Below are 72089 nucleotides of genomic sequence, written 5' to 3' on the forward strand. Positions count from 1 at the left end.
AAATTTCTTAGCAAACCCTAGCTTACCATCTAACATAGAACCGAAATATCCAAAATAGAACTAAAATCAAGAAGCGCACCTGCGTAACTCTCCCTGCTCGAAAATCAAGAACACTTACCCACACCTTGTGGGCAAGGTGTTTTAAGAGGAGGGCATTGTGACACGCGGGATCTCCTCTGTCGTTGGAGACTACCAGGGCGTCGCCAAGGGAGGAGAGGGACCGGAGAAAATGAACGTAGAAGCTTATGCCGAGGGGATGAAGTGGTGGAGCTGGGCCAGCTGGTCCATGGGCCAGACGTGTTGGCTTGTTATGTTAGTTAACCGTAATGGGTTTATCCATTTGCTTTTATTAAATGTAGGGCTTAGGCCCATTAGTGAAGTCTGTGTTATTAGGTAGGTTGGCGTCTGTGATTTCCTTTAAGTGCAATGCACAGTGCATGTAATTTTCCCTACGAAGTTTGTTATGTAGAGGGTATAAGAAATTGTAGTGGGAGCTCATCCTCGCTGAAAATTAATACAAGATTCTCTTTCAATTCTCTCTCTCTCTCGTCTTCTGAAGAGCTCACCTTTGAAGTGGGTATTTTCTTCTTTCAGTTTTCAGGCATGTTATGCATCAAAAATCATCTCGTCTCATCTCACTATCCAAATTACACTTAAAATCTTTTCCAGAACTACAAATATATTGGTATTTTGGTTTCGTTTCGTTAACTATAACACAAGTAAACAAAAGAGTTTTCAGTATTTCATTGTATCCCTGAGATTTTTTGCCCTAACCCAGTGCATACCAATTAATCCACATTGATATATAGAAATGAAAGTTATCTTAACATACAAAAACTATATTATTTCGCGCCTTTAAAGCAAATATTTAATTTCGTTTCCAACAGCATGTAGCGTTCAAAAGTTTGGATATCGTCTGCTAATTCATGCATGGGGTACCTTTGTAATTAAAGAAACCATAAACTAATTAATCTGACTTTTAAAGTTTGTTCTTTTCCTCTTTATTAACATTTATTTGTGTGCTTTCATGATTGGTTTGAATGTTCATAGTTATCCAAAAAAGGAAGAAAAGCATTTATTTATGGCCGCCTCACGTCCTTTGACAGTAACATCAACATATAGCCGCCTCACATATAATTATCTTCCCGACCAAGTCCACCTTAACTCAACAGATGCTACAGATCATAAAAAGGTTTTGTTCTTTCCTCTTTATTGCCATTTATTTGTGTTCTTGTCTTGCACGAATCTTCAAACATGATGAATACGTAGTCTCTGTTGGGGTTATAGAAAGGGTTGGTCGTCAGTTTATAATTGGGCGGAAAAATTTTATCTTTCGAACTAGTTTTTGAAATTGAAAGAGCTCTAAGACCATCCAATATTAATATCAAAGCTTAAATTTATCAACATTCTCGCTCCAACAGTCCGAAAGAGAAACTGATTGTTGTTGCTTCCATCCAGGACTCGATGTGTGAGGGAGAGATTATTGGTGTTATCCCACATCGATTATGAAATGAGCTAGTGATTAGTTTATAAGTATGAAGAAAAATCTTACTTCTTGAACTAATTTTTGAGATTGAGAGAGCTCGTGACCACATAACCGTCCCTACTACTATAAAAACATTATTATTTGTTTGGGTCGTAATCTTTTCTGAATTTGGATATGTTGTTCATCAATTCTGAACATGATCTGAAAAATAAAATAAATAAATCTTATGAATTCAATTGAGAAAAATATTGGGAAGGCTTGGTATATATATATATATGTGCACGGTGGTGTCATTATCTCAAGCTGCAGCAGCACCCCCAATAAGTTGAACTCGATTATTAATAGTCAAAAAACAGCTAAAACATTAGAATATAATATGATATGTTTGTGATTGACAGCCCTTTTTTTTTTTTTTTTTTTTTTTTTTTTTTTTTTTTTTTTTTTATAAAAAGATCTCTTTCCATTCATTTAAGAGGACATACAACTTTGACTTCAAACAACAAGTCAATTACAAACGTTAGTAGAATCTCAGTACACTATTGTGACTGACATGGTCTAGTCCAAACGGCTTATCTCTAAAAACCGAAGTCTAAGAGATAGCACAACTCTGTTCCCAACAGAGTTCACAATAACCAAACATAAAACTCCATACCCAACTAGGTTGGGTATGGAGAAACCAAACCCCAACATCACCGACTAAGCGGGGGGGACAACACCCTTCGGACCTAAGTCCGAAGGGACAAATGTTTTTGGGTTTTTTTGTTTTCTTGAAAATAAAGACAATGCATAAATAAATTACATAGAGAAAACACTGTAAAAAGGGAAAAATAGTGTACAAAAAACGCCTCGGAAGGAAAAACCGACGGTCGGTCTTGGGAGATCCATAGTCACCGGTTCGGGAGCTGCCGCGCGTTGCAACGGCATAGAGCTCCTTGGTGGCGTGTGAGGGCCACGCGCCGACGAGCTTCGGAATTTTCGTCCCGCGCATGCAGGCTACGCTCCACTCCGATTGGGGCCGTGTTCGGTGGACGAGTAGATCGGCAGCTGGGCAACCTCCTGGTGGGGCGCGTGTTGGCTATAATGACCCCGAAGACCACGAACGGCGATTCTCCCTTTATTTGGCCTGAAAAACGAAAAAGAAAAAACAAAATACAAAGGAAAATCAGAGAAGTAGAGGGAAAGAGTGAAGGGGGAAGGAGCTGAAGCTCCCACCCCCTCTAGCCGGTCTGAATGAGTTGGGTTTAGAGAGAAAGTTGCGGTCTGGGTTTGGGTTTAGAGAGGATTGACAGCCCTCCTTAATCATGAGTAGATATGCCACATTCCTTTATGTATATCCGACACTTGGGAAAATTAATGAAATTGCTCCGCAAGAAGATGTAAAGTATGATAGCCTCAATTTATGACAAGGAAGTTGCCCATTTTGACGTTCCTTGCACCGATTAAGTTTCTGTCACACTACAATATTTCTGACTACTTTATATTTTAAGGGTGTTTACGTGATTATCCTGCTAACCTCCTCCCTATAAATTCAAGCATTCTCGAGTCATGCAACTCAAAACACGAACACAATGGACAGGATTAGCGTATGTTTGACGATCTTCTCTCTTTGCCTGCTTGCTACTGCCGCTGCCCAACATTGTGGAAGACAAGCCGGTGGCAGAACATGTCCCAACAATCTTTGTTGTAGCCAGTTTGGTTATTGTGGGACAACTGATGACTATTGCTCACCCTCCAAAAACTGTCAGAGCAATTGTCAATCCGGCGGTGGTGGTGGCGGGGGCGGGGGTCAGAGTGCCTCTGATATGAGAGCAACGTACCACTTCTACAATCCTGAGCAGAATGGTTGGAACTATAACGCTGTTAGTGCATATTGCTCAACATGGGATGCTAACAAGCCGTTGGCATGGCGCAAGAAGTATGGTTGGACTGCCTTTTGTGGACCGGTTGGGCCTCGTGGGCAAGCCGCTTGTGGCAAGTGCCTGAGGGTAAGTACCAAAAATAACTTAAAAAACAAGTTGCTCTGTTAATTTTTTTTTTTTTTTTTTCACTATCTAGTTTTTTAAACACTCCTGCACTATAGACCTGGAATTAGTCATAGTCAGAAATAATATCACCGTATGATTGAAATGCGTCACATGTTTTTTTGCAGGTCACAAACAGCAGGACAGGAGCAGAGACAACAGTGAGAATTGTAGATCAATGCAGCAATGGAGGTCTAGATCTGGATGCAGGAGTGTTTAAAAAACTAGACACTGATGGAAGAGGATATGCCCAGGGCCACCTTATGGTTAACTACCAGTTTGTGAACTGCGGAAATTCGTTGGTTGAAGCACTATTCAATTTGTTTTGATGTACAAGCATGATCATTCCTAATAACCAAATCACTTCTGACATTAAATAAAGATTGCTATTTGTCAGAGAGAAATCGGCACTTGACCTCTCTCTCTCTCTCTTTTTTTCACTTTTAAATGAAATTCATGCATAGATCTTTATGTGACATGGATGTGTCCCTTTCCAAAGGAAATTTATGGTGACATGGTACCAAATTCTTACACATCACCTCTATTGTGGCATAGATCACACTCCTTGTTATGCTTGTCAAATGTGTCATGACTCGCTACACTCGGGGTCGTTTTCGAATTAAATTACTCTGAACTGCTTTTAAATTCAAATTTTACCCTGTACTTTTAAAATTTATCAAATTAATCTTCTCCTTCCACTTTTCAAAAATCCCGTGTGATTTTCGATTTTTTTTTTTTTTTTTTTTCACTAGGTGGCTTTTGTTTCCCTATCATATCAGAAAAGGCATAGAATGTGGTATTGTAGATCTTCAACAATTGCCTTGACACAATCACACTAAGGTTGTATTTGGATGTTAAAGTGAGTTGAGTTGAGTTGAGATGATAAAATATTGTTAGAATATTATTTTTTAATATTATTATTATTTTAGAATTTGAAAAAGTTGAATTGTTTATTATATTTTGTATTGAAATTTGAAAAAGTTATAGTGATGAGTTGAGTTGAGATGAGTTGAAATAGGTTGATGATCCAAACGATGGATAATTCAAAGTAATCCAATAGTTGGATTGCTTTGCCAGCCGTCATTAGGCCAACCAATTACGGGACTCGACCATCTTTTCTTACCATTTCCTGATTTTTTCTTTTTATTTCACACACTATATCTACTGTTTTGAGGTGATTGTCAGAAATATGAGGCGCTTCATTGATTTGGTAAAAAAAATAGTTGTGTGTTACCCACTCAAGGCGAGCAACGGTCAATGATAGACTAGACATATATGAAAGTTTTCCGTAACAATATTGAAATGCTCAGAAGAGTGGCAGTGTCATATGCAGAAGCTCACACTCCACCTAAAAGCTCACATCCGGAGTGGGTTCATAAAAAAGCTTACGACAAGGTAGGTCGTATCATCTGAACTGAGAGGTATGGTTCAACGCCACATGGAAGATCCTCATTTAAGGAATGACTGAGGAGTTGACAAATCGTAAGGATGTGCAAACCATGCCCTGATTGTCTGTCTCTGTCATCCTGCAATATGATAGTCGAGGCTAAAGGACTCCTATAAGAGCATACCTAGAGTAAAAAGTGTGTCGAGGGATTTGGACATGGGATAAAATCTCACTTTAGAGATGTTATACACCTGAGATCTCGTAGAGTCGGATTCTTTAGAGGAAGTAAGGAAGGAGTGGCATAACGAAGTAGAGAACTCGACGCTGTGAGGTAGGTTCGTTTCTAAGACAGTACTAGGGAATGTGGGGAAGATGTTGTATTTAAGAGGCATTTGCATATTCTGTATCTTTTCATTTTTGAACATGAATAAATTTGTTTTTGATCATTATACTTATCTATGTTCATTTCCTATTTTCAGAGACTTTGAATGTGTTTGTTGTTTTCACTGATTTATGATCTCTATGTGAGAAACTATCATCTTTGAAATAGAGAGAGTGAGAGACTGAAAACCTCTTGTCAATAATCATGGGATAGCATGGAGTTCCCCATACCATTCCTGCGAGACGTTGCCACATGCTTCACACGGGCAGGAGAATGCTCCGTGATTTGGGATGGAGTGGTATCGTGTTTGACCTCACCTGATAGTCAGGATGTAGAATGCCCCGGTGTATCACGTGTTGGTGTCCTCAAGTTCGCTGGCTGAGTAGAAGTTTCTCAAGTGCAACATGTTGTCTCTATGTGAGAGTTGACCTGTATTGGGGTATATGCGAGTTGACTTGCACCAGGTCGGACGAGTAAAAGGGATTTCCCAGATTCTGATTGTGGAACGTCTCATCCCCTGTTCACCCATCAGACAACGTATGTACGTGTGACGAATATCTGTGTGATGAGCCTCTGTGTAATGATGATTGTGCCTTTGGAATCAATTATGTGTTATGGGTTTTACTTACTGGAGCGAAGGGTGAACGCCTAAATAATAGTTATGCTTTAAAATATTTGCAAAAGGGGGTGATTCCTCGTTGTGCTTATACACATACACACACATATGAGTTTTACAAGAGGGTGATTCCTTTCTTTATTTACATGAAACTATTCAATGCATTTTCTGGAGTATTATCTCTCATTAGTAATTTTGTCATAACTATCTAAACTACTTATGGTTTCATTCTTGAAATCATAGATTTTAATGTAGAGTTAAAGCTAGGAGTGATGCCTGAGAAAGAAGAGTCGACCCTGGCCAAGCTCTGAGGATGGAGGCTTGTCTCTATCGTAGGAACCATGCCAAATTTTGAGTTGTACTTAGTATTTTCCAAGGGACGATAAGTTCTATTTGGTCTGCTGCCCGTTAGGCGATGAACAAACTATTTGGGTTACATATATGTCTAAGTTGATATTAATGAGGAATGAAAATAATTATTCCTACCTTGTGTTGTAGATTGCTGGTATTTCAAGGTCTTAGTTTACCAAATAAACCTCTGTTGTTTCGCTATGAACTACATCTGTATCTGACACGTGCATTTTCATTTGGATGAGGTTTGGATGAGGCACTCTTAACCTGACCAAATCCTAGGTGTTAACCCTTAGGCTGGCACCTTTGGTACCACAGAACCTCACTAGGACCTTTACACAAGGAATGGGGCATCACATGCAATGCCCCCAAATAAAGTTTTGAATATTGTTCCATATTAGCCGGAGGAATTTTTCATGTTGAAATAGTAACCGGCATGGTAAAGCTAGGTGTTCCATATAGGGTCAAATTTCGGTCGTTTTGGTCAATTCCGGCTGATTTTTGGTGTATCGATTGAAATTAAGATTTCGGTCCAAAATGTTGAAAGCAGACACGGGCCATGGCATTTTTGTAATTACAATGAAGCTCATAACATTTTCATCAATTTGCTCCATCACTCTCTTGGAGAATTGAAAATGAAGTCCCATTTCGTATTTTCGTGTCCCTTCACTTGAGTTTCTCCTATTTCACGAAAGTTCCAAATCCATTTCATATTTTCTGCAAAACCAAACCCCTAGCGCTGCCACCCATAGTGAGATACTGTAACACCCCGCTCCTCTCTAACGCTAAGCAAATTTTGAGGATGGAATTTATTGTAAGGAGGGGAGGATGTAACGGTCCGCTCCTCTCAAGTAATTGCAAGTCTCGTCTTGCGTGCTGAACCCCGAATGTGTGTTTTTAATGTTAGCAGTTGATTCTTAGAGTACGCCCAAAGTTTTAAAGCCCTCGAATATTTTACATGTCTTGGAAATATTTATATGGGGTATTTCTAGTGTTATTAGACCAAGCTTGATTTTAAGTAAGACAATTATAATATTTTTGAAGAGTTCCAAAAATATTATAATTGTGGAAAATCATTTTATCTAAATGATTTTAGTTACTTAAAATACTATGGGATTTAAATTATGTTGAAAACTCTATTTAATTAGATGGTTTTATTCTCTCAAAAGTAATTAGCAAAACTTCATCATTTTATTAATGATAAGAGAAAATTATTTTATAAACTAAAGTTTAGTTTAAATAATATTCTATCTTAATTCCTCTCAGTGCTTTTAGTTAAGTTAATATTTAAACATTTTCAAATCAGTATTTAAAGTCCACCATTAGATCGTTTTGAAGACTCCAAGGTAAAGGGTTGGGATTAAAACCCTAGCTCCCTCTCTTTCTCCCTCACTTTCCCTTTCCCTCTCTCTCCTCTCCCTCAGCTCACGTGGGCATCCCCCTCTCCCCTACCTGATCTCTTTCTTCAGCCCCCAGCGCCACCGTGCGCTACCATGTGGTGCCACTGACCACATCACCGGCCTCCCCTCATGCCAGCGAGCATCCCCCATCGTCGAAGCCCCTCTGGTAGCCCTTCCCTCTCCCTCACGCGAGCAACATGAAATGGGTTTAACCGCAAGGTTTCTCCCTCTTAGAGTTGCCTTCGTCAGCCACTGCCACCACCGAGCACCACCACGAGTCTCCCCTGAGCACCCCTTCCTCCTCCACTTGACCTGAAGCCCGTAGCTCCTCCCTAGGCCACGTACAAAACCCACGGGTTTGCCATACCCATGGCCGAACTCAACCACCCACGGCCACCGCTCTGCCACCACGAACCTCATCCCTCAATGGCGACCTCCCCTAGCCACCCTCATGCCCAGTCGAAGTCCCTATCTCTCCCACGCTCTCTCACGGGCTCTCTCTCACGCATGGCTAGATCAGTTGTATTCCGCCCCTCGCCATCACCACGTGGCCACCATGAGCCTCTCAAGACCACACCTAGCTAGCCCCACGCCCAAACAGCCCCCAAACACCCCAAATATAATGGCTAGCCGCCACCACGGACTCCCCACTGTGTCAGCCACCCTCCACAATCACGTTAAACCCAACAAAGCCTAGATCTAGTTGAGAAACCCTTGATATGTCCACCCGAAATAGCCCTGTTTCAAGATCATGGCAATGACCGCTACAGCCCAAGCTAGTGGCTTCTAATGCCACTGGCCATGCCAGATAGCGAACAACGAACGAGTTATCCAGTCGATGGTATAACTCTCTTTCCCTTATCCTCCTTATTATGTTAGTTGGTTGGTTAGGTTGTGGACTATGCTGTTAGTATTTGTGGAGTTCGTTGTGTAGTGTGGTGATGTGATATGCTGTGTATATGAAGTATTGGGCGTAGTCGTGTAGTGTGTTGTGTAGTCGTGTTGTGGACTGTGCTGGGAAGTGTGGCTATGAGATATGTGGTGTAGTGGTGATGTAGTGTGGTGTAATGTAAAGAAATGTACTCTCGTGACGTAATGTGGAATAAGAAGAGTATACGTGGAGTGTACTTTTCTGGCGTAGTGTGATGTGAAGAGAGTATACGCGAAGTGTACTCTTGTGGCGTAGCATGGAATAAGGAGAGTATATGTGAAGTGTACTCTCTTGGCATAGTGTGAGATGAATTGAATACACGTGGAGTGTACTCTCGTGGCGTAGCGTGGAATAAGGAGAGTATAAGTGAAATATACCCTCCTAGCGTAGCTTGAAATGGGAAGAGTACATGTGGAGTGTACTCTGTGTGGCGTAACGTAATGTGAAAGGAGTACACGTGGAGTGTACTCCAGGCGGTGAAGTGGTGCACCATGTGGCGTACCGTAGTGGTGATGTGACATAGTGTAGTGTAAAGGGAGTATAGGTGGAGTGTACTCTATGGGGTGAAGCGATACACCATGTGACATGTAGTTAAGATAAGGATGGTTGCGTAGTTGAGGAGTGTAGAGCGTGATGAATAGTGTCGAGAACTGTGGAACAGTGTCCCAGACTAGTTGTGATGTAACTGGTAGTCCCAGTGACTGGTGTTACTGTGTAATCGTGTTACGTCTGGGAGTACATGTGAAGCGTCAGGAACTGTGGAACAGTGTCCTAAAGTAGTTGTGATGTGACCAGTAATCCCAGCAACGGGTGTCTCCGTGTAGCAATGTTATGGTTGTTGTACATGTGAAGTGACAGAATGGTGTAAGAGTGATGTAATGGGAACATGACGGGATGCCATGATGTGGCAAGAGTACTTGAGAAACCGTACTTGTGATGAGTTAGGAGTTAGCGTAGGAGTGACGTAACGGGATGTCAGGTGACGTGACAAGTCACGGTGTAGCTTGTGAGTAGTCTTAAACTATATGACGTGACGTAAGGTATAGTTGTGAATAGAGTCTTGTCATGTTAACTGTTGGGATGAACTTGTAACAGGACGAGAAGTAGGAACGGTCCTGCCAATCGAGTAAGGGAAGGTTGGTATTGGAATATGGACCTTGTTTACACAAACAAGCGTTAGTGGATTATATGTTGCTCTTAGGTGTTAAAATGGAGTAGGGTACATGTGTAATCTGGTTAGACATGTGTGCCGGACGGACTTACCATATGTAATGGGTAATCTGTCCAAAGCATAGGTACATGACATTCGAGTCTCAGAGTTGATTTAGAGTCGTGTGATATGCATGGATGATGATGATGATGATAAGGAAGCGTAGGCTCAAATGTAGAAAGTGACGTGTGTATTGTCGTCTAGGATTGGGATGTGTGACTTAGCGGGTCTGAGTCATGCATCGGGATGAGGTTAATAAAAAGAATAAGATGAAGGTCTTAGTGTCTTAACCCTAAGGTGAATTATGGGGTTCCCTCTAGTGGATAAGCACTCAAGGTAAGACGTTCAATTTGGAAAAAATAGTGACCGTAAGTGGATCCTCGAAAGTTTTAGCATAGTAAGAGACACGTAAGAGCCATGGGATAGAAGGAGAGTGTCCCAAGTGAAGTGTAGTTCTATTTCTAGTTTATTTGCTTATATACTAGATAGAGAATGATGCTAAGGTTATGTGTATGCATGTAGGTTGGTTGCCATCTGACACGCATGTGAATTGACTGCATGGTATGAGAATAGTATGGAGACCAAGTAAGTATTATGTTCATACAATTCTAGAGTTTTCTAAAGATGTAAAAGAAACGAAAAGAAAATAATTTTCTTTACGACGCTTTACAAAACGAACGACGTTTTACGAAAACATGCTAAGTATCTGTCTTCAAGTATATGTACATAATGGCCATTCTTGACAACCCATTTTTATGCAACCCAAGTATCTAATTGTATGCATGTGATGGATGACTATACGTAGTAGATATTAGATGTAGCCTTTTAAAACGAAAACATGAGGCTTATGCCTCATGCTTTACCCAATGCTTTAAGCGATGAAAAAAGTGTTTTAAAATGTCCCTATGAACTGTATGCTTTATGGATGTCATGGATTAATGGTTCCAATGATGCTTCGATGTTTAAATTTATGCTCATGCCTTTAAATGATGTTTTCCATCAACAGTTGATGGAAAGTGATAAGAGATTGCACAAGTCTTCAGACTCTTTAAGAAATGAAGGTACTGACGGCAAAAATGTTTTACGAAAAGAAAACCGTTGAGTGACGTTTTCAAAACGAATGTATGCTTATTGTCTTGTATGTATATACATATGAGTGATGAATGCATGACTGAAATCATATGTTGCTATATCTTTACGGCATGAAGAATGCTTACTGAGTATTCAACTCATTTTAGTTTTTATGTATGCCTCTCCTCCCTCAGGAACTAAGTGAGCAAAACGCATCAGGACGCACAAGGCCCAAAGGAAAGAGCACAAAAGTCTAGGCATGAGAATTTTAAATGTATGAGAGGCCCTTTTTATTTTAAGTTTGATGTTTTCTTTTGTAAACCTCTTTTATTCTCGAAGCACGTTTTATTTTATAACGTAGAGTCTTGCACCCTGGTATGGAAGTAAAAAGTTTTAAATCAAATGGTAATTCTCGTCGTCATTTCTAAAATCATTTTTATAAAAAGTCTCACCACAAGGACGGGCGTTACAGATATGCCAACACCACCTCCAGTCATCCACACCGTCGCAGACAAGCTTGCAGTCAATTCTAGCCATGTGCTTCTCCACACAACGACAGACTCGCAGTTGCAACTCCTACTCTGTTCCTTGAAGCAAATCATCGTTCTTCATCATTGCAAGTCGACCCGTTGAGATAAAAGCTGGGTAAAGTTTAGATCAAGGTCCTTTTCTATCAGTACAAAAGCCATGGATCCTTTTCTATCAGTACATACCAATGTACACAAGTGACCACTAATTTAGATCAAGGTCCACATAACCATGTTTATTTGAAAAGATTATAAGCCAAGCTTATGTATAAATTGAGAAACCCACATATGCATCTTTTGTTAAGTTTAGTTATCAATTGTTCATGTATTTGCTACCATATTCCATGCAATTGTTCATGTATTTTCATAATATATCAAAACACTTGCATACGACATAAAAACCTTGAAATATATACGTTAGCTACTCATATTTGATTGAGTAATGCTACAACATAAGTTTGGAAAATTATTGCTCAAACTCTTGACCAAAGGTTTACAAATATTTGATTTAATGCTACAGCATAAGCTTGGAAAAGTAAGGCTCAAATTCAAGCTTGGAAAATATGTGATTTCAAGTTGACAAATGACATAAGTGTAAATTATCATGTTATGCCAGTATGGGCTACATGAAAGCAAGGGGAATAGCTATAGGTTGATAATGATTTGTGAGTCTTGAACGTGGATTGATGCATGGAGGTTATGGGACATATGAACTCAAATGTTTAAGGATTAAATGCATACACAGTTAGGGGTTATAAGAAAAAGTTAGGCTTTATGATTTTAGAGTGCATTGGCATGAATTATGGCAAGTATTGAGGAGCCATTATACTCACTAAATGTGGAAGACAGTGATAATGTTGGTCTTGATGGTTATGATGGTGGTGACATTGACGAAAATATTTTGATTAACATTGTGAATGTTGATCCTTATTGTTTTATTGATGAAGATGAGTGATTATTTTTTTTTAATAGTTGGATTGAGAACTTAGAAGTATTATTAAGTTTTACAAGTATGTGTGTTGTTAAGACTTGAATTGAGAAATATTATTGAGTTTATGACTTATATTATTGTTATTTTGGAATATAATTTTTTTATATATAATTAATTTATCCATATATAGACTATTTCGAAATGGTATACCAAAATGGTATCGATATGAAATATTCCGTTCCAATGCCTCGACCGAAACGGTCACCGGAACGGTATTCAATACTTTGCCCCAACAGCCTCTTGTATAGCAGATAAACAACCTCAAGTGATCCTAGTAGGAATGCTTCCGATTGTTAAGTCAGTGATATAAGTTGGACTCTCTAAATGAGTCAAATCTATGTAATGCATACCTCAAAGCACATTTATAGGGTTTGAAGTGCACACGTGGAGGAACCATCCTCCTCAAGTACGACACTGAAAGTGACAATATTCCACCGAGGAATATATCTCCCGAGGGACCTATTTCATCAGTGTGAATCTATTATAAGATTAGCACTATCGGGTAGGATTCTTTGTCAACCAACAACTCCTAACTTCATCACTGGATTTCCCAAATGATGCATTTTACTTAGTTTTGACTCTTTCTCACTTTCATTCACATGGGCTTCTTGTGTACATCTCTTTGGTAGCCTATCAACATTTCCTTGCCCTCTACACACTTTGCTCTAACAGTTATCACACAAAGTCTCACCACACATGTTATGACAAAAATTCTCTCTCGCTCTCTCTCTCTCTCCCTTTTAATTTCTACCATTGCTTCCCTTTCCTAGACATGCTTCCTTTTCGTATAGTGTCTTGACATTCGTTTTACAACACTTTCATATGTTGCTTTGTGCACTGTGAATCTCGAGATTTATTTGACTTACCATGCCTCTTATACTCACGTGGCATTTTCCGGTTGGTTGAGTCTCTCCCACATCTTGTCATTTAGACTTCCCGCAACTGTCAACCTTATTCATTTTTCCTTTCTTCTTTCTCTTTCATTTTTTTTTCTTTTACCTTGTGCTTTATGTGCTTCTCCTTCTCTGTCTACACTTAGTCTCTCGATCCCTCTTGTTTCACATTCTCTATGGCTCTCAAAAATCTTGCTAGAAACACTTTTTGGCTTTCTTTTTCATGCCAGTCCTTGAACAACACTAGCGAGGAGTGGGACTCTGCAAGGGAGTGGTTCGTAATTCTGGACTCTATCCATTTGATTCTTCATGACTTTTGTAGTGTCATAGTCGACTCCAAAGGGATTGTCAAGCATGTTGGGTTGTACATTGGGATGCTCTCGATGGGACTACGGCTTCCCTTTTGCCTTCCCATATGAGATATTCTACACTATTTGGATTTCGCTCTCTCTCAGCTACTATACAACGTATAGAGGATACTGTTAGCCTTAATGGCTGAGCTTGACCTTCTAACTCTACTACCCAAAGCCTCAAGTGGTTCACATCTCTTGGTTACAACACCTCCATTGAATTGACATCATCTTTAAATTCTTTACATAATCTCAATAGGGTTCATAGATCCTTAACTCGAAACTACCTTCATAGAATCTCCTTTACACCTTCAAACATCCCACCCTATCTCACTTGTACTAAGGATCATACACTTGCATACACCTCACTTTTGAACCATCATACACTCAACAAGTATGGGTTGTAAGCAACATAACCATCAAACCATGCCATTCACCCACTTGGTTTTACCCTAAATCCATATATAACATATTCATTCAGGTTCCTCTTTCATGTTCCTCTTTCATTTCCTCTTTCTTTCATTTCATTCTAAATCTCAAAGTCCAAACCTTTGGATTCCTTAAAATTTGAGCCTCGAACTTTTTATTTGATCCCAATAAATTTGGTTGAAACATAATAAATTCCTAAACCTAGGCTGGCTTCCTATAATAAAACCCACACATGAATTGGTTGTTAAATGCTAGCTAGTTAACTAATATGAAAACGACAACTTAGGTTCACACGTGAAATAATAGAAAACATGTACAAGGTACTTAAAGCATGTTGGGGGTTACATTTCCTCCTTAGTTTGTGTAACGCCCCAATGGAAGGCCCAAACCACATGGCCTATACTCCAAAAGGACTAGTCAATGATACAATTGGAGCTCCACTAGAACCTTATAAAGAGCAAGAACTTCTCCTTCCCAAGCAATGTGGGATCCCATACACCACCTACCCTTATCCATATCATATGGGGTATCACAATCTACCCCCTTTAAATTCCCGACGTCCTCGTCGGGCCTGTCCATTGTAGGTGGCACGGCTCAAGTCCCACATTTCTGGTTGGGATAGGCTCTGATACCATTTGTAACGCCCCAATGGAAGGCCCAAACCACATGGCCTATACTCCAAAAGGACTAGTCAATGATACAATTGGAGCTCCACTAGAACCTTATAAAGAGCAAGAACTTCTCCTTCCCAAGCAATGTGGGATCCCATACACCACCTACCCTTATCCATATCATATGGAGTATCACAATCTACCCCCCTTAAATTCCCGACGTCCTCGTCGGGCTTGTCCATTGTAGGTGGCACGGCTTAAGTCCCACATTTCTGGTTGGGATAGGCTCTGATACCATTTGTAACGCCTCAATGGAAGGCCCAAACCACATGGCCTATACTCCAAAAGGACTAGTCAATGATACAATTGGAGCTCCACTAGAACCTTATAAAGAGCAAGAACTTCTCCTTCCCAAGCAATGTGGGATCCCATACACCACCTACCCTTATCCATATCATATGGGGTATCACAATCTACCCCCCTTAAATTCCCGACGTCCTCGTCGGGCCTGTCCATTGTAGGTGGCACGGCTCAAGTCCCACATTTCTGGTTGGGATAGGCTCTGATACCATTTGTAACGCCCCAATGGAAGGCCCAAACCACATGGCTATACTCCAAAAGGACTAGTCAATGATACAATTGGAGCTCCACTAGAACCTTATAAAGAGCAAGAACTTCTCATTCCCAAGCAATGTGGGATCCCATACACCACCTACCCTTATCCATATCATATGGGGTATCACAGTTTGACCATTGCTTTTTGTTTTGGTCGCCTTTCTCCTCCTCTCTACATTGTCTGCCTTCGCCTTCCATGAATAAGTTAATGCTTTCATTTTATGTGTAGCATTGATAAAATCATCCGCTCAATCCATAAACTCTCTTATTGTAGCTGGAGTTTTCCATGCACTTAACATAAAAGCTTTTGGGCCATATGCCACCCAATAGGGTGGCTAATGCTATTTTCTCTTCTTGGTTGTCCGTTGTCAACCGCTAATTGTTGAACTGGGCCATGTACTCCTTTAAGGTTTCATCCTCGCGTTGTATTACAGTATAGAGGTAAGTATCTAACCACTTCCTCCTCTTCCTACTAATCATGAATTGTGTAACGAATTTCTGACCAAACTCTTTAAAACTGATGATTGACTTGGTTTCCAAACACTTAAACCATCTTCTAGTTGTGCCTTTGAAGGCATGAGCTGAATTATTGCATATTTTATATATTTAGAACCAATATATTTTATTTATTTCATTACATTATTATTGGTTTTAGATGGAAAATAGTTAAGATGAATAAATCCGAGTTATGTTTTAAATTGATTAATAGTATGATTTATGCTTAATTTTATAACTTGTGATTTAATTGGATAATGTTCATTCACATGCACAATATATTTTTGAGATTCTATTATTATTTTTTTATTTTTATTTTATTTCTAATTTATATTGTTTTTATAGGTCAAGAAATGAAAAGTTTGAGAAAAGTCAAGGTACCAAAAGGTCAAGAAATGAAAATCTTGAGAAAAATCAAGTTTACAGAATGGACATATTTTAGTATTTTAATCATAACTTTTCGGTTAAATATCAGATTGATACGATTCTTGATAAATTGGAAAGCTATCTTAATGGGCTACAAAGTTGTCTCTAATAAGGATTTCCAAATTCAAACTCCTGAAACACGTACGTGGCTATCAACTTGAGTCCTAAAATTTAAGCGATTTTGTGTGCAGGAATATGTTGACATTAGAGTTTCCTTCCTACCCTATTTTAAGCATATCATTAATATGAAATTGGGGACTTGTTGGTAGAGCAATGCCGCACATTTAAAGAACTCTTCCAGGGTCCAATTGCCGCTCCAGCCACCTCTTCCATTGTCTACCTCCTCCATCTCTATTCATTTGGCTTGCTTTTTTCACTCTCTACTATTTATTTAACTTTAGTTTAAAGTTTATGGAGTAATTTTGAGATTTTTTGCTTAGAAATTTGGGCAATTTATTTGATATTTATTTTATTTAATGTCGCTATTTTTCTTGCTCTTTTAAGATTTCATTGAACAGTGATTACAATTGCTATGGATTAATCTTGAAATTTGTGATTTGAATACAAGGATGAATCCTAGAATCTTGATTTTGGGACTTTTCAATTTTCAGTTCGTATTTTGTCAATTACTTTCTAATCTAGTTTAATTCTTACCTTAGTTTTATTAATCTCTTAGTTCCATTGCATATTAGATTGATTAAAGTTTAATTAGGACTTATATAATTTCAATTTTATTGTTTAATTTTTGGATTAATTAAGATTGTTTAGTTTAGTTGATTATTTGATTGTTAATTTCAATTTGTTAGTCTTTTACATTTCGTTTCGACACTCAAAAATTAAAAAATATGAATCTAGTCCATGACTAGTGCCCTTTTCATTCTTGTTGCACCCTTCTATCCATTGCACATACCATCATTTTTATTTTCTCTTTGTGAATATTTTCACAATTTTAAAAGAGTTTGATTTTAAGTAACTTTCCCTGAGAAGAAGATATAGGAATTTATTCATAATTATTACGCGACATCCTCCTGCACTTGGGATAGCCTTTGTGCTACTCATTTTTTAGTGAGTCACACAACACGCTATTTCTCCTGGGAAGCCGTGTAGGGTTATGTGGGCCTTGAAAGTCTCTATTTGCTCCACTGGATCCTTAAACCCATTGTAGAGGTTCATTTGTGGGACTATAAACTTTGGGGGAAAATGGACCATCTTTATTTCCTTGATGTACAATAGATTCTTGCTATTAAGCAGGTTGTCTACTGATGAGTGTGTTTTGACTCTTTTCTCCATCTCCTCATATTTCTCCATCAGGTCCACCAGACTATCGAGTATCTACCATTTCATCTTGGTCATTTTGACTCGGTCCCCCTTTGCTCTGAGAGTCCTCATCTCATTGTCTATCGCAGCTTGGACCTCCACCTCCTACAGAACCTACATCCAGGCTTTATAAGCCCTTATTCAACGCCTCATTAACCTTTTTCAAAGCTTCCATAGCTAAGGCCATCCTCTGCAGCTTCTCCTCCATCTGAGTTAATCTCCTTTCCACTCGGTTAGCCATTTGCAATAGCCTTTGGATCGCAAAGTGTATTGGAACGCATGGCTGTAGTCATGCGATTCTAGCCTTGACAACACATTACTTTGTGTCGGAAAGTTTTCGTTCCCACTGATGGTGTCAATTCCTAAGATGATTCTCAACGGTGCATGCAACACCCCTAGTAACCTATTGTAAGATAAAGAAATGACCTCGGTTAATCCCAATGGAGGATGTCTCTGATGGTTAAGTCTGTAAGAGTAGCTGAAGTCCCTGAATAAATCTAGATCTATGTAATGCGTACATGAAGAAGGTATACTTATAAGGTTTGAAGTGCACACATAGAGGAGCCATTCTCCTTGTGTAGATGAATCTCTCCACGAGACTTATTTTGTCAATGTGAATCTCTCAGGAGATGAGCTCTATCGGGTAGGATTTTTTTGTCAACTATGGTAACTCCTAGCATAATTACTAGGGCTGAGCTCCAACTCCAATGGAGTAAAAAAGCCCAACTCCGACCTCCAACTCTGACTTTGACCAAAGTTGGAGGTCAAGTTATGTTCCGACTCCGATTCTGAACTGGAGCAAATTTCGACTCCGATCAGAGTTTTCAGAGTCGGGATTGGAGGTCAGAGCACTTTCCTAGCACTTTTCCAGTCTACAAACAATGTCCAAACAACATCCAAACAACATCCAAAGACATCTAAACAATATTCAAACAAATATTAGCAAATTTCTTACTTAGATCCATTGTGTTGGCCACCCAGGTCTGTCGCCCACCACACACAGAGCCTCTCGTATGAAAACAAAACTTATGTGAACAAGTTTTGAACTTAAAAAGAAGATGGAACCTAGATGACCAGATCAACAGCTTGTCTTTTATGACCAAAACAAAAAGGTTTCAATCTTTTTGGATAAGGAAAGTTTAAATCTTTAATGAAAGAAAAACATGGGTTTGAAACGCTTGATTTACGTATGCAAAGAAACATAACAAAAGGCAATGAAGCAAATCATAGAAGAGCCCAAAAGTGCGAGGGAAGGGGGAGAAACAGAAGAAGGAAGGGTAAGGGAGAGTTTCTGAGAAACAAAAAGAAGGTCGCGACTTATATTCCCAGAGAGGGAGAGTTTCTGAGAAACAAAAAGAAAGTCGCGAGAGATACATCGTCGTTTTAGTTGTTCTTGTGGGGGTTCGAACTCCTTTCCTTGGATTAATCGAAACGCACCAACCATTAGGCTACTCAGACTCCTAATATTTTAATTGCAATTTAAAACATGTGTAGTATATTTGTCAAAGTTGGAGTCGGTAGCGAAGAGTTTTTTTCAACTCCAAACTCAAACTCTCTGACTTTTTCACTCTTAAACTCCAGTTTTGACTTTAAACTTTGAATTTTCCAACTCCATCTCGGTCACGGCAGATGCCGGCCGGAGTCGAAGTTGCAGAAATTTTTACCCACCCCTAATAATTATTGAATTTCTCAAATGATGAGTTTTACTTATCAACTTTTATCGCCTTCTTTGTGTTGGTTTCTCGATCGTGTACATCTTTTTTACCACCCATTGACCTTTCTTCGCTCATGGCGCACACTTTGCCCTGACAAGTTTATTATTAAATTATTTGCTCATGAAAAGCTACATTTTTTCGCCTCATGCCTGCATGAGCTCTAAAATATAACAATTTGGGTTATCAACATATTTGAAAAGCTTTTAATTATGCATCTAGTAGTTTTTATTTATTTTTGCTTGTAATCAATACTATTTAATCAATTACTATATATTTTGATACATTGGGGTGGGGGTCAAACCCATGATCTCTATTTCGGAGATTTGGGTGTTGTGTTATTAGGCCATAGGCCATTAGCAATCAATTATTATATATAATTTTAGGAAAATACTACTTAAAATTGTGAATAATAGTAAGATAGTTTGTGAATAGTAGTGAGATAGTTTGAAGATGCTTGGGGAATGAGATAAGATGATAATTTTTTAAATAATAGTAAAATGGTTTGTGAATAATACTAAGATAGTTTGACTTAGGTATTTATTGGATTTTAGAAAAGGAGAGCGACAAAGTTGAATAAAAAGTATTATAGAGTTAAAATATTGTTAAAATATAATTTTTTAATATTATATTTGTTTTGAGATTTGAAAAAATTGAATCACTTTTTGTTTTTTGTTTGAAAGTTTGAGAAAGTTGTAATGATAAGTTTGAAAATATTTGTATTTGAATATGTTTGAAAAGGAAATAAGATGGAATGAGATGAGATGGAATAAGATGAAAATTGTTTCCAAACATCCCTTTAGTCCCCTCAATGTTATCTCTCGGTTATTTTAATTATTAAGGAAGTGACTATTAGTGAAGTTGTGATTTTTTTTCTTAATGGCCAAGGATATTAAAATGTTTAGAAAACAATTAAAGAAAAAAACCTCAAATACACTAGGGGCATGTCCAGCGATACATGTTGTGTGGCCCCTAGCATTGTCCATAGTCTTAAAAGAATTTTTTTGTAAGTTGTTTTTTATTTTAAAATTATATTACCAAAAAAATATTTGTTTACTCATATTTTTATACAAACATTTTATTTTAAAATGAGAAAAATTAAAATGAGGTACATTGCAATTTTTGGGGATGATTGTCAAAATTCATGGTTTGAGGGGTGATTGTAAATTGTTGATAGTTTGAGGGCCGGGGTTGTGTATTTTCCCCAGAAATCTTTTATTCCATAGCCACAGAATGTGGCCACGGAAATGCCCCCACCCAAAGAATTTTCGCTTCTAATTGACTATATTTACTGTCAGGTTAAAAAAATGCTTATTTGAAAATAAATCTCATCCTATCTATTATTCATAAACTATCTTACTATTATTTATAAAATTTTTATCTTATCTCACACTCTAAAAAAGTCCTTAAAAGACTACATAGTACATACGTCAGTAAACAGTAAGGGGAGAAATAAAAAATTACAAACATGATGTGAACCACGTTACTTTTGTATATAGGACGCTTAGAGATGGAAATTGCAATGCATTAAATGGTTAAGAAACTAACAAAGATTCCCTTCAGTCGGCTGCCCAATTACATGGAAAATTCGCAACTCTCTGTTTCTCTGAAGGAATGGTGGGGCAACTCCATAGATATGCCTCCATTTTTGACCAGAAGCGTACCGGATGAAGACGCAACCCGGTTGCCCATCTTGACCGTGTATTACACCCTCTCTCTCTCTCTCTCTCTCTCTCTCTCTCTCTCATAATTGCACCAATCAAGCCAGAATGGTGAATCATTCTCCACATTTTGGATAAAATCCCAACTCATTCCGGTCAAGCTAAGAATTCAAGACGTTGCCCCAACACACTGTTTTGACGTCACAGTACTTTCTCATCCTGATGGGGATGTTTAATTACGTGGTCTACATCTTACTTCGATCCTCCCTATAAATTCAAGCACCCTTGAGCCCTAGTATGCAACTCAGAAATTAAGCATCACAATGGAAAGGCTTTGTGTATGGTTGGTGCTCTCTCTCTGCCTGTTTGCTGCTGCCACCACTGCCCAACAGTGTGGGAAGCAAGCCGGCGGCAAAACATGTTCCAACAACCTTTGCTGTAGCCAGTATGGTTACTGTGGCTCTACTGATGACTATTGCTCCCCTTCTAAAGGTTGTCAGAGCAATTGTCAATCAAGCAGCAGCGGTGGGGAGAGCGCCTCGAATGTGAGAGCAACGTACCATTTCTACAACCCAGAGCAGAATGGATGGAACTTGAATGCTGTGAGTGCATATTGCTCGACATGGGATGCCAACAAGCCGTTGGCATGGCGCAGCAAATATGGTTGGACGGCCTTTTGTGGACCGGTCGGGCCTCGTGGGCAAGCAGCTTGTGGCAAGTGCCTAAGGGTAAGTAAAAAAAAAAATCACCTTTTAAAGTAGTTTTTATTTATTTATTTGCATCAGTATTAGCATGCATCAGCTTCATTAAAGTAAACTAGGACATTTTTGTAGATAATATATATATATATATATATATATATATATTTTGTGGCAGTCAGTTAAAAGCAGCAGCTTAGTATAATTCCAAGTAGAATGAATATATTTACACAGTAAAACTGATGCAGCCGGACGAAACGCACACAGAAACAAATTCGGTTTATTAAAAGCATGAGGGTCACCGATTCCGGATTTGGATAGAAAATTAATAAATATCGGCAAAGTGGATTTTTCTCCCATAAACTTCCACATGCTTTTTTGCACCTTAAATTGTCAAACATTTAAATTTGCCCACTAATACTAATTAAATTACCAATATAATTAAACTTACACTCTCGATGAATCTGACTGTAAAAATTATGTGAGATGAACAATATCTTGTTTTATCTTAAAATTCATATAAATTCTCCTCAGAAATAGCACTTGAAGGCTAAAGAAATAATAGCCAGCTCCTGCAAGTTAGTGTTCTAATTAATATATATAGCTAAAACTTTAATTGCTTTGTAAGATAACACAGGAGGAACAGAGTATGTATTGCGATCGTCAAACAATTAAAAGATATCATTTAACTTTTGGCTTTAGATGCCTATTATATTGAGCCAGCTGTTCGAGATGTTTTAAATTAATTAGATTCACCTAATTTCCAAAATGGTTTCCCCACAAGTGGGCTGGGGATAAATGCATGGTTAAAAGTGAGGGCATTTTTTTTTTTCATTTGTTTTCACAACTCAACTCATCTCATTTTATCTAATTATTACAATTTTTTTAAATTTTTACACAAAATAAAATAAAAAAATCAACTTTTTCAAATCTCAAAATAAAAATAATATTAAAAAAATAAATTCTAACAATATTTTATTCAATTTTTAACTTTAATCTCAACTCATCTCATTTCATTTGCGAAAATAAACAAGGCATTATCACTAAGTTTTGCAATGTATTTATATATTAAATGCATGGTTAAAAGGGGATGGCATAATTTGTTTTAGGGAAAGTAAGAATTAGAAAATCACTGAAATTGCATGCATATTTCAATGCAGGTCACAAACAGCGGAACAGGAGCTCAGGCAACAGTGAGAATTGTGGATCAATGCAGCAATGGAGGTCTGGATTTGGATTATGCAGGAGTGTTTCAAAAACTAGACACTGATGGAAAAGGATATGCCCAGGGCCACCTTATCGTGAGCTACCAGTTTGTGAACTGCGGTGATTAAAGCAGTTCTATTTTACATTCCCACGATTGTAAAAACATAGTCAGATTACTAGTTCTGACAATAAATAAATGAAATTCGACTTCAATAACTATATATTAGAAGAAAAATATTACATCATATAAGTATTACCACTTCGATTTGAGAGAAGGAAAACGAAGCTTATTTCAAGGAGGGAAAATAATAAACACACCATTTTTTGTTTTTAATTTTTAAATTCTGATTTAAATGGAGGTCATTTTTATAAAATAGAGATAAAAATATCATTATTTTATAAAAATATCCTCAATTTAGAACATAATTATAAAAAATAGTACTCTTTGTCTTTTCTCAACATCGAGTTACACTAAGGTCGCAGGAAATGCGCTAAAGATGCCACTAATATGCCCCAAATGTTGTGTACCCTAACATAGATGTTTAGTTCTTTTTTTACGAGCAAATTTCATTAAACAAAAAGGAGAAATACACAAGGACGTAGTGGGAAAGCACGACAAATGTCACAATTTATTTAATTATATAAAAGCCAAGCTTTTAATTGATGACTTGGCATTCAGCTCGTACTATTCGGCTTAACAGCCAATCACGCAATCGCTAAAAATTAAAAGAGTTTCGCTACGAAAAGGATCCTGAATTTGGAATCGAATAGTATTTTTTTTTTATGTATTTTTTTAATCATCATAAATATTTTTTTAAAAAAATAAAAAATTTATAATACCATTAAAAATATTTTCTTAATCATTAAGTTAAAAAAAAAATAAAAAAAGACACAAATTTGGGTCGGGATCCAAAGCATTTCTCAAATTAAAAATGACAGGCAGTGCAAAAGGAATTTAAGAACCAAACGTCAAGCGGTGAATCCCTAAAACCAAATACCGACTTTCAATTTTTTGGTATTAAACCCTTTCACCGGTCATTGTGATCTCTTGGAACCAAATACCGATCAAATCCAGATTTGGTAACGAAGATGATGGACGATGCATTAAGAAAAAACTAACATGAAGAAGATCACATCCTTTCAAAAATGCAAGATTCTAAACAGAACCATCAAAAGGTGCAACCCAACAGCATAATATAAATCCGAACAACTATGAAACCGTCGCTTGCTCCATAGCATTAGGACGGATAAGCAAGAAGCAAAAAGAATTACCGATACCTTCGGAAAGCACTTTTTTTCATCGGCAAACGATATCATAAGAAAACCATCACCCACAGTAACTATTGAAGGAAAACAAGAAACACAGAAACCTTTATCCTTACCATCTGAAATCAATTTTCTCCATCCATAAACGATATCACAAGAAAACCACAACAATGGTAAGTGTTGAAGAAAAATCAGAATCTTTAACGGTAAAGAAAATTCTTCCCTTTCAGTCAACGGCCGACGTAATTAGAAGAGAAAACCCAGATTTCACATTGGAGATGATCGGCAGAAATAAAATAGAGGAAAGCAGAACAAAGAGAGATGGTCGAACCTGGGTAAAAGAAATCGAAGAACTCTCGACGGGGTTTTGATGGGAAGCAAAAGAATGGAGGACTAGGGTTTAAAAGGCGCGACGATCTGCCATTTGAAGCGCATGGCGTCGCAACAGAACCTCGGCATTCTGTGTCACCTTGCCTCCACGCATCACGCCAAGCGACTCTCCACGAGTTCCTCTCTCGCTCTCTAAAGAAAATATCGAATGGGGGATTTCACCTTGGCTCCGTGACAAAAACTTCAAACCGAATTTCTGTGAGTAATTACTAATTTCTTTCTTCTTCTTATGCCTCATCTCAGATCTTAGATTCTTTCAAACTTCCCATCTGAGTCGTCTTCATTGGGTGGTAATATTTTTCTCTCCAAAATGCGTGCCTTTTTAATTTCCTGTCCGATACAAGTTCTAGGTTCTAAATCTTTCAGTCATTCCGTGTTAATTTTATATTGTTTTATTTTTCTTTTTAGGTGTGCCGGGTAGTCGATTGGTGATTGATCGGTGTTTGCTCGGAGGTTCCTGGATTTGAGTAGGAAAATATGGGAAGATTTTTTGCTGGGTGGAGTCGAATTTGGAGGTAAGAGTTGGATCATGTGGGATCTAGTTGGTCGGAGATACTTGTGCTAGAAAATATTGTCTCGAAACCCGAACCAGATATTCAATAAGAGATCTTCTCATAGGATAAAGAGTATATTACGGAGTCCAGGGCCAATGAAAGTAAGAAGAAATATAAAAAAAAGATGTTTGTTAAAATGCAAAGTTCGTCTCGGGTTCATGCCTGACTTTCCAACCCTGCTTAATGAATTGATTCCAATTTTGTATGGAATATTTGCGGGATCGTGACCTTCAAGAGTAGAGTAAAGAAGTTGATTGGTAAGTTGAAACCGAAAATTGTTTCTCTTTTAGAACCTTTTCAAAATTTAGAGGGAGCTCGCAAATTGGTGAGAGTTTTGAATTTTGATAATTTCATTTCTAATGAGGATAATAGAGGCAAAATCTGGATATTTTGGAATAGTACCTATGTGGTGCATGTGATTCGGATGAGAATGCAATTTATTTCTATGTTAGTAGGTGAAGGAGCCAAGATGCTCTTGCTCACGGTGTCTTATGCCAAATGTACCATGTTGGAGAGGCAATATCTCTGGGATGATCTCAGCTCTCATAATTTGGGATCACAGCCTTGTGTGTTTGTTGGTGATTTTAATATTGTCTGTAATGATTCTAAAAGGAGGCGAGTAGGCCTCGACCTAGTATGGCTATGTAGGATTTTAATAATTAGATTCATCAAGGGGGTCTAATGGAAATGACTACAAAAGGGAGTATGTTTACTTGGTGTAATGGGCAATCGGGGTTTGCTCGATCCTAGGCACGTCTTGATCATGCTCTCATGGATAGTTCCTCTCTTGCATTGTTCATATTTGCCACGTTCTACTTCAGATCATGCTCCCATGTTTATTGAGTTTAAGAAGGATCCTTTCTTCTATGGCCTGGCCCCATTTCAATTTCAATAGATGTGGGTGGATCACTATAGCTTTTTGGACTGTGTTCGGATAGCTTGGGCATTTCGGGTGAAGGGTTCGGCTTTTCAGGTATTGACTAGAAAATTAAAGTAGACTAAGGTGGTGTTAAGGTAGTGGAATAAAATGGTCTTTGGCCATACATTGGGTCGTATTGATGCTCTTGAAAGCCAGGTTGAGGAGATCGAGCAAAAGCTTCTAGTAAATTGGGAGGAAAATTTGGAGAAAGACTTATATATGGTAATCTCGGATCTGGCGAGTTGGAGGCGACGGAAAGAGATACGATTGGCACAAATGGCAAAATTAAAATGAAAGCTGGATGGTGATCGAAACTCAAAGTTTTTTCATGCTTGCCTTGCTAATAAGAGAAGAAAAAGAGTGCTGGAAATGCGAACAATGTGGTGGTTTATGAGACGCAGTAAAACATCCATCAAGGGATAGTAGAATATTTTTCCTCTTTCCTTCAAGGGGAACCATCGGTTGAGCAGCCTAGACTGGAACAACTAATTGATTCCGTCATTTCAGAGGAGGAGAATGCCTCTCTTCTTAGTGCACCTAAAATAGAGGAAGTTTTTTAGGCTTTGTCTTCCATTCTGTCTCAAAGGGTTCCGAGTCCTATGGTTTTGGTTCGAGTTTCTATAAAAGTTGTTGGGAGGTGGTTAAAGTTGATGTGTGGAATGCAGTTTTGGAATTCTTTATGTCCAAGCACCTTCCCAGGTTTTTCACAGCCTCATATTTGGTTTTAATACCATAGGTGAATTCGCCTACAGGTCTTGATAAATTTCACCCCATTAGTCTTTGCTCTGTTTTTTATAAAATTTACTCCAAGATTATTGTGAATAGATTAACAAGTCTCATGCCTCATCTGATATCCCTGAAGCAAGAAGCCTTTATTCTTGGATAGAGCATTTTCGAGAATATTAGCCTTACCTAGGAAATTGTTCATTCTATTAACAAACATAATCATGGGGGAAATATTATGTTGAAAGTGGATATGGCGAAAGCTTATGATCATGTGGATTGGGGTTATTTTATTGCAGTTTTGCGCAGGTTTGGCTTTTCTTCTCAATTTTGTGATTTGATGCATTCTTGTATTTCAAGCCCTTGGTATGGTTATGATGAATGGTAAGGTCAAGGGTTACTTTTCGGGAGGCCATGGTCTTCATCAAGGGGATCCTTTGTCACCTTATCTGTTTATCATTCAGCAAATGGTCCTATCCAAGATGATTCATGCTAGTGTGATAGAAAATAAATTTGGCCAGTTTTCTCAAGCTCGAGGTACACCTATTGTGTCTCATTTGATGTATCCTGATGATATAATGATTTTTTCTAACGGAAATAAGAGATTGGTCCGAGCATTTCAGCACATTCTGAGTCAATATAAGAGATGGTCGGGCCAGGCTATCAATATTCAGAAGTCAGCATTGTACTGTTCGAACAATATTTCCCCTATGCATAAGCAAAGACTATTACGTTGTACTTGGTTCATAGAGAGGAATTTTCCTTTTAAATATCTTGGAGTGCCGATTATTATGGGGCGACTTAAGCAGACTCATCTAGAAGGCATGGTGAATAAAGTTAGGCAAAAAATCAATGGTTGGAAGATGAGGCTACTTTCTATTGGTGGAAAACTAGTTCTGTTAAGGCATGTTATATCTAGCATGGCGATTCACCTCTTTGTTGTTTTACAGATCCCTCAAGCTACTATCAACAAGATTCATAGATTGATGAGCTCCTTCTTTTAGGGAGAATCCGAGGGGAGGGAGAAAAAGAAATGGGTGGCTTGGAAACACATTTGCAACCCTGTGGAAGAAGGTGGTCTTGGGTTATGGCATCTTCATGACATGCAGAAAGCTTTACACATGCATTTTGGATGGAATCTTATACATGGTAATTCTCTATGGGCTAATTTTCTCAAAGCAAAATATGTGGGTTCAAAGCCTTGGGCTTTAATAGAGGCCACGAAAGGGTCAAGATTCTGTAGAATGGTTGCTAATTATAGTCTGTTGTTGTTGAATAATTCTAAGTGGAAGATTAGAGAATGAGAGATTTTTTTTTTTTGTATGACAAATGGAGGGATAATGGTCCCCTAATTAATGAGATGCTATTAGTGGGTTCACCTCTGCTAAAAGTTGAAGTGTGTAGACTGTCGAATAGTTAGGATGTGGATCTTGTGGAGAACTTAGTTGGGTAGGAGAAGGTGGATGAGATTTTAATCTCTTTATCTGGGCCTAATTCCGGTAAATATGTTTTGGTTTGGACTCCGACGAAGACAGGTATGTTCTCTACCAAATCTGCTTGGCATTGTATTCATATAAAAGGTTCTCATCTTGACTGGCATGATTGGATTTGGCATAAAAGTCTTCCTTTAAAAATGTCTATTCATTTTTGAAAGGCTTGGCATATGGCTTTGAGAGTGGATGATCAATTGCACCATATTAGTATTTCCCTTGTTTCCAATTGTGATTGTTGTAATGTAGGCCATATTGAAAATATTAACCATATGCTCTTTGAGGGTGTTTTTCCTCACAATGTATGGTCCCTTTTGGGCACTCTGTTTGGTATTCCTCTTGGCAGATCCTGGAAACAGAATTCTGGGACTTAGTTTAGGCGTGCTAGCTCTTCTTCTTAGATGGGTTTTATAGTTGGCATCCTTCTCATCATTGTCACTTGGCATCTATGGAGGAGAAGATGCCTTGCTAGAATTGAAGGTATTCTGGAAACTCATGAAGCTGTTGTTCATTCTATTTGTGTGTGGCTTGGTTCCTTTTGTCATGCGGCTAAGAATCCTATGTGTTTGTCTCATCGGGATGGCAAGATACTAGAGGCGTTGCGGATTAAACCGACTGTGTCGAAAGCTCCTTGCTGCAAATTGGTTAAATGGATTAAACTACCGTCGGAATGGTACAAATTGAACATAGATGGTAGTAGTCTTGAAAATCCGGGCACTTGTGGCATTGGTGGGGTTATTCAGAATGATTCAAGTCGTCTTGTCAAGGCTTATTCCTCTCCTATTGGTTTTAGTTCCAACAACAAAACGGAACTTTTGGCGCTCCTTCAAGGTTTGAGAATTTGTAAATCTTTACATATTTCTAATGTGATAGTAGAAATGGATTCGATTGTGGTTATTTCTTGGTGGATGAGAGGGCATTGTGGTGTGTGGGGTATTTAAAGGATTTTTGGGAGGAACTTGTTGGATTGGCTCACACTCTTCATTGTCATTTTCAACATGTGTTTCATGAAGGCAATATGGTGGCGGATTGGTTAGCCAAGAATGGGGCCTTAGGCGCCGATTTGGTTTATTCTAATAATTGTGCTTTGCCACGGATTCTTCGAGATTTGCTTCGTTTGGATTTCTTAGACCTCCCATCTCTAAGATGTTAGCTTCTATGGTATTTGTGGTTTTGTTTGTCATTACATAAGATTGTCATAGATTATTTCTTGGTTGCAGTCTTGATGGGTTTTTCAATAGACCTTTTTTGTTACCATGGTATTCCTCCGCCATAAATGAGGGTATTATTAATAAACTTGAGAGGGAGTCACTATTGGACATGTGACTTCCTGCTCTTCTTAAAAAAAAAGAGTATAGTATACTATATAGTGATATAATAATATAATGATATAATAATATGTATATAGTTATCTACTAATACTATATGTTAGTGATAATATAGTATAATCACTAATACTATAGTATCATATAGTGATATAGTATTGGTATAACTACCAATACTATAATGATTTATATAGTTATTTATATATAATGGATTACTAATAGTATTATTATTAATATTAGTATATATATATATGTAATAGTGTCATATAATGATATAGTATTTGATCATGTATGATAATATGATGGTTACATACACCTTTTGTATGAGTGTATATGTTCAAATGCATAGAAATATATTTATCCTTAATATATATATATATATATATATATATATAGTTTATATTAATAAGATATGATCAAATGTTCATGTTTAAGATTAAAAATTTTAATAATAATGTTGTATCAAATGTTATATTAATTTTATATTATTAGATTATTATTATACATGAATAATAGGATTTTAAAATTTAACAATTATATAAATCATATATAAAATAAAAAATTATATATATATATATGAATCGGTCCGGTATTAAAAAAGGAAAATCGAAACCGGACCGTTTTCAATAACATTTTGAGAAAAACAGAACCAGTAATCGACCAACCCGGTTTTGAATGGAATCGATTTGGTCCGGAACATATCTCGAAATTCTTATCTGTCCGGAACAGCCAAAACAAGAAAGTATACAATCTATTACTTATACTATCCACAATGCTCGCCTCAGCGGAACCTCTAGCCTCTGTGGGGTAGTTCACACACCTAACATTTAATAGTTAACACATATTAACATTTGAAATAGCACACATTAATGTTCGCCGATGCTATGAGCTCCACCATCCTACATGGCGCTTGCTTGGGGGTGAGGACTTTTGCTCTCCTTGGTCCTATCCTGGAAATGAGCAGGACCCACCTTCTCTAATGATGCAAGGTCCACCATCTTGCATGGCACTTTCCTGGGGAGAGGACTTTTACTCCTTGGTCCTTTCGTCAGATTGAGCATCATCTGTACTCCTGAGACGCTTGGAGCTTCAGCACCTTTCACGGTACCCGCCATCCAAGTGAGCAGCATGAGAAGTAATGGTGCTCGCCACCCCATCATCCTTCAGGAACGATCAATAAATGCAAGATTGTCCCAAGTAGCTGTGCTGAGAGTCAACAAAGGCATGAGTTGGGACATCCTCAATCAAGGAATTCATGTAGTTTGGTGGTTGTTCCGCCATGACATATAAGGTTGCAGTGCTCGTTCGGGAGGCAAAGGCGTGACCTGTTCTTCATATTTATCAGCATCCACTCTTCGATTCTCCAACATGCAATGTTTGTCCAGGGGAAAAACATGTAGGGACAAGAAATAGAAGGAGGTCACCTGCAGATAGAAATCAACTCCCATTTTTCGCTCTCTATATGAGCACTGCATGATAGAGAATCCAAAAATAGAAACCAATAAAACCACAGTGGGATAACTACCAAACCACACAATTTCCTTTAATGGGGTCTTCCAATTCCTGCTTGCGCTGACTCCCATTGAAACCATTTGAGCCAATCTCGCATTGAGTAACCCCTCTTTTGATTCGAGTTGACGTTGGTTGCCAAGGTGGCGATCACCCTTGTTCCCCATGCTACTCGTCTCGGTGGCCTGGGAGCATGGTGAAAAATGATGAGCCTTAAAACCTTAAAGAACCGCAGATGCTGCTCGAAGAAACAAGTCACGCAAGCACATTATTTATACGAGTCTATAACCCGTAGATTGTTGTGTACGAGAGAGTTTTAGAGAGAGACCGGATTTTATAATAAAAAAATTCAAAACAGTTTATAAAACAAAAAAATATAAAAGTTAAAATAGTACTTTTAGGTGGAGACTTAAATTGATCTTTATATGTAAGAAAAGAAATGAAACTTAAAAGTTACAATAATTCGTAATGAAATATTGCTTTTAAAATGATTACCGCTCCATAAACATAACACTTCAAGTTTAATAAATAGAATACCTACTTTTATAGGTAGAATGACACATCGGAGTCATATGACTCTGCTTAAAATACAAAACAATATAAATGTTGAATTAGTGCTTTTGGATAGAGTCTTGAATCGGTTTATATCATTATATGTAAGAAAAATAAATGAAATTTAAAAGTTACAATAGTTCATAATGAAACGTTACTTTTAAAAAGTTTACCGTTTTATAAATATAACACTTTAAATTTAATAGGTAGAATATTTACTTTATGAGTAGAATGAATTAAATGACTCCGCTTTTATATCTCTCTCTATATATAAAGAGGCTATCAAACGACAATTCTTGTTTTAACAGTTTGCATTGTTTTCCCGTTAAAAGTTATTCTTTTTCCGTTAAAAGTTATTCCCATCCGTTAAGTAGCTGTATTTCCAATTTTATACCCATTTACTGAGTCTTTTACGCCATCCGTATTTCAAATTTGATAATGCCCATTTATTGGATCTTTAAGCCCATTTATTGATTGTTAAATTATGAGTAATGAGAATACTAAACCGTTGTTTTTTCACCCACTCATTGAAATCATCTCTATTTATCAGTTACTGACGATACAACTGCATGCACATCATTCTGAGATTCATTGTATTTTGCATCTACCGTTACAAATCTCCAATAAATAATTACATATTAAAAAAAATATAAATACATAAAATTTAAAGAATAACACATCGCATAAAATACTCTTCTCATAAAATAATCTTCTCAGCCGAAGAAATTTCCCTTGTTTCTCCTTGAGTTTGTATTCATCTTTGTGCTCTTGAAAGCTACTAGAGATTTACATATTCAAATTTTGCTGAATTTGAGGTAATATTTCGTATCTCTATCAATCTTATGTTTAACTATTTGAATGAAAAAAATCCTATTCTGATCTCAAGATCTACAACTGCATATTCAGTTTATCTTTCTTCTATTCTCTGTCTCTCTCAAATCAGGTGTCTGGAAGCAGTGCAGTGGTGATAAAGTTTGAAGGAAATATTGAAAAGGTCAGTCTAACCACCTTTTCTGTGTTTATAGTATATCTATAGTCTAGCTATGTTTTATGTTTATAGTTTGAGTCTAATGTTTATAGTATATCTATAGTGTAGCTATGTTTTGTATTTATAGTTCATATAAAGGATACCAACAACCAGATATGAACCCAGAAAAGAGGAAAACTATGTGCACACTGTGAGTAGTATGCTTATGATTTCAAAGACATTTAAGAAAAGAAAACCACATAATTAAAAAGAAAATCACAACAAACAAAGAACACGATATCTAATTTGATTAATAATGTGCTTTTAGAAACATGCACCAAGAAAAGAAATTCTGAGTAAGACACAAAAGGGAAAAAAATCGAAAAATAAACATGCACTCAGAAAAGAAACAAAGAGAGACACAATAATAAAATCCTACTACCTAACGTCTACATTTGGACAACAATAAATATGGAACCTTTTTCTTGTAAGAGATAAAATTTGTTTTTGATAAGTAAACGATTGTATTAATAGAATAGACATAGCTCAAAGTACACAAGATTGTATACAAGAAGACTTCTAATGGCCCCCCAAGAAAAAACCATAACGGAACATATAACAAAACTATCAACTTCTAAATGCAATCGGGTATTCATAACAACTGGAATTTACACATTCATTACAATAACCAGAGTTCCAATCATATATATAATTTGTTCCTCCAAAAGAAACATTTACAACTGTGAGATATCATACGAAATCATAGTATTATTAAATATAGCAATAATCAAATTTGAGTATTTCTAATCAAATGTGAGATCTAAGACTATGAACCATTTAAAAAAAAAAAAAAAAAACTAACAACCATTATATGGCTAAAAAGAACCAACATTTGCCTCGGCAGAAACGATCAGATCTAAGAATGTGGTAAGGAAACAAATAGATCTAAGGAGAAAAAACACCTTTGCACGCCGAGCTGAAGGAGCTCGTCGATGGCCAAATCCAAAGCCAGGCGATCCAAAAACGCCTAACCGTTCTCCTCCGAAGCTCCCGCACGTCAAACCCACAAGTAGTTCCTGACCCGGCCATGGCCTTCTGCGACTTCGTGAAAAGATCTGCCTGGAAATCGTAGAGGTTGAGGTCGAAATGATGGAAACAGAGGAAGAAAGAGGCGTTGAGACTGGGTCTCACAGCTTCGGTTATTTTGGGTTTTAGCAAAACGGAGAGAAATCCTGGGTCGCGAGGTAGAGAGAGAGAAGAGGGGGGTCTGAGTTGAGAGAGAAAAAGCAGATATGAGTTGAGAGAGGGAGGAGAGGAAGAGGAAGAAGGAGCCGAAGCTCCCCTTCCCCCCAGCTGGACGAGCGAGTTCCTCGAGAGAGAAGGTCTGCTTCTCGACTCTAACACAGAATCAGGTAACATAGCTTGCGAGTAGAGAATCAGACGGATAGAATTCACTATCTGTGTGTTTTCTATGTATGAAATTGAACGGTGGATGCGGCCATAAGTTGTGTTTTCTCGGGTGGAGTGGACAACCAGGATTTGATTGTAGAGTGATGATGCAGATCGTGATGGAACCTCAATGTAATTCAATTCATCTCAATTCATCATTATAATTTTTTAAATTTCAACACAAAATATAATAAATAATTCAATATTTTAAAATTTTAAAATATTAATAATATTAGAAAATAATATTCTAAAAATATTAAAAAATAATTTTCTTACCGAAAATTTTCACCGAATTGTATTCTTTTTTTAATTTTTTACTTAACGGTATTTATTTAATGATTAATTTTTTTTAAAAAAAAAAGGTAAACTACTATTCCTACATGAATTTCTTACCAAAAATTTCCACCGAATAGCATTTTTTTTAAACTCTTTTTTTACTTAATGATTAATGATTAAGTAAGTGTTTTTAAATGAATTTGTGATTTTTTTATATTTTTTAAAAATATTTAAAATGTTTAAAAAATGATTGAAAAAAAAAAGAAAAAGAAAAGGAAAAAAAATATATTTGCCCTTTCAGTGAAGATTCTCTGTAAGAACCCTCAGAAAAAGAAACACACTTTAGTTTCCAAGCACTACCATGTATTAAAAAATAAACCCATACATTTTTCCCATAAAACAAACAATGAAAAAAAACATAGAAAACAAATATCCAGGAAAAAAGGATGAGAATGAAAGAACCAAATTGATTTCAAAATGAGGAGAATATAATTTCATAAAAGTCTTTATCCAAAAAAGCCCATGCAATACCTACGAATACTTAAATAAAAATTAGTTAATTATTAGCATAACTCTAAAATTCAGAAATGTCAGCTAATAAAATATTACAATAAGTATTGTTATTGTAATTGCTAAAAAATATGCTAAAAAATATAATAAGCTGGTCCCTGCATATAAAAAAATATAATAGCTAAAAAATATAATTGCTAAAATATATTAAAAAATATGTTAAAAATATTTTATTTAAAAATTCTCATATATGATATTGATCTATTCCTATAAAAATATGCTGGTCTCTGCTTATAATTTTGGTTTACTACTTGATACTTGATTTGAAGAACAAATAAATTTTGGTAAATATTTTATTTAAGAATTCTCATATGTGATATTGATTTTTTCTAATTTTTTTACTTAATGATTAAGTAAGTATTTACTGAATGATTAATTTTTTTAAGTAAGTATTTACTTAATGATTAATGATTAAGTAAGTGTTTTTAAATGAATTTTGTGATTTTTTTTATATTTTTTAAAAATATTTAAAATGTTTAAAAAATGATTGAAAAAAAAGAAAAAAAAATGAAAAAAAATACATTTGCCCTTTTAGTGAGGATTCTCTGTAAGAACTCTCAGAAAAAGAAACACACTTTAGTTTCCAAGCACTACCATGTATTAAAAAATAAACTCATACATTTTTCCTATAAAACAAACAATGAAAAAAAAATAGAAAACAAACATCCAGGAAAAAAGGATGAGAATGAAAAAACCAAACTGATTCCGAAATGAAGAGAATATAATTTCATAAAAGTCTTTATCCAAAAAAGCTCACGCAGTACATACGAATACTTAAATAAAAATTAGTTAATTATTAGCATAACTCTAAAATTCAGAAATGTCAACTAATCAAATATTACAATAAGTATTGTTATTGTAATTGCTAAAAAATATTAAAAAATATGCTAAAAATATTTTATTTAAGAATTCTCATATATGATATTGATCTATTCTTATAAAAATATGCTGGTCCCTACTTATAATTTTGGTTTACTACTTGATATTTGATTTGCAGAACAAATAAATTTTGGTAAATATTTTATTTAAGAATTCTTATATGTGATATTGATCTATTCTTTTATAGTTTTTCTTTCCCTGGTATTTTTTTATTTGATATGTTATTTTGTTATGTTTGCTTCCTTTTTTATTTAAATTATAGATAATTTGATTCTTAGTAATAAATCTAAATTTTTACATAATCATAATCTTCATTTTATTTGAGACCAAACACGAGAAACATCTATAGAGAGGAGATTTGAGAGACAGGATTGAAGAATCGTGAGGACAGAGAGAGAGAGACCTGTGGTTTGTGACAAAATACAGATTACAAAATAGGTAGGTGTGAGCGAGTGAGTTTGAGGAGGGTCAAGAGTGAGAGAGAGAGAGTAGGTCTGAGTGTGTGAGACTTAGAGAAGCAAATGAAGGTCGGTTAGAGAGAATTGACGAAAAACAAAAAGAGCTGAGAGAGTATGTCTGAAGAGGGAGAATAACAAAGGATTGAGAGAGAGTGAGAGAGTGAGAGACAGATCGAGAGACAAAGGTCGAGATAGAGAGACAGAAAAATGAAAGGATCATCGAAGAAAAGAGAGGGATTTGTGTGGCAAAAAATTGATTTGGGAAAAATATGCCCGCCACAACATCTAGTTGTAAAGACTAAATTGGCATCTTGCAACCGAGAAATAAAAGGAATAAAGACTTTTAACCTACGAATTTTTTTAATTTTCAAAATTTTAGGATAAATTATATATATATATATATAAATATTTCAATCAATTAAAATAAATAAAAAATCATAACATCCAAAATAAGAAATTAATAGAGAAATATTTTAAATAATTATTAGAGAAATAGTTGGTAGTTGCTTGGAATAGAGAATTAAGTTTGACAAATATTTTCTAAAACATTTTTTATATGTGATATTGAAATATGCTTTTGTTAGATTTCAGTTTCATAGTATTTTATCATTCGATTATTTATTTAATTTTTTATATGTAATATTGAAATATACTTTTGTTAGATTCCAGTTTCATAGTATTTTATCATTTGATTATTTATTTAATTGAGCATTGAAAATAATTTTTATTTATTTCTTTTATCTTGCTTGTGTAGAACAGTATCCAATAGTTAAAACAATCATTTTCTTCAATAACATAATGAGAAATTGTAAGATTCTATAAATAATTTTTTTAAAAAAATTTAACAACGAAAATATAAATTTGTGTAAAATTTAAGTCTGTAAACAATTTCTTGAAGATCATAGAAAACGACCTGCAAAAAAAATCATGTATAAAGATTTACCAGAAGAGAAAAATGAAGAGATTCGTAGAAAATAAAGAGAAAGATATGCTAAACAAAGAGCATCCAGAAGCAACTCGATTCGTATAAATGATTCGACATCATTTGGAGATGATGATTTTAATAGATCTGTTGGTGATCAAACGACTACATCGATTGCTCGATATTCAAACAATGATGTCCAATATACAGACAACATTCAAGACTTTAGTCTTGTTCAAAAAGTATCAAAGAGACAACATAATTCTGATATTCATATTGATATCACGGAAGAGGATTCGTCTCGTGAATCATGTGTTCTTCCTGGTGTTGATGTCTGTGTCATTAATTCATAGACAAATTCATCCATAAACAATGTCTCCGAATCTTCTAACCAACTCTTTATCCAGCAGGTTCTTCTCTAATCATTTTTCAAAATTTCTTCTTCTGCCATCATTCTGTTCTTTTTCTCTGAGATTTCGAAATATATTATACAAATAAGATCCATATGTTGTTCGAGAGGAGTCAAGCTACAGTCAGTTGCATCACAGTTCTACTAGATTTAGACAATTGTTAAAGGTAGTGTCATCTAAAGCATATTCTCTGCCATTAGTACCCAGCTGCATACACTGTAAAGCAAAGCGATTCTACCATGAAACAACTGGCTTTTGCTGTGCTGATGGAAAAATTTCTTTAGTCACAAATGATGTTCCTGATCAGGTTTATGCATTGTTCACCTCCAACACGAATGAATCTACACATTTGAGGACATACATTCGAACTTACAACAACAAGTTCGCTTTTACATCCTTCGGAGTGAAATTTGATAAAGATCTATACAGGAGAAATAGGAGAATTTATACTTTCAGAACTCAGGGACAGATCTATCACTATATCAACGATTTGCATCCTTCAAATGTTCATCCTTCTTATCTCCAGTTGTATTTCTATGATACAGAGCATGAATTAGAAAATCGCATTTCTGATTCAAATAGAATGGATCCATCAATTGTAGCTCAACTCATCGATATTCTTCGCATCAATCCATATTCCATTTTTTTTCCGTTCTCTTGGTGATTTGCCAGATTTGGAAAATCAAAAAATCCGTATAAGATCAGATGCTGGCTTAGATCAACGTGTATTCAATACCCCTACATCCTCACAAGTTGCAGCAATATGGGTAAAAAATGATGATGGAGGTCAACTAAGAGTACACGATTTTTGTCTTTAACCATTCTGGTGGAAGTCATATAGTTCAGTATTATTTTGGATGTTATGATCCGCTGCAATATCCATTATTATTTCCTTTTGGAGAAATTGGTTGGCATCAAGGAATTGAAAGGGTCAGTAGAGGAAGAAGATCTACACATAATGAAACAAGTCGATCAATAAATCCGCAACAATCAGAGACTGCAGATGAATTACTTGCAAGAGAACAGCGAGGTTAGATTGCGATATTAATATTCAAAAATTTCATTTAGTATGTACGTCTAATTTAATAACATTTCATTTACATTCTACTTTTGTAGCATTAAACAGAGAAAGGAAGGATCCAATTGTTTCGTGCTATGAATATTATTGCTACAAATTACAAATAAGAGAAAATGTTAGATCAATTTTACTACTTTCTGGTAGACTACTGCAACAATTTGTAGTGGATATGTATGTTAAAATCGAGACGTCAAGATTAGATTATTTTAGAAATAACTAACAACATATTCGATCAAAAGTATATCAAGGTATTGTTGATACCATTACGCTTGGGGAAACAGACGCTTCTAATGTTGGGAAACGAATTATACTACCTTCGTCATTTATTGGAGGTCCAAGAGACATGAGGAAAAGATATATGGAAGCAATGGCTTTAGTTCAGCGTTATGGCAAACTAGACATTTTCTTAACAATGACATGCAATCCAAACTGGCAAGAAATTACAAACGAATTAAGTCTGCATGAGGAGAGTCAGAATCGACCTGATTTGGTTGCTCGGGTCTTTCATGCAAAAGTAGAAGAATTGAAGGATCAATTATTCAAGAGGCAGATTTTTAGTAAAGTCTCAGCATATATCTACGTTATCGAGCACCAAAAAAGAGGTCTTCCACATGCGCATTTTCTAATTATCTTACATATGGATAGGAAAGTCTATGCGCCTGAATCTTTTGATGAGATCGTATTAGCAGAGATACTTGATAAAAATACAAACATGCACTTGCATAACGTTGTTGTCAAGCATATGATGCATGGACCATGTGGAGCCTTGAACCCATCAAATGTTTGCATGAAAAGAAATGGTTGTTGCAAAAGTAATTCTCCAAAGAATTATGCATATGCTACGACCGTTGGAAATGATTCCTTCCCAATATATAGACGTAAGAACAATGGAATAACTGTCAAAGTCAGAGGCAAAAATTTAGACAATTGTTGGGTTGTGCCATATAATCCATATTTGCTTGCAACATTTGACTGTCACATTAACGTCGAGATTTGTTCTACAATACAAGCAGTCAAATATCTTTACAAGTACATTTATAAAGGGCGTGATCGTATTGCTTTCAACCTGGTTTCTGAACAAAACAATCAACAAGTTGATGAAATCCAACAATTCCAATCAGCCCGATAGATTGCTCCCCCCGAAGCGAAGCTATGTAGAGAATATATGGGTTTGTTATTAATGAAATGTATCCAGCAGTATATAGTTTACATTTACATCTGGAGGATCAACACCCAGTGACTTTCCGAGCAAATGACGATCTAATTAACGTTGTCAGTTTAGATCGTTCCAGAAAATCGATGTTAACAGAATTCTTTACATTAAATCGAGTAGATGATAATGCAAAGAGATTACTGTATAAAGAATTTCTAGAGTATTATGTTTGGAGCCAACAATATAAAGAGTGGACTCATCGGAAAAAGAAAACCATTATAGGTCGTATTGTTATAGCAAATCCATTTGAAGGCGAGAGGTATTATCTTCTGATATTACTAAACCATGTAAGAGGACCTTTGTCCTTTGAAGATCTTAGAGCAGTTGATGGTGTTGTGTCCCCAACATTTCGCGAAGCAGCAACAATGCATGCTTTGCTACAGAGAGACAGTAGCTTAGAAGATTGTTTACAAGAAGCATCTCTATATCAAATGCCGTCCAGTTTTAGACGATTATTTGCAACAATATTGGTTTATTGTAATCCAACCAATCCGAGAGAACTATTGGAACGTTTTGAACAAGACATGTCAGTTGATTTCAAATCAACAGACGATTCTATATCAAATGTAAAAACTCAAGTATTGAAGTCAATTTCTTTCACAATTGAATCGATGGGTAAAGACATTAATTCCTACAATCTTCTTGATGACGACATCTGTTTTGATGAAGAAGAATTTCAATCTAGAGAAATCGATGATGAATTGGCTGTTGAAATTCTAGAAGAAGATATTGCTGTATCAGAATCTCTTAACAGTGAACAAAAACATGTCTATAATGCAGTGTTAGAAAAAGTATTTGCAAACCAAAATGCTGCATTCTTTGTAGATAGCCCGAGTGGGACAGGGAAAACATTCTTATACAAGGCACTTCTCGCAACAGTACGATCAAAAAAATTGGTAGCACTTGTAACTGCTTCATCAGGCGTTGCCGCATCTATTCTTCCGGGAGGTCGAACGGCACACTCACGTTTCAAGCTTTCACTTGATATTGACAAAACAATCACGTGTTGTGTCAGCAAACAAAGTCCCTTGGCAAACCTACTTCGTGCAGCAAAATTAGTAATATGGGATGAGGCTCCAATGACAAGAAAGCAATACATAGAAGCATTAGATAAAATGCTACGAGACATCAATGATTCGGATGTAACGTTCGGTGGAAAGGTTGTTGTTTTCGGCGGAGATTTTCGACAGGTATTACTCGTGGTTCGCAAAGGAACGAGACAAGAACATGTTAATTCCAATTTGGTTTATTCGTATTTGTGGCCTACATTGACCAAGTTCCGCTTAACTAAAAATATGAGAGCAAAATTGGATCCAGTTTTTTCATATTATGTGTTAGAAGTAGGAAACAGAATGCCACCGAACACAATTGATGAAACCATAAAAATTTCGAACGGGATGCTTGTTCCCTATGATGATGATAACACTTCTTTAGATCATTTAATAGAAGATGTTTTCCACAATATTCAAGAATATTCAGCAAATATTTCAACTATGATGAATCGGGCCATATTAACACCAAAGAACGGTTCTATTGATGAAATAAATGCATTGTTAATTCATAGGTTCCCAAGTGAAGTTCAGCGATATTACAGTTTTGATGAGACAATAGATGCATCTGAACAATCAGTTATGGAAGATTTCTTAAATACTCTAACCCCAAGTGGACTTCGGCCTTATGAATTATTACTCAAGAAAAATTGTCCCATCATGCTGCTTCGAAACATTAATCCTTCAAAAGGACTATGCAATGGAACCCGTTTAATTTGTCGGGCTTTTGATCGAAATATCATAGATGCAGAAATTGTAGTTGGATACCATATCGGAAAAAGGGTCTTCATTCCAGGGATACCATTCTTACCAAATGTTGATGAAAATATTGGTTTTCTATTTAAACGAACTCAGTTCCCTATAAGATTAAGTTTCACAATGACTATAAATAAGTCACAATGGTAGATATTGGATTATGTTGGGATTTATTTACCTTAACCAGTTTTTTCAAATGGTCAATTATATGTGCCTTTATCAAGGGCGAAGACAGCATCTACAGTGAGGATTCTAATACGACCAGTGTCCACTGAACAACGTGAAAATAACTGCACAAAAAATATTGTGTTTACGGAATTACTAATTTTATCATGTTCAAATTAATGTTATACAGGTAACTAGATTTAATTGTATAGTTCCGATTTACTGTCTATTATAATATTAATCTCAATATGACTAATATTCAATCATTTAATTAAATGTCTTCGTCAATTGCTCTGGTAGATCATGAATTTAAATCAACACTTGTTATACTTATACATCTGAAATTTTTGTATCTAAAAAGGGAAAAAAATGTGGACGGTGTATACATCAATAAAGGATATCACTCCAAATACAAGAAACTGAAAAATTAAGATGATCGTTGCGGAGAAGTCACCAAAGCGAATAAGCCAGCGCACAACTGTGAAGTACCAAAATCTGACATTATTTGATGAAGAGGTATAATATTTGTTAGCATATATTACGTTTCAAATTTTTAATATTCTTTGAAATTTGAGGTTCTTAAATTCTATCATATATTATATAAAAATATTAATGATGCTGCACTTATTTATTTATCTTTTTACAACATATTTTGTTTAGAAGAAATAAAAAATACAAAAATTATTAAAAAAAGTATTTTACTAAAATAATCCTCATAATTTTATATAATATGCTATTAATCACAATTATTTTTATTATTGTTCCAAGGAAATCGAGTGCAGACAGCAATGTTTGGAATTGATATTGACCACAGGGACGAGACATCAAATATTTTCCAGTCATATTATATCAGCAATGCACATGGCAAACCAGTAGATCCGAAGCACAAAATTGGAGAATATCAATATCAATGGATCCTGAACTCAAGAACAATAATAGAAGATGTTCCATAAAATGAAGAGCAAATAGAGACACCAAAATATGAGATCGTCTCATTCAAGGACATAGAGGCCTACAAAGAGACGATTGGAGATATAGGTAATTTAATTTTAATTTTATTATAAATAATAATCAATAAGTTAACATTTCTATTTGAATATTTAGATATTTTAGCTGTTGCAATCAAAATTAAGCCAACTAAAGAAGTAACGATAGCATTTGGACCAACAACAATCCAAGAGATATATGTTATTGATGAAAGGTAAAAAATTCTTATAACTTCTCATTTCTTTTAAAATTGAATTCCAATATTAATTTTGATAAATTCTATAAATTCTTTTAATTATTTCAATTTTGTAGCTTGAACCCCATATGTTTGACTATGTGGGGTCGATTTGTCCAAGACGAATGCCAGAAAATATCAGAAATTATTGAAGATAAACCAATAATACTTGGAACAAAAATATATGTTCGATCAAAAAACGGTATTTATAATAATTAAGCAGCTTAATTATTTTTCCGTATTATATATGTCTGCATTAATATTGATCTCAATTGCAACAAAGGATTGTCTCTGTCATCACGTCCGTCAAGTACCTTTACAATCAATCCTCTTCTTCCTGAGGCAACTACAATGAAGAAATGGTAATTCTCAAAAATTAAATATTACATATTAATGCATTTATATGAGAGTTAATTATGCGATTTATGTAATTTATCTACATATTTCATTTCCTTATATTATTCTTCATTTCTGTATTTTAAGGGCAGATGATAATGATTTGATCATTGAAAGTATCATTGCAAGAAACTTGACATACCCATCTGCCCCTCTGTCATCTGTTGGTATTCGAGAAATTGTGAAGAATTGCGATATTGTAGAGTTGATGGAGGGTTTACAACCCATGGAGGTAAATATTATTTTATTAGTAATAAATTAAAATATTTACACAAACATTCATTCTAAAAATTGATTATGATTTAATGTAGAAACTAAAATTCTAGATAAAGGCGAAGATAAAAGTGATTGACTTAGACCAAGTATTTTATTACATGCCATGTGTTGCCTGTAATAAAGGAATTAGATATAAGTACAAATGAAAGCTACGTTTGTATATATTGCAAAAGTCAAGGGATCTACAAACCACAGTATGTATCTTTCAATTTAAATTTACAATCGATATCTAATTTAATTTAGAATTTAAAAATATTCAAATTTAAAATAATATATTCAATGCATTTAAAGTGCTAGGGCATATGTTGAACTGGACGATAATACTGGAAAGATTGCTGCTATTATGTTTGTTAAAGTAGCAGAAGAGGCATTTGGTTGTTCAGCAGTTGAGTTGATGGAACATTCTGGAGAGGTATCTTTTAAAAATTTTATTCAAAAATTGAGTTGGGTTATAATGAGTTAATTAAAAACGAAATTGGGTTTTAATTAATTATCTAAAGCTATTCAATTTTTTTTTTTTTTGTAGGAACATCAACCATATATTAAAAACGTTGCGGAAAAATTATCAACAAAAATCTAGAAGATTCAAGTTTATGCAGATCCAGAGAAACTGAAGGAGAAAAGACATAAGCACTATAATGTCCTCTCTATCGAGGCAATGCAAGATGAGAGAAATGCTAGATCGTCATCTTAGAATTAAAATTATCTCAAATAACTTTCATAAAACTATGGACGATGTTTATTTACAAGATCATGTTATAGCTTCTATTAATACTCTTCTTTTACTTGTGATGTTAATTTATACGACATAAATATTATATCATTATTTAATTAGGCCAAAAAATCATATCCTTATTAATAAAAAATTATTTCTTAAAAAAAATAAAATATAAACTAAGCAAACGTGCATTGCACGTTGCTTGTTGCTTTTATCTAGTATATATATATATATATATATTAATAAATAGCCTAAGATGGACTTGACCGATAAGGTTGGAACTTGGAAGATCTGGCACCGGGATGGTGAGAAGATACGAGGTAAGATTTGTTGTACTGCAAAATGCTTACGCACGCACGGGATGAACCCTTGCTCGAGGCCATCTCTTGGACGAGTGGAAGGAGCTAGCCCAACAGACGTCACCGTTGAGGGTAGAAAACCTGACAATGGGATGATGTGAAGAGATGGGGCAAGATCTACTTTCCAGATTTGAACTGCAAGAAGCTTCCTGCCTGATGCATGGATGTCCAAATAGCACCAAACAGGCCACTAAGCCGGAGCGAAGAATTACGAACCGTTGATGCCAAGGGCAAAAATGGAACGCTAAAATCATGCTGCAGACAGCAGCGGCTAACCCTGCAATTTAACGCCTCATGCAAAGGCTAGAATGGGAGCAAACATGCCTCTGCAAAAAGTTGCTTGTTTGACGCAAACGCATGCCTTTGCAAAAAGGTGTCTGTCTTACGCATGGCTGATCAAACAACACAAAGCAGGTCACTAAGTTGGGGGAGAAAGATTACATACCATTGATGCCAAGGGCAAAAATAGAACATTCAAATCGTGCGGTAGGTAGCAGCGGCTAACTCCCATAAATTAGTGCAGAATGCAAAGGCAAAATGGAGACAGAAATTCGAAACACAACCTCTTGTTATTTAGAGCATTGGGATTGGCTTGTCAAAAGCCTAACCAAATATAAAATATGATAAATTTCATTAAATAAGAGCTGCATTAGATTAACCAAAGAGATAAGTATGAAACTTTGAGTTACAGTAAATAGATATTGTTTCTTCAAATTTGAAGGGCTACTGTTCACTCATCAAATCTATTTTTTATTCACTATTAATCTCCAATGGTCTTTTTATTCACATTTAATCTTCAACCGTCTTATAATAATAATGTGAGAATAAAATTAAATTATTAATTAATATATGATTAGTGTAATTATAAAATATGAAAAAAAATATTATTATTAAGAAAAATATTATATTATTATTTTGATAAATTCAATAGTTAATCCAATGTGGAGTTATAGATAAGGAAGTTTTTATATATATAGAAAACATGTACTTTTCATCAAAATTTGAAGACGAATTTGATGAGTCCAATACTAGTGCTCTTAGAGATTAAAAACCTGTTTGGAATTGCGGTAGGATGCTTGAAAAGTGCTCAAATAGTACTAAAAGTATTTTAATGATAATTCTGAGTTGTTTGGGTGTCCTCTAAGTACTTTTTAAGTAAAAGTTAAAAAGTATGTTTGAGGAATTTTGATACTTTTCCTTGAACGTATTTTTTCTGATACTTGAGAATGCAGGTACACTTTAAAAAAAAAAATTCAAAAGGCGAAAATAACTATATAAATTTCAACAATTACAAATTTTAACCTTTTTTGTTTGTAAAACAATAATTTTTCTCTCTTTCTCCTTCTTCCCTTTGATGGCGTTTGTGACGCACCTAGATTTATGATTGGAATTTGGCAGACTCTAAAGTGTCAAGACATGCAATATAAGGTTACCTACTCCCATTCATAATAGATGAAAATACAATGCAACTAGCATGCATCTAACAATATTCAATATTCGCAACGGATAAACTTTTTTCTTGAACAATACTATGTACTAGATTTAACATATCTCAAATTAACATAAGCATATTTCATAAACATATAATAACTGACGTTCAAAAGTTATAGTACTTGTCCAAAATATCTGTAACATCACTAGTACTAGAGACGGGGCTCCTTAGGTACATAATAAAACTAACATAATAACTACTAATGTAATAACCTGCGCCCCAATAAAGACATTTTTAAAATTTTTGAGTTACTGTACTACTAAACTTGACTAAAAACTTTTATTTTATTTATGAAAGATTCCATAAATAAAACAAACTTTATTAAATACTTAAAATCTAAAATAGAGTCTATTGAAGCAAATTTTTTTAAAAAAAAAAATACTAAAATCTCATGTGTTTATCAAAATAATTTATTTAAACCTTAAATCAAAAACTGGACATGACATAAATTATCTAGGCCTCTCCCTCGCCTCCTTGGGTCAAGTCTTGTCCTGCAGTCTCATCCTCATAAATGTCATCAACTAGGATGGTTTAAAAATATAAAAATATAAAAAAATGAGTCGAATACTCAATAAGCAACATATCATACAATAAACATAATAAACATAAGGTTTTTTGAAAAATGTGCATACTCATAAGTACATATGTAAATAATATGAACATGAACTTATATTTAACTTATCATAGGCCGATACCCACTGTTGACCCCCGTGTGTTAGGGTTAGTGAATCTATGTAGATTCCGATTCTGCTTGTGGCCACTGGTTGTGGAATCCATACATAAGGATAACATACTAGGTGCACTACCTGCATGTACGACCCGACAATGCAATATATCCATAACATAGATATCGTCTTCATATCATAACATAGGTCGTTACATATCTTATCATTCATACTTCATTAATCATACTTGCATACTTGTCATATCATAGATTTCAAAAGAAATCACATGCATACTTGTCATATCATATCATAGATTTCAAATGAAATCGCATTCTTTCATAAAATTTCTGTGATACATGTTTCCTCACATAAAATCATGGTTTTTCATAAATATTTTGATGCATAAATCTTCACATAAAATCATGCATAGCTTTTCATAAATATTTTAATGCATACCTCTCACATACAATCATTTTTTTCATAAACCTTTTGGTGCAGAACTCCTTTTGCAAAATCATGAATTTTCATAAATAATTTAATGCATAAACCTTCACATAAAATCATGAATTTTCAAAATTTTATCATGATTTGGGTACATAAAAAGGGGCTTCCAATAGAGGGCGTACATGCATAATATTTTTATAAAAGGCATGTCGTTTACCATACATACGTGTAAGGATATGATCATGCTACTTACCTTGCAGCACTAATCCACTGTTTTTGACTCGTAATCGGTCACCTATACAATGAGCGTATAATTTTCGTAAATTTTCCAATCAAACACGTATTTAAATATTTAATCCTGAAATGCTAAAATTAACCTATTTTAATTCTTCAATACTTAAAATTCTCGTAATCTCTAAAATACCATCATTTCCCTAAACTCATTGACATATAATTGATATTTACTTACCCTAATTTTAATTCAATACAAGTCTAGCACTAGAATTAGAAAAGAAAGAGCATAAAAAAAAAAAAAAAAAAAAAAAAAAAAAAAAATCTATACTAGTACTAGTTTGTACACGCTTTAAAAAAAATTAAAAAAAAACTATGAAAATTAGAGTAAGTGAATATAAAAAAAAAAAAAACAAAAACAAAAAACTACTTTTAACTACTTCTTATCTTGGTTGTAGTTGTTTTTTTTCTCTCCGTGCATGAGAGTGTCTTTCTCTCTTAATGAAAGTCTTTTTATAATTGTAGTACTTGGGTTTGAGGTTATGTTTGTGATTTAAAATTTTTTTGTTGCTGGGTCATCGATTTTCATCATAATGGTGGAAGATATTTCGGAGAAGTGGAAGGAATTGTCCTTATTTGAATATGAGAAAACAACAGTTGATCTATCTAATTGTTGGGACTTGAATAGAACTTTTGCAGCAGACCAATGTTTCCTCTTCAAGCTTCTAACTGGGAAGTTTTATAATAAAGAAGCCTTCAAGACAATGATGCAGAACTTATGGCGTCCCTCTAATGGGTTCAGAATTTATGATATGGGTGATAATCTATTCTTGGCTGCTTTTGAAAAGTAGGGAGAAAAGGAGCGAGTTACGAATAATGGTCCATGGATGTTTAGAACAGTTCAGTGGTATTGGCAGAGTATGATGGATCGCTACAGGTCTCAAGGATTCCTCTGTCTACGGCATCCTTCTAGGTACGATTTTATGATCTGCCAATAGATGTGATGAATGCTAGAGTAGTAAGAAAGATTGTAGAGACTTTGGGTTCATTTGTGGATATCGATTTAAAGGAGTCTCAGCTAGGGTGGGGAGAATTTGTACGGGTAAAGATTTCCTTGTACATTAATCAGCCACTTTCGCGTGGTAAGAGAATTTCTATGGGAAGCCAAGATTATGTGTGGATTCATTTTAAATATGAGAGGTTACCGCAGTTCTGCTACTGTTGTGGTTTACTTGGGCATGGTGATCGAGATTGTTTGTTATGGAATAAAAATAAGGAGAAGTTTGAGTTGGATGGATTTCCTTATGGCCCTTGGTTACGAGTTGGAGGGCATTAATCCGTAATAGACCCAGAGGTGATTTTAAACATAACAGGGCTGAAGGATCTTTGTCTTGTGAGGCGACGCTTGCTGAACATGATGGTTCTCCATCTCCGGTGAGGTCCTTGGTGGGCTTGAACTCCACAGTTCCTCCTTCTCCAACAGTTTCTGGTGCGAAGCAGTTACAAGAGTTTGCAAAACCATCGTTGATAACCGATTCTGTGGAGAATTGCTTGGGGCTTAATTCCTGTTCAAGTGGGCCTCGTATGGAGCCCAGCCCAACGACATCATTTGAAGCCCTAATAAACCCGCATTTGTGTGCTAAGTCTAATTCGCGTCGAGGGAAAGGGAAAGAGCAGCAGCGTGGCGTACGGGTTCAACGTGGGGCTTTACGGTGGGGAACGACAGTTCCTTCCAAATGGCATCACAGCCTTGGTGAGTCCTTCTCACTAAATTTGGTTTCCTTGAGTCCTATTAAGAAACTGAAGTGTATTGATAAGGGAGCTATGGTGGAGGTTCCGATTATATCGGCGGAGGCTGAGGCTCAGCCCTGCCGGACGTCATGAGGGTCATGAGCTAGAACTCCCGAGGGCTTGGAAACCCTCGGGGAGTTCGTGCACTCTGAGATTTGATTCGGAGGGAAGATCCCGATGTAGTCTTCGTTATGGAGACTCACTGTGATGTTCGATATATGGAAAGACTCAAGTTTTTGTTGGGGTCTTGCTTTCTTGTTGTGCCTAGCAATGGATGAATTGGTGGGCTTGGTCTCTTTTGGCAAAGTGAGGTAAACATTGTTCTACGTTCGTATTCTATATTTCACTTTGATGTATGTGTTTCGAATCTTGTAAATTCAAGTACTTGGAGATTATCGGTCATATATGGTCAACTTGTAACTCATCTTAGACATCAAACCTGAGATTTATTGCACCATCTGAAAAATCAATCAAATGAGTCGTGGTTGGTTTTTGGTGATTTTAATGAAATTATTTTTCAGTCTGAAAAGTTGGGTGGAAGGGTAAGGCCTTATAGGCAAATGCATGATATTTGGTCTACATTGGATTATTGTCAGTTGAAAAGTCTTGATACAATGGGTTCAAATTTTACATGGAGCAATTTGAGGGAATGGGGAAATTTAATACAAGAGAGATTGGATCGTTTTACTAGTACGATCGATTGGCTGGAACAATACCCCCACTGTAAAATCAGAAATATTCCTATGTCTATTTCTGACCATAGTAGTTTGCTTTTGAATACTATGGATATGGGCTGTTATGTGTATAATCCTGCACGTTTATTTAAATTTGCGGCTATGTGGGTAGGCACAAGGGGATGTGAGACAACAATTGAGAAAACTTAGGACTTGTATAAAACAGCTCCTTTAGTTGAGACATTGAAACAATGTGGGTCTAGTTTAAGGGTTTGGAGTCATTGTCATTTTGGTAATATACAGAGAGACTTGGATGCTAAGCAGAGGGAACTTGCAATACTTCAAGCCTCTCCCATACATTCCCACCAAGCCATGTGTAATGTGAATAAGGATATTAATTTTTTGCTAGAAAAGGAGGAGCTGATGTGGAGGCAGATGTCTAAAGTACACTGGTTGGGAGCTAGAGACCAGATTATGAAGTTCTTTCACTCTAAAGCCTCTCAATGTTGTCAACGGAACTTGATAAAAAGTCTTAAAGATGATGCTAACAGATTATATGAAGACTATCATTTGTTTCCTCTGGTCACACATTACTTTGCTGATTTATTTAAGTCCACTAATCCCACTGATGTTGATGTTGTATTGAGTTTTTTGCAGCAGTATGTTTCAAAATCTATGAATGATGATCTAACTAGACCTTTCACTGATATTGAGATTAGAAGTGCATTATTTCAAATGCAAACTCAAAAAGCACCGTGTCCGGATGGAATGCCGCCATTATTTTTTCAGAAATATTGGCATGTGGTGGGTGGAAAAGTAATTGATACGGCGCTACAAGTCTTAAACTCGGGTATTATGCCTACTGATTTGAATTTAACCCATATTGTGTTGATTCCAAAGAAAAGACAGCTTATGTTTATTAAGGATTATAGACTCATTAGTTTATGTAATGTGGTTTATAAGATCATTGCTAAGGTTCTAACCAACCGTTTGATGCTTATTTTGCCTTATGTTATTTCATCATCTCAATGTGCTTTTATCCAGGGTTGTCTTATCACGGACAATGTTTTGGTGGCTTATGAGGCGGTGGATGAAATACGGAGAAAAAAAATGGGCAAAACTGGTTGTATGTCGATTAAATTATATATGAGCAAGGCTTATGACAGGGTGGAATTGGTGTTTTTGAAGAAGATTCTGTCTAAGATGCAATTTGCTCCTGCTTTCATTCGGCTGCTTATGATGTGTATCTCTACAGCTTCTTATAAGGTTCTTATTAATGGAAATCCTTTGGATTTAATTACTCCAACTCGTGGTTTACTGCAAGGCTGCCCACTTTCTCCATACTTATTTGTTATAAGTGATGAGGCTTTTTCATCAATGTTGCAGCAGGCTGAATCAAGTCATTTGATGAGAGGGGTTCGTGTTTCCAATAGAGCTCCATGGATTAGTCATTTATTTTTTTCTAATGATAGCATTATTTTCTGTCGAGCTTCAGTGGCAGAAAATGTGCACTTACAAAATATTTTGACTCTTTATGAGACTGCATCAGGGCAATTATTAAATAAGGAGAAAACTGAGTTACTGTTTAGTCAGAATGTGGATGTGGGAGTAAGGAATGCCCTTAAGGAACTTTGGTGAGTTGATTCTATTCAAACTCATGATAGATATCTTGGACTTCCCTCGTTTGTGAGCAAATCAAAACTAAATACTTTTTGGGATGTTAAAGATAAGGTATGAGCAAGTTACAAGGCTGGAAAGAAAAGCTTTTGTCATAGGTTGGTCATGAAATCTTGATCAAAGTAGTAGTTCAAGCCATCCCCACATATGCAATGAGTTGTTTCAAAATTCAAAAGGCTTATGACTTGGAGGGGTTGATTGCTCGTTTTTGGTGGGGACAAAGAGAGCAAAAGAGGAGGATTCATTGGATGAGCTGGAAACGCTTATGTAGTTCTAAATTTTCTGGCGAGATGGATTTCCAAGACTTGGAAGCATTTAACTTGGCTTTTTTAGCAAAACAAGGATGGCGTTTGCAAATTCGTAATAGCTCTCTGTTTTACCTGATTTTTAAGGCAAAATACTTTCCATGCTGTGATTTTTTATCATCTACTATTGGCTCTAATCCTTCTTATGTGTGGCATAGTATCTTTGAGTCTAGATCTGTTATTCAGGCTAGCCATCTGTGGCGCATTGCAAGTGGAGAACAAGTGAAGATTTGGAGGGATAATTTGTTGTCGAGTTATCCAAACAGGAGAATCATCACTGCTTGCAATGGCTTCGATGTTGATGCATGTGTTAGCAATTTAATAGACTCGTCATTGCCGGGTAGATGGAAAACAGATATGATACGTGAGGTATTTCTCTACCTTTTGAAGCTATGAAGATTCTTAAAATTCCATTATTTCCTCATTGAATTGTTGATAAAATGGTGTGGGGATGTGCATGAAATGGCTAGTTTAGTGTGAGGTTAGCCTATCATTTAGTGCTTCAGTTGAGGAGTGCTGCTGCTGCTTCTGAAAACAATTCTCATGTAGGCTTGAATACTATTTTTTGGAATAATATTTGGCATCTGAATCTTCCTAATAAAGTAAAAAAAAAAATTTGTGGAAAGCATGTAATCATGGCTTACCCACAAAAAGTCAATTGTATTATCGTCGAATCATAGATTCTGCTATGTGTGCTTTATGCCATGTATCTTCTGAAGATGTTTATCATATACTTTGCAAATGCCTTAGCAGTTCAAGTGTGAGGGGGAAATATTTTGAGAAACACTTACATCTCCTGCAATCTTATTCTTGGATTGACAGTTTGGTTGGGGCACTTATGGATCTTCATGATCCAAGTGCTATTTGTTGTTTTGCTGTTGTTTCTTGGAGAATTTGGAAATTTAGGAATTTAAAGATTTTTCAGCAATCAAAAGACACAATTTGTGATGTTGTGAATAGTTGTTTTTCCTATGTTGATTTTTTTTTTGTTGGCTCGACAATGCATGAAAGTGGTGCAGTTTCAAACTTTGTTGTGTTGGCAATCTCCACCAAGTGAGCAGCTGAAGTTAAACTTTGATGGAGCCATTTTTAATAAGGAATTGAAGTATGGAGTAGGTGTTGTTTTGAGAGATGACAAAGGGAGTATGATTATGGCCATGTCTAGAATGGAAGAAGGCATTCTGTTGGTAGAAGATATTGAGGCTCTAGCAGCTTTAAGAGCCTTACAATTTATTTTTTATTTGGGAATTCCTCACCTGATCTTGGAATGAGATTCACTTATTGGAATTAAAGCCATTCAATCAATAACTATTGAAGAGTTTAGTTACATCCCCATTATTAGGGAGATTCAATTATTGTTATCTTATTTCTAATCTTTTGATGGTTTACATGTCGGACGACAGGAAAATGAGACGGCAGATAAATTGGCCAGGCATGCAAGGGTGTTGGAGAAAACTCTTCAATGATGGTTTCATCCTCTAGATTTTATTCAGATAAATTGGCCAGGCATGCAAGGGTGTTGGAGAAAACTCTTCAATGATGGTTTCATCCTCTAGATTTTATTCAAGCCAGCTTGAAAATAGAAGATGAAACTAATCTACGAGCTTAATGTATTTATTAAGTGTGTCTGTTTTTATGTACCGGGTTACACTTTGTTTTTTCATAGTGGATGAAGTATCTTTTGATTCTCAGGAAAAAAAAAAAAAACTAAAAGCATGAAACTAAAAGCATGAAAGCAACTTTAAGAGAAAACTGATCTTATCATGTTTAATGACACAGTCAAAGGATGACATAATTGTAATAAGTCAAAAGGCTAAAAGTCAAAGAAGCAATAACTCGAAGACAAACTTTCAGTTTCAGTGAAGAGAGAGAGAGAGAGAGCGCCCTAATGTAATTACACGAAATGCAGAAAAGAAAGTAAAAGAATTGAAAGGTACAGAGTTTACGATTGTCAAGGCGAGAGTAATTAAAGCAATTGAAAACTGGTGCTATCCGGTGAGAGAGAGAGAGAGAGAGAAAATAACCTTAGAGAGGTAGAAAAAGATTTGTCGTGCGATAGTGGGAGAGGCCGGATTTGTTGTGCTAGACGTGGGCATGCGTGACGCTAAGGAATCTGAGGAGAAGGGAAAGACATGGAGAAATTTGGGGAAGGACGAAGAAGAGTTAAAGTTGGACTTGATAGTAATCAACGGATGATATCAGAGTTTGAATTAAAGATATATTTTAAAATTAAGTAGTTGATTGAGAACGATTGAGACTGTATAGGTAACTATAATTAGTAGTAATTTTAAATTGAACTAAATTTATAATAGACCCTCTTTAAATTTTAAAATGATTCTAATTCGTTTAATAAATAATAAATAGAATTTAACTTAATTATTAAGTTTAATTAAAATTCCTAATCAACCTCAATAATTTATCACTCTTGGGTTTATCTAATATGACTTATTAAATATAATTTAGGCTCAATAAAATTTATCAATATTCTAACTTCAGAATTATTGGACCGGGTTGTAACAACTAGGCTAACCTAAGGAGTAGCTCGAGCAACTAGACCAAGATAACCATAATCCTATCCAAAAACTAGAGCATCGACCTGATGAGCTCTTCATGGTTGCGTTGCAGTCTAATCGACTTCATCCAGATGATCCTCTGTGGGTCCTCCTGATCTTGATATATGGTCTGCCATTTGGGGAGATAGTTGGGACTACCAAGTGAGGTTTGATTACAAATCTCAACAAGTTAACAACCAACTTAAACTAATAATTTACAGATGCATGCATGCCAGTAAAAAGACATAAATGATGACGTGAATATGAATTAACGTGATATGACTTGAAAAATAGCATGACATATGGAGACATGACCTGAACTGACATTAATTGAAGTACTCGAATGTGAAATAAACGTGACGTGAAATTGAACTTAAAACTGAAGATGAAAATAAACATGAAGTTGGAATCTTGTTCAATAAACGAGTTGGTTAATTAGACATAACATAGCTTGACTGAAAATATGTGACTAAATATGGGCGTGACCTGACTTGACTGAACTGAACTTAACATGAATTGAAACTGATGTGAACATGACATGAACTGAACTTAATAAGAATTGGAACTGACATGAACTAAATGTGAACTGAACTTGAAACTAAATATGAATTGAACATGAAACTGGACATGGAATGAAATTAGAACTGAACATGGAATCTGAACATGGAATGAACTTGAAACTGAACATGGAATCTAACAATCAGAATGATTTTGCTAGCTGTTTCGTTAGGAATAGGTGAACAATCAAAATGATTCTGCCTAACGTATTTCGTCAAAGATACTCAGACAATCCGAATGATTACTCCATGAGTATTTTAAATGAGATACGCTAATAATCAGAATGATTACACCAGGAGTACCTAGTAATACTTTTAATGAAAATACTCTATCAATCTGAATAATTATGCCAATTTTAGTAGAGGAACTCCAACAATCAGAATGATTACGCTAGAAGTACCTTACATGAATTATCAATAGAGATACTCAAACAATTATAGTGATTATACCACGAGTATCCCATGCATGAATGACTTAGAAAATACTATTTTTCGTGACAACTGTATGCACGAGACAATGGCGTGTCGTGAAATGAAATGATAGATGGCATGGCTTAACATAATGTGACATATACGTGTGACTAAATTACATGGCATAACATGTCTTGCAACAATTAAGCATGACATGATATGACATAACGTGTAACAGATAAGTGTGTACTTAGAATGAAATCATTGCATGACATAACATAACATGTGTATAAGTATAACAAACATGAATTATGGTTTCTGACCACCATACATATACAAATATCCTTAATGTAAGTTAGATGCCAACTTACAGAATTGTCGTGTAACGTAAATCATAGCGTGAAAAAGCATTAACTGAAATGAGTTAATTCTCAAGCTTAGAATATCTCACTAAAGCTAAAACAAATATAAAGACTCACTAACTTAGGGCTAAATTGCAAAATTACCAATTTACATGTGAGAAATTACAATTTTGCCCCCAAAATAAAGATTTTGCATACAAACTCCAAATCCTATCCTAATGTAAATTTTTTCCTACATTTACATATCAAGTAAAAAAAATTTAAAATAAATTACAACTATAAGAACTATGCTTAGGCTGAAACATACTAGGGCTATATCAACACTATGTTGCATACTTGACCTTTAAACACATTTTGATGCTTAAATCGATTTCACCAACTTCTAAAAATCATATATTAGATTCTAAAATCATGCTAAGACATCAAAATATACATTCCATAAAAATCATAAACTTCTTATATCATTAAACATGCCAAAACATTAACTTTTGACCAAATAAAACAATCCTTGATTTTTGGTCTAACACTCTTTGAGTAAACTCCAAGAACTCTAAAAATTCATGAACATACTCTTAACAGGTTTATAAGTCAATTCTAATAGATATCATACTTGAACAAACAAGTCAAAGACCACAAAAAATACAAAACACCATCCAACACAATCGGCTTGCATACTAACTTCAAAACTGAGTACCACATATTTTTATTTTAGATCAAACCACTAGATCCAAGTTTCACATGAAATAAACATTCAAGAAATAAAATCATCTACCTCATATTCAAGTTCTAAACATGATCTAAGCATTAAATTTAAGATCACATGGCAAAAATCCAAAAAAACACAAGACAAACCTGTAAGCCTCAAGACTAACCGAACCTTATCATGCATAAAATTCATTTCATCAAGATCAAGACCATATGATCATTCTTCCATAACAAAATATCAAAAAAAAAGAAAAACTGTTTTTACACCTCCAGTTTCCAACTGTATAAAATCATGCAAAAATTCTTAGTAAAAACACTTGATATGAGGAAGAGGAAAAAGAAAAAAAGATCGAACTTTTATGTTAACATGTTAGCTCTAAACTATAAAAATATCGGACTAAGATCTTGCAAAAAATTCATCCAATAAACCAAAATTTCACACAACATTCAGATTATCGCCCAATAAGACCTTTGCAAGCTTAAACAAAATTTTCACTAATCAAACCTCTATGAAAAATTACACAAAATTCACCAATTGAAACTAGACTCAAATAGAAACAATTTATAAAAATGTATCTACTTAGAAAGTGTAGTGCCTCGGTCCCCGATGGGTCGAAGAGCTACTTCTTATCACTTAAAATCATATCTCTCCATACAGATATAACCTACAAATTCTCAATTACACACACAATCATATCTCCCCATACAATATAAATTCTCAATGTTTTAAAACAACTATTCCAAAATAATTAACTGAAAACAGCACAAAGTCTTAATATAAATGTCAACTTCTCAACATACCACGTCACCAGAACATGACAAATTTACTGAATAACATTCTCCAATAACCATGACATCATTTTGAGCTTAATCCACTATACTTAAATAATCTCGCTCATACTCCCTTATCTTGATCCTGAACTGAAACATTTAGGGTTCGTTTGGAACCCAAAAGCAGCTCAGCTCAGTTCAAATTTGAGCTGAATTTGCCATCCAAACGTGTTTTCAAACTGAGTTTTGTCATTCAACCTAGTTTACACTGTAGATGGACGTAACATGTCCACTTTGTAGAGATTCTTGACTGAACTCTACTGCCAGCTTTTATTTTTTTTTTACTTTCCTTTGGACCGTTAATAGTGAATAGTGAATACTATTATGAATATTCAAAAAGAAAAAAAAAACCTGATGGCATGGACAGCTTATTTCCATTTTGCATGTTCTCCTTGGTTTTTCCTCTGTTGCATTTGGCACCAGATGAGGAAAGCATTTCCATTTTTATTGTAACATGAACAGTCTAAAATAATGGTGGGACCCATTTCTTTTACAACTATTCATAAATATATCTAAACTCATTTTAACATCCAAACACATTTTAAACACATTTTTAGTGGACCCCACCAAACTCATTCAACAATCTCAACTCATTACTATTCATAAAAAACTCAACTCATCTCAACATCCAAACGCAGCCTTAAATCATCTGAAAAATATTATGAAGATAATAGGTGAATTATCAATAACTCAATAAGTAGATAACATATACTAGTATGTAAACATGAGCCTTTTTATAAATTTCAGAATGTAAAACAAAATATTTTCAGTTTCATAATGCAGATCTCATAATCGTGTTATCAGAATATTAAAGCAATAATTCAAAATATTCATATTCAAAAATCATTTGGCATAACATGACTGAACATCATCATCTTATCATATCATATCATATCAGAGTATCATATCAGAATATAGACCATATTTAACCCCAGTGGTAGGATTGTGCTATCCTTGGTGGCCAAACTAGACAGTCTCAGAATATGAATATTTCCCTTATTCATTCTCAGAGTTCCAAGTGTACATACAGAAAAGACTACACGAAGAATCCACTTCATTTCCAAAGGGGTTGCACTCAGAACATAGATGTTGGTACCAACCATATAACAGAATCAGAATCATTGAAGCAGAACCATAATAGAATCAGAATGTCATGCCAAAAGTTTTTCAGATGCCACATCATATCAAAACAAAATACTAAACAGATCATATCATCTTCACATAATCAAAATAATAATCAAAATAGATTCAGGGCATCTTTTCATAATCATGCAAAAAAATTTCAGATTTCATATTCGCTTTTTTTGCACAGTACAAAAACCGAATGCCAAAAATTTGCTCTTATCTACACCAATTATGACAAAAATATATTTCTCTTTTCTTATTAAGATACAATGAGTGATGCGGAACAAAATGACCGAGGTTGTTTTCCAATTTTTGTTTCATAAAACAACATGCATATTTTTTTATAAATCAACCCTAGTCTATCTCTTTTTATGCAAAGTCTAGTATAGGAACCCCGCTTACCTGAACTTTTTAACCTCTGAATTTTCTCACAATAGTGCTAAAGGAGTATCAATTGTCACCTACAACATAGTCATGTAATTTGCGTAAATTTTCAATTGAACACGTACTTCATAATTAAACCTGAAATACTTAAATAACCTATTTTAATTCCTCAAAATCTAAAATCCTCAAAAACCATAAAATATCCTTTCTCAAAATATTCTAATTTTCACATAATCCCTCCAAATAATCATATAATTAACCTTCAAACTATTATATATCAAGCCCAAGATAAAAACAAGTTCGTTGTAAAAACACGTCCAATTAATACACTCACCTTTCTGTCACAACTACAGGAGACTGGCCAAGACTAACCGTTAATAACTACACGTCCATTGTAATTAAGTTCTCAACTATTAGAGTTTTGGTTTTCATAAAGAGGTTAACATGCATTTTCAATTTGTGAAGGGAACATAGAGACTAACCGAGGGACTGAAGAGAGAGAGGACAACTCACATGAGAGAGAAAAATGCGAGCTGCCATGAGATATAAATCGAGAGGAGTGGAGGGCTGGGCATGGTGTTTGGCCCGTGTGAAGCAGTGGTGCAACTCGACTGGATTACAAGACATGGTGGTGTAATCTGCTCATGATGTTGGGCTTGTCCGTGTGATCATAGGTGGTTTCCACCCGATTTGGCTTTCTAGACGGCACTGTGGGGTGGCACTTAGAGAGGTTGAGCGTAGGAGGGAGGACCACAGTGGCTGAGTAGGGCATTGGTAAAGTGTGAAACCAAGGAAGGAGGAGGGGATAAGGTGCTCTGTTTTTGGGTGGTTAGAATAGAGGAGGAGTGTTGGGGTGCAGGTTGTGAGTGGAGGCTTGCGGGTTGGTGTTGGGCAGTGCTCGGGTGGCGTGGGTCTACCGTGGTGTAAGTGTTAGACCCCCACATCGAGTTGCCTCTAGAGATGCCGTACATGCCCTAGTCATGGTGGGGACATGCCCTTTAGCTAGCCCATAAGCATGCCTTGGCTCGTGTAGTGACATGCACAAGGCGCCCAACATGTATGCATGCCTTGGCCCACGCGATGACACACACGGGGCGCCCAGCATGCAGGCTAACGAGGTTAGTGGGCGCCTGCCCATGCGAGCAGACATGAGCCGCGCGCCCATGCGCCCGACAATGCATGCAACACTGCGTCGCACGCCCATGTGCGCGGCATTGTGCAGGCCCCTGCGCATTCCTATGCGCTGCAAGGCCATGCACACCCCCATGCGCGCGCCCACACGCAGCGCAGCATTGTCAGCTCTCAGGCCTCCAGCCTAGGCCATGCCACTCAGCAGCACGCCCAAGCCCACCTGCCGCACACCAGCGAGGTTAGTGGCATGCCCTTACATGCATGCCATCCAGCGCACGGCTCCAGCCCGTGCCTTGCAGGTCAGGCTAGTGGCATGCCCACCAGACATACCATCCAGCGCATAGCTCTAGCCCATGCCTTGCAGCCTCAACAAGCCACTAGCTTGGGTCATGCAAAGCCAGCGCCCAGGCCACAAGCCTGGGCCATGCAGCACACACATGGCTCACTATCAGCAAGCCATGCCGCACCACCTAGCCATGGACCAGCTCGAAGACCACTATTCACCATCCTAGCCCGCCATGGGCCCATGTATGCCACGACCAAGCTTGATCCATGCCACTATCTTTTTGTTTTATTTATTTATTTTAATTATTTGTTTTCAATGGACCTATTGGGGGTTTCCAACTTGTATTACTTATAAATAGGACATCATTCACTTGCTTAAGAATCTTTTGGCAAATTTCCTAAAGGGAAGACTATTGCTTGAGAGATCATAAACGGTGCCATTGCACTTGAGTTTTTTGGGTGAAATTCGTCAATCCCAAAGAGATGATCACACCTTGCAATTCTTTGAATAATTATTATTCATTTATCTTGTTTTTGCAACTTGGTGCAATTCGTGAATCCAAGTTGTGTTATCATTTTTTTTATCATTTGATCAATATATGAGATTTATTCAACACTTGTGCAATTCGTGAATCAATTGTTGAATTGTTATCTTTGTTCATTCAAGTTCTTAAGTATTTTTTACTTTTGTTCTTGAGTGTTCATCTTAGTGTTCTTGGTGTTCTTCGTCCATTTGCTCTTCCAAATCCATTAAACTCTAAAAGTCGACCAACACTTGTATTTGTCAACTTTCCATAATTCATTTGCTTCATCTTTTTACCCTAGCCGAAACACACTAGCCTTACCAATTCAAATTTCAAATTTCGGCACTCACTTGCCTTATTTGAATTGCCCTAGCCACCCACTCCACTTTCCATATTGGTGTTCTTATATTTTATGAACCCTAGTTGACTATCCTTTCCTATAGTTGGCCATTTACCTTTCCCATAACCGGCCATATACCTTTCCATATTGAGTTCCAAGATTTTAGGAGCCATTCCTAAAATCTCTCAATCAACCAATCAAACCATACCCCTTGTGGCCATCCAACCCTAGCCGCCCCACATCCTAACCATAATTCCAAAACCCTAGCCTTATCATCCAAACCTTAAACCTAAACCCTAAGTGGCGCCAACCCTAATTCCCCTCCATTGCTGTGCGCCCCTTTCACCCATTGAAGCACATACACTTCATCATCATTTCCACCATTCCATACACCAATTCAACTCTAAAAAGATAACCTCACCTTACTGAAGTTGTCATCTTTGCTACCATTGTCCAAGAATCAAGCAAGAGAGGAACGGATATTCGGTCATTTCAAGGAGATCCTAAGCGTGAAGATCATAGTATTTAGGGACTTGACCGAAGTCCTTAACAGTAAGGCAGAGGTAGCGGTGCAATCGGGCTTGAGTTTGAATGTGGGCGACGGCTAGATAGAGGGTTTTGAGTGGTTTCTGGCGTGCTTCGCTCTTAGTGTAACTACGTGGTTTTCTACGTGCAGGTGATCTGGGTGTTATGGTGCAACGACTCCATATCCCGCAGGTGAAGGAAGTCCTGCTATCGCTCTACAGCTTGGATACTGTGGTTGGGCTTCATGGTGTCCTAAGGGGTTGCTCTACTTGAAGGAGAATAAGAGAAAGGGAAAGAGAACTGGTTTGCTCAGAGAAGAAAATAAAAATTAGAGGGGAAGAAACTGAAGATGAGTGGGGAAGGGAAAATCTAAGAAATGTGCTGTTAAAAAAAATGAGAGATACAATGAGGAAGGGAAATCAGATGAGTGGGAGGGAGAGAGAATCTTGCGGGATAGAGGTGAGTGGCAAATAGAGAAAAAGAGAGAGGAAGAGCAACGATTGAGAAAAATAAGCACACGAAGAATGACGAGGGAACATGCATATTAAAAATAGAAAAAGGCATTGGCACATGGGAAGGAAAGATGTGGGGAAGAAAAGATAAGGGTGTAGTTGAACCAAGGGCTAAACAGTGTGCTTCACACCTGGGTTGGGTTTGGGTCTAAGGAAAGAAATGAGTCTTGGGCTTGGGCCTAAGTTTTTAATTTTTTTTCTGGGTGTTACAAAAAGGCTTCAAAAAATTCAAATAAGAATGACTAGAAAAAACTATCTGAAATTTCCTCTAAAGTTCTCTCTAAGAAAGCAAAGTAAAAGTAACCAAAACATGAAAAATAAGCCATGGATGACTTATATAGAGCTGGGGCTGAGAGGGGATGTGAGAATGACTATTTGATAGTGGTTTTGTCAGCCAAAACTATGGACAAAACCATAGGCAACACATGATTTTTAGCCAAGGAAGCTTCCATGTGAAGGGTGGTGGTGAGGTGGCTGATTGACCTCCCATTAGCCACTATTTGGATTGACATGGGCAGTAGAAGTACAACTAGGGCAGTTGGAGAAAATTCCTCAAGAAGTCTTGCATTGGAGCTTTTCGGTGGGCCTTAATGGTCTTAAACCAATTAGGCCTCACTCGTGGTTTCAATAGGGTTTGGTTTGGAGTTTTAGTTTCTAACAAACACAAATCCAATTTTTTTTTATCTAATAAAATTATCAAAATATAAAAGAATAAATAAGGGTGTAATGACAATAATTTAAATGGTTAATAGCATATAAAAATGATTTAATCAGGTGATTAAACGTTAAGCTAAATTTGATCTTGCATCAGGTTTGGGGGATGAGATGAGAGTTTTGTGTATTGTTTTAAAGTTTAAAATATTGTGTTTTAATATTATTATTATTTTGGGATTTGAAAAAGACAAATTGGGATTTGTAAAAGTTGAATTGTTTATTATATTTTATACGAGGATTTGAAAATGTGTAATGATGAGATGAGATGAGATGAGAATTTTGTGTTTCATCCCACTCCCCAAACCTGCGGGGTTTTAATTGGATCTCAAATATTTAGAGTTTCACTAGAATTCAAACCCTTTTTGATTTGGCTAAAAAATGAATGGTTAGATGTAATAGTGTTTAGCTTAGGTGGCATGATTACAATGCTTGATTTTCCTTTATTTCATTCACATTTCTATCTCATGGTTCTTCTTGATGCCAAGCATCCTATACTATTCACTAAGTGTGGCTTAAGTATCCAAATAAAACTTCTCTAGATTGATTTGAACAATCCACACTGTGATTTGAAAACGAATAGACTAGGTGCTAACATGAGTCTTACCATTCACTCCGAAAATGATGAAAATAAATTTGCACCATAAAATCTTAAATAATTTTACAAACCTAATAGTGCAATTAGTTTTGCAAATTTCAACTCCTAAGTACCTCGAATAAATCAAAACACATTTTCGAACAATTATCATCCAGAAAACGAAAATTGTATTATTGCGCTGAAAAATCCTAAATATTCATTTGAAACTAATGGCGCAAACCGTTTCTCAATCTCATGCTCTGAAGTATCTCAAATAAATAAAATCATGTTTCTGTCACTAAAGTGGGTAAGAAACTGACTAATCTAATAGACTAAAACTTATACGATTGTTTGATTCGTGAGACTTTTCAGGAGCTTTCACGACGTTCCTAAAGACTAAAAAAATTCATCCATTAAATTTTTAGCGGACTATTACAACATTCTTTCCAAACCTACAGCAACACTCAATCGACACGACATAGCTCTTCAAACTCGATCGCCTCCTTCTTCTCTGATTTCCTGAGCTGTCTCCAGTGCCGCTGAATTGTCCTCTGATTTCGCCACAGAGCTCGTTGTTCAACATGAACCATTACCAGCCAAATGAGAGTGCGAGTCCTAGAAATGAGGTGAGCCGCGTGTCTAGTTCAACGACTTGCCAAATCTTCCAAATTATCAATGAACAATTTATCGTTGCATTCTTCGAAATAAATTTACCAAATGTCCTTTTATAATCTATGAAAAATCAAATGTCACATTTCTATCTCAAAAAATATATTTTTTAATTTATTTTCAAACAAATCTAATATGTTTAAAAGTGCTTTAGACATATAAATCTCAAACAGTAAATAACTTTATAATAATAGAGTTTATTATGTTAAGCTCTAAATTATAAACCTTAAGCTAAAAGCAATATTTCCTAACTCAATCTCAACATGAACTAAATAAAAAGCACGCTGTTACGTCCACCAAAAATCTCAATGCAAATTATACTTAGTTTTTTTCTTGTTTTTCTTAAACATTTTTCAAATCCACTAAAACATTTAAAAAAATTACAAATTTATTAAAAAATATTTTTCTTAATTATTAAGTAAAAACAAAAAAAACACAATTCGATAAAACTTTTTCGGTGACATTATCATTTTCCAAATAAAAATTGTGCAAACAGTATATTAGAATTTATACTATTATTGGCATATTTGGAAAAAAGGAAAAAAAAAAAAAAAAAGTCAAAACGTGGAGCAGGCAGTGAAGCTGAAGGAAAACATAACAGTTATCGAACGGCGCACTTTTATCTTCTACAGACTTTGCAGTGGGAAGAGTGAGTTTCGGCTCGTGCTCGGACCTCACGCAACACAAAAAAACACGCACAAAAAGCGTCTTTATTATATTTTACATATTTTCATGGTCTTTCTTCGAAACTCAAAGCCAAAACCTGAACAACGCCTCCTTTGTCCAAAATCCAACAACGTAATTTTGCCGCAAACAGTCGAAACCCAGCTCCTAATCTAGCCCCGAAACCCGCCACTGTGCTCACAACCTCAGATCCACATCTCTCTCACGTCCAACGATAGCTAAAACTAAAAGCACAAAAGGCTTCGGTTCCTCTTAAAATTTCATGCTTTTTCCGTTGTGATTGTCGTCTTTGTTTAATGCAGTTTAGAGAGAGAGAGAGAGAGAGATTTTCAGATAGTGGAAGGGGAAGAGATGGTAACTCAGGTTGTGAAAGTGAAAAGGGAGACCCTGGAGGCATGCATGACGTGCCTTCTTTGTAAGAAGCTCCTGAAGGAAGCTACAACGATATCTTTGTGCCTCCACACGTGTGAGTTTATCTGCTTTGTCTATATTTTGCGTCTAATTGCTCCTTTTTGTGACAATTTTGATCTGGGTTTGTGCTTGTATTCCGTGTATATGCTGATCTGGGTTGTTCAATTTTTGTGTCATCGTACAATTCTTGATATATGTACTTGAATTTTTGTTCTGATTTGCATAATATGGACCTTGTTCTTACTATTTCAACTCTCTGAGATGTGGGGATTTGTGTATTTTGCAATCTCAAGATTCTTACGTGTTTTTTCCGACTATGCGTTCTAACGTTATGGATTTGCGTGCTATTTTATTTTATTTTATTTTAAAGGTTCGTGTTGATGTGTGGGATTCCAAGTTTATGGATTTCCGTATTATGGAGTTTAAGGCTCATGTTGGTGTGTCGGATTCAATTGCTTATCCACATTTTATGGGGTTTATGGTCTAAAGACACTAACAAAAGTAATGTGAATATGTTTTTTTTTGGATAAGTAAAAGTAACTGTTAATGTGAACATGTCGGTACAATTGGTGCTGTATGCGAAGTGGGACTGCCTACTGTAACAGTCATCCCCAGCAATCTCAGAAGAAAGATACCATTTCCCCCAGTTATGACGCATGGGCAATTCGTTTGCTGTGAAGCAGTTTTCAACAATTATATAGATATTTGGACTTATTAAAGAACAATTAATATAGATACTAATTTCATAGAAAATTTATCTTCTTGCTAATTTCTTCTATGAAAGAATTTACTTTCTGATTAGAGACGTTTGCTTACTAATAAAGCTCACATCGGTTGCTTACCAGGTGATTCTGCTTTTTATGTGATTCTAGGGAAGTTTCAAATTGATTAGCCATTTTGGGGTTATACTGCTGATGTAGATAGAGGTTTCCATGGGTTGTTACATATGGTTTCAAAACCATCCAGTAAGATCAACTATGCGATTTTGTACCATTGTATGACATGGACCTGACCAGGATGTTAGTAAATGAAGAGGGGGAGTTTGTTACACCCCAGTCCCACTTTGGGAGAATGAATAACTCAAATAGAGTGGGTAAGTTATCAATGTAATCTTGAGTGCTAAGTCTCTGATTAACTACTAACTAGGTGAAACTGAGTTTTATAAGTAATTTAGAGAGGTTTCAAATTGACTTGTCTTTTTGGGGTTATAGCACAGATGTGATTAGTGTTTTTCCTGGGTCGTTACAGCTAATCTCTAATGGCCTCTTTTCTTTGTTGGCTGGACACAATATTTCCTTCCCTACCTAAGCAAAATTAAGTGCTATGTCTTTCTTCTTCTTCATATTTTGTTTTTGGTAATATCTGTTAAATTCAGCTACTTATAAAAAGAATCTGTTAAATTCAGCTGTATATATTTCTACAGACTTGGGAGAATTAAATAGTCGAATTCCTCATCTCCTGTTATGTATTTGCTTCTTTCCACAACCATCTCTGACACATGGAGTTCAAACCTCAAATCAGTTTGCAGGAAGTGCATATATGAGAAGCTCTCAGATGAGGAGGTGGATCGTTGTCCTGAATGCAACATCGATCTGGGCATTCTTCCAGTGGAGAAACTCAGGCCAGTCCTTTCATCTATATTATAATAGGCCTCCCTCTCTCTCTCTCTCTCTCTCCCTCTCCCTCTCCCTTCCCGATTTAAAGTGGTTGAATTCTATTTACGCTTTATGAGTAACAATAGGTAAGTCTCATTGAAAGGGTTTTTTCATATGATGTTATTAGTGGAGAAATCATGTAATTTGGACCTTTCCACTTCCTTTTGAGAATTTACATGAAGTTATGCCTTTATAAAAAAGGATAATTGCAGTATTGCCACCTCTAGATTGTGCTCTAGATATTCCGTATGACTTTTTATTGTGTCATTTCTACGATATGCGGGTTTATCCAGTTTTTCTGCCTACTAAGGACACATTGCCAGATTTTCATGCTAGCCTATCGTGTCAGTGATGTTGAATTAGTATCTGGAAATGGTTATAAAAAGATTGTGATGGTCTAATGATTGCTATGCAGAGAAAGTTAGTGCTTCATCAATACAATAATTTATAGTGAGGTTATTTTTCCAGATATTTTTACTTTTGAGATAGGCCGGCATACATGCCTCATTAATTATGTTTCTTATATTTTATTTCTCTTTTCTATGTTTATATAGGTGCAAATGATGTATCCAGATACCAGTTTTTCAATCATAATGTTATGGTGTACCTTTCTTCTGAGGAAATGGAAATCACGTTGTTTATGTGTCCTTATGCTTTATGTTTTAATACACTCACACTAGAGCCTGGTCACTACTAATGTGCAGGCCAGACCACAATTTGCAAGATATAAGGGCCAAAATTTTCCCTCTGAAGAGAAGGAAAGTTGAGGCCCCTGAAATTACAGCTACAAATCCACTGCCGATTAAAAGGAAGGAGAGATCACTATCTTCATTGGTGGTCAGCACTCCCAAAGTGCCAATACAGAGTGGCTTGACTGGAAGGAGAACAAAAGCTGCAAGAAAAGCTTCTGTTATGCGAGGATGCAGTTTTTCCATTGAGGAAGCTGCCAAGAAAGAAGATTCTGCTGGTGATCATCCTTTGAGCTCCAGCTCACTTGATTCTCAAGTTAAAACTACTCGAAATAAAAGGCAGGTAAAGGAAGGCATGTTTTTTTTATCTTTTGTGCTTTTTAGACTTAGAAGAAGTTGATTTTATAAGCTTCTCCTTGTAGGAAACAACATACTTGCTTTAGTGTATTAATAGTTCAGCATCTTGTTACATTGTTGCAGGATTATTCAGGTGCTGAATCTTTTAATGAGCGAATACCTAAGGAAGACACAGAGAATGATGTGGAGTTAATTGAAGGGAAAGTTGATCTGTGGACACCCTTGAACTGTCTTGTTGAAGCTGCGAACAGAACCAAAACCTCTAAGTTTAATTCACCGGGGCTGTCACTTGCCAAATTGGAGCAATCCAACCATGGTAGTGAAGTATATATGCCTGAAACCAAAGCCAGAGCAGAATCACCTAGTGCTCCTGACAGTGAAGTATATATGCCTAAAAGCAAAAGAAATGGACACAATACTAAAGTCCAGGATGAAACTAATGGGACAACCTCACCTCCAGGACCTTTAAAGCGTAGAAGGTTGCGTGCAGCAGGTCGTAAAAGCACAGCTGCATCTAGGCAGCTGCACTCCTCGTCCCAAGTCATGCTAGATGTTTCAGGTTCTAAGCGCAACAGAAGAAATAGTCCAATTTGGTTCTCATTAGTTGCTTCAGAAGACAGGTAAAATTCTATTCTACCATGTCATTATGTTGTTTCTTATATTCCTTAATCTTGATTTGTGATTGCCTCTTATGATGTTTTCAAATAAATGTATGCAGGAAAGCAGATGTTTCCTTGCCACAAATATCTGCCTGTTACATAAGGATAAAGTAAGTTTCTTTTGGTCTCTTATTGGATTGAAGTATCCACTTTGTCAATATTTTCTTGCATATGAATGTGTAAATGCTGACTTGACTAGCTGGTACAAAAATATGGGTTTCTGTTTGTGCATCTTCTTTCCCCATTTACCTCCTCATTAGCAAATTTCAGCAGAAAAAAAAGTGGGAAAAATGATAATATGCTTGTTTGATGGTATTATGGATTATTAGATTGAGGCTAATACATATCATTAAGTTAATATTCAGTGATATACATGTAAAGCCAGAGTCCAAGAACGTGTTCTATCTGTTAGTTTGACGGACATTAAACTAACAGATGGAACACGTTCTGGATTCTTTCTTTACATGCATATGGCTATAAATGCTGGCTATAGTACATTAACAGTTCTTGGAAAAGAAGGATACTTGCTATATTGCTGGGGCTTCAGATTGTTTTTATTTTTTCAATAAAATATATAAAAAATGTTTTTTTTTATAGGAAAATTTATTAATCCACATAATTAGGCATAGCCCAAGTACACAGGAAGTATACAAGAGAAAACACCTAATTAAAATGTATAAAATATTTGGAAAAGTTAATAGAGAAAACTGCATGGAGGGTAGAATATTCCCCACCTAGTGATTGGTATCTCATGTATTAACATATCCAAAAACCATGAATTGGCCATGTTGGTGTCTAGGCTAGTACTCAACCCATAAGAAAATACATTGATAGGATAAACAAATGATTATCGAATATCCGAATGAATTGGTTAACATCAAAATGCTGGTTTGCAAGTACTTCTCAGTTGTTCAATTTCTATGTTCTCATTCTAGTAATGACAGGTGGATAGTGTATTTCCTAACTCCGAAGAAATCCTTTCTCATGCATTCATCTTTAAGAATTACCAGAAATTTTCTCAGTTTCGAAGACACCACAATGAGCACCAAAGATCTCAAGGCTCTCGTATGCAATGCACTATACCATCAGATATATGCATATGTACCTGTAACACCCCTTCCCGTAGGTACGGAATGTTACGTACATTCATAGCATAATGCTCGGTAAAGAGATTCGACTCCATAAAAAAATATCTCATTTATTGAATCATCAAACTAACTTAGCCTAATAGAGTTTCATAATGTAAAAACTAGAGCGTAATAAAGAAATATAAACTAGTCCTATGCACCAAATTAATTTATTCAACTGTCTAATCATAACTAGACCCATGTGGTACTAACACTTGTTCAAGGTCTAAGTCTCTCGAAGAATAATCTACTCCTGGCACTCCTGCTCTGTATCCACGAAATCATCATCTGGGACATTAAAACATAAAAACAGAGAGGCAAATGAGTCAAAGACTCAATAATAACACATCATACTGTAAATTTAATTTAACTTGACATTTAGACTTGATTTAGAAAAAATTTCATTCATAGTCATACATATACATAGCATATAGATCATTCTTTAGTAACATAAGCGGAATCAAACAATCATGGCAATACATGTGACATGGATGCATGAATGACTGACTTTATGCATTTCCTATCATTCATACATAACTTATTCATCTTGTCTTTCACTTGATTAGTGGTCATCATAACATCCGTGGCACCTCACATATCATAGCATATATATGGTGAACCACGCTAAGGTCCGTGGCACCGCATAAATCATAACATAACATATGATGAAGCACTCTTAGGTCCGTGTCACCACATACATCATAGCATAGTATATGGTGAGGCACACATAGGTCTGTATCACCAAATACATCATAGTATACTTACGGTGAACCACGCTTAAGTCCGTGACTTGCACATCCACCCATGACATAAGGCCATTCTTAAAGCTTACTTACCATTCACATGATTTCGTACCTATCATATCATGATACATGTGCATGTTGACTTCGTGAACTTTCATGACGTGTCATACTCATATGCATGTCATAGCACTTAACATGGCATACAGACGTGAACATTGCATAACATAACTTACATGAGCATTAGATGACATGGCTTAACATGAGCATTGCATGACATAACATAACTTAGGCATTACATAACATAACATAACATAACAAAAGGGTTACATAGCATCCATTCAATTAAACAGTCAATTAGGATGACAGACTTAATTTCATTCACATGCATAGCGTCGTAATTCATCGAGAGTTCATAAAAAGGGAATAACATGGAATTGGTTGTACATAGCATAGGTAAACATCATTTTTCATGCAGAACAGAATAATTACAGCACACATAAAGATTGTGATTGTGCTACTTACCTCTTAGCACTACTTCCAAAATTTCACTATGCAGTTCGTTACCGAGGGAAAATGGAGGTGCAATGGCAGATCTGGGTGGCTAGCTGAGAACCACAGAGACGGAAATTTCGTCGGTGTGTTCTATGATGGTTTACGTCGAGGTGAGTGCTTTCGTTTGCTATGAGGAGGCTACGGGCTTTACTTGGGGGAGGTTTTGGCCTTGAGGGCTTGTTGGCATGAGGGAGGGAATTTTTGTGGAGGAAAGAGAGAATTTATAGCCACTGGAGTGTAAGTCGGTTACAATTCAGAAAACTTTCAGACTAAGAAATTACCCTAGAGGAGATGACAAGCATGAAGGTGTGGCACGACATGAAGGGGCGGCAGATCTTAGTCAATTAGTCTCACCCGAAAGGAAAGGAAAGGAAAGGAAAGAAAATAATAATAATAATAACTTATCAAAATAATAATAATAATAATCAAACTTGATCAATAATAATAATTAACAAAAATAATAATAAATCTAATCCTTAATTTAGAACCCGTATGTTACAGTATCTGTAGCCCCACCCATGAGGATTTTTCTGCACTTTTCTCACTCTATCATTAGGTGCCTGTGTATATTCATTGACTCATTCAGAACACTGCAAGTCAATTTATTGTCATGGTCAATAACCTAAAAAAAAAAAAAAAAAATTATTGAAGATACTTCAAACACAATGAAGTACCTAAAATACGCAAATTTTTGTTACAAAAAGATTCATAGTAATATGATAAACCTTTCTTATACTCCAAAATTCACAAAATATTGCTTTCTACTCCCCACACACATCATATTTAAATGCTTTTTGCTTAGGATGTTGTAGTCTTAATGTTTCTTTGTAACGCCCCAATCTCGGGTGAGTCGGAGAGTTATTTATTGTCACTGAATATTGTATCTCACAGTGCATATATAAACTCCAACTTGTTAATTACACATAAATCTCATTGTTTTAAATCAAGTACTCCCAAAATAATTAACTAAGAATGCCACAAAGTCTCCAAATAAATATCAACTTTCCAAAATATCATGTTAATAGAACAAAATAAAACTACTGAATAAAATTCTC

General features: G+C 35.9%; 4 protein-coding genes and 1 long non-coding RNA gene across 7 annotated transcripts in view; 4 read left to right on the forward strand and 1 right to left on the reverse strand.

Moving 5' to 3' along the window:
- Positions 1–112, reverse strand: part of LOC121261631 — a 2474-nt gene extending 2362 nt beyond the window's left edge. The window contains exon 1 of the long non-coding RNA XR_005939935.1: positions 1–112. This exon is cut by the window's left edge and continues 94 nt beyond it. This is a non-coding gene — a long non-coding RNA (uncharacterized LOC121261631).
- Positions 113–2956: 2844 nt separating this feature from the next.
- Positions 2957–3907, forward strand: LOC121259141 (pathogenesis-related protein PR-4-like). Its single transcript, XM_041160637.1, has 2 exons — positions 2957–3471; positions 3636–3907. Exons 1-2 carry the CDS (start codon positions 3055–3057, stop codon positions 3834–3836), a joined length of 618 nt encoding a protein of 205 aa, XP_041016571.1. The 5' UTR covers positions 2957–3054; the 3' UTR covers positions 3837–3907.
- A 17093-nt stretch (positions 3908–21000) lies between these two features.
- Positions 21001–23005, forward strand: LOC121260869 (barwin-like). The gene is made up of 2 exons (XM_041162923.1): positions 21001–21610; positions 22741–23005. Exons 1-2 carry the CDS (start codon positions 21206–21208, stop codon positions 22912–22914), a joined length of 579 nt encoding a protein of 192 aa, XP_041018857.1. The 5' UTR covers positions 21001–21205; the 3' UTR covers positions 22915–23005.
- Positions 23006–38890: 15885 nt separating this feature from the next.
- On the forward strand, positions 38891–39652 carry LOC121260131. The gene has a single exon (XM_041161977.1). The coding sequence runs from the start codon at positions 38891–38893 to the stop codon at positions 39650–39652; it is 762 nt and encodes a 253-aa protein (XP_041017911.1).
- Positions 39653–64796: 25144 nt separating this feature from the next.
- LOC121260056 (E3 ubiquitin protein ligase DRIP2-like) overlaps positions 64797–72089 on the forward strand; it is a 16212-nt gene continuing 8919 nt past the window's right edge. The window contains exons 1-6 of one of the 3 annotated variants that reach the window (XM_041161912.1): positions 64797–65307; positions 66098–66345; positions 66774–66873; positions 67612–67939; positions 68077–68573; positions 68672–68722. In XM_041161912.1, coding sequence (XP_041017846.1) covers positions 66255–66345; positions 66774–66873; positions 67612–67939; positions 68077–68573; positions 68672–68722 — 1067 coding nt within the window. In that variant the 5' untranslated portion in view covers positions 64797–65307; positions 66098–66254. The remainder of the gene's footprint in view (positions 65308–66097; positions 66346–66773; positions 66874–67611; positions 67940–68076; positions 68574–68671; positions 68723–72089) is intronic. The other 2 variants (XM_041161913.1, XM_041161911.1) reach the window with 2 other exon arrangements.

Source organism: Juglans microcarpa x Juglans regia, chromosome 4D, assembly GCF_004785595.1.
Source record: "Juglans microcarpa x Juglans regia isolate MS1-56 chromosome 4D, Jm3101_v1.0, whole genome shotgun sequence".
In the NCBI taxonomy this organism is placed as follows: Eukaryota; Viridiplantae; Streptophyta; class Magnoliopsida; order Fagales; family Juglandaceae; genus Juglans; species Juglans microcarpa x Juglans regia.

Bases quoted from the DNA above. Each gene is read 5' to 3' on its own strand.
- LOC121259141 (XM_041160637.1), top strand. From the start codon at position 3,055: ATGGACAGGATTAGCGTATGTTTGACGATCTTCTCTCTTTGCCTGCTT. The intron at 3,472-3,635 runs GTAAGTACCAAA...GTTTTTTTGCAG, and splicing joins CTTGTGGCAAGTGCCTGAGG to GTCACAAACAGCAGGACAGG.
- LOC121260131 (XM_041161977.1), top strand. From the start codon at position 38,891: ATGGCTTTAGTTCAGCGTTATGGCAAACTAGACATTTTCTTAACAATG.
- LOC121260869 (XM_041162923.1), top strand. From the start codon at position 21,206: ATGGAAAGGCTTTGTGTATGGTTGGTGCTCTCTCTCTGCCTGTTTGCT. The intron at 21,611-22,740 runs GTAAGTAAAAAA...ATTTCAATGCAG, and splicing joins CTTGTGGCAAGTGCCTAAGG to GTCACAAACAGCGGAACAGG.